General features: G+C 37.3%; 1 protein-coding gene across 2 annotated transcripts; it reads right to left on the bottom strand.

Annotated features, from left to right (window-relative positions):
• Positions 1 to 23,968: 23,968 nt before the first annotated feature.
• LOC131029610 (uncharacterized) lies at positions 23,969 to 71,239 on the bottom strand. Of its 2 annotated transcripts, none has more exons than XM_057960162.2 (9): positions 70,587 to 71,239; positions 39,215 to 39,295; positions 38,993 to 39,052; positions 29,524 to 29,567; positions 29,088 to 29,130; positions 26,323 to 26,394; positions 25,177 to 25,278; positions 24,789 to 24,978; positions 23,969 to 24,454 (listed from the first exon to the last, which is right to left on the bottom strand). In XM_057960162.2, the coding sequence occupies exons 1-8, from the start codon at positions 71,121 to 71,123 to the stop codon at positions 24,859 to 24,861; spliced, it is 1,059 nt and encodes a 352-aa protein (XP_057816145.1). In that variant the 5' UTR covers positions 71,124 to 71,239; the 3' UTR covers positions 23,969 to 24,454; positions 24,789 to 24,858. The 2 variants fall into 2 exon arrangements, with proteins under 2 accessions (XP_057816145.1, XP_057816146.1); XM_057960163.1 differs by having other exon boundaries at positions 25,177 to 25,228.
• Between the last annotated feature and the right edge of the window lie 850 nt (positions 71,240 to 72,089).

Raw genomic sequence — 72,089 nt, 5'->3', positions numbered from 1 at the left:
AAAACAACACAAGTTTTCACCAAGCTTCAATGAGTTTTGCATTTATTTTGACACTATCTCAGCAACAATTTCACCTTAGTATCCTACTACAAATGAAATGGGAAAGCCTTATATAGGGCTCCCAATTACAAATGAAGGGCCTGAATTGATTCTTGTACCATCATAAATTGTAACGTTGTACAATCACACCTTATGTTTGTGCTCCTACTTTAGCGTGTCCTATTTTCGTTCCCCCTAGGCCTATTTTGGCCCCTTTTTACTATGAATATGATGTCACAAGTTGGCACTGTTGAGTGGACCCCATCCTAGGACTATACCCCCTTCATTTGTTAGTTGTTTGTCTTGTTTTTGGAGGACAAGAGTGTTGTGGTTCCCTTGTTTGGACTACGATGTCATACCGCCCTACTCGTTAAATAAGACCCATTTCAAATATGAGTGGGCATTTCCCCTCCCCAATGGATATTGGTCTCTATGGATCCATTTGAAGGTTAGAGGTCAACCTAATCGATAATTTACCTAGGAAGCCATGTATAAGGACATCCTATCAATCCATTTTAGACATAGAAGCAATAGAGGACTTCATCCTAACATTCGTGTATTCAACATCAAGCATATAAGGCAACATTTCATCCCATCATATCCTTCAAGCATCATGGATAAAAGTCACATCAATCTTCATGCAAGCATGTGTTTGATTAGGTGATTCATTTTCATGTGTTTGACATGTCATTGCATTCAACATTCATGATCACATCTAAAGAGAATTGCATCATCAATCTTCTATCAACCATTGCAGATCTGAGGTATATCTTCCAACATTTACTTCAATATTTACATGTTCTATTTCAATTCAATAAATGGTAAATTCCTAAACCAGGGTTTGACCAAGGCGAACCCCTATCCACAAAACTTTTCTTCTTTTTTTGTGTGCAAAAAATTGATTTAGGAGCTGTGATAGAAGATTTTGACAAAATAGATGACAACAAACACGTTCAGCTTTTACATGAGTGAAAAGAAAAGGACCAAGGTGACCTACAACCCTAGTCCTAAGAATTTTGCCCGATCTTTCGACAATGGATCTGGTGTGTCTCCCGAATCTGGAAAATATCCCACTTACCCATCCAAGAGTTGTAGGACCAAAGCAACCTACCACCCTGGTCTCCACCATTCAACTCGAATTTTTTGCAATAGGTTCTAATTCAATTTCCTTGCTCAATTCTCTGTCTATGGCTCTATGTGAAGTTTGCAACATCTTGTTTTTACTGTTCTACTCCAATCCTCTATACTACAAATCCAATTTCAACTCCAAAAGGGGAAGACAACAAAACAAGTAATCCAATCAACATTTTAGTTCTTTTCCTAATTAAATTGTGGCTAGATCTATTGGATTCAATCCCCCATTTTAATGTATGGTTGATCTTGTGAGATTAGAGGTCTTGTTATCCTAATTGGTGAAACCTTCATTTCCAAAATCACACCATTACCTTTTCATGAACCCAATGTGTCTTATACTTCCATCTTCTAATTTTCAGATCTAATTTGTAGTGTTTCATAATGGGATTTACTAATTTGATTGGTTTGTTATTTTACATGTGATTACATTGTTTTTTAGTTACATTTATCAAAGTCATGTGTTGGACAATGGTTTCTTTCATTTTACATTACTTCTTTTCATTCATAGTACTCTTGCATATGGCATTATTAGAATTTCAAAGATATTTTCTACTTGCAAATCGTCTCTTAAAGCTTTTATCAATGTCGTATGTTGTTTTATGATGATATTTTTAATAAAATGCACTGCATATGTGGGTCACATAAAATCTTTTGTAGACAATGATAATCCTAAAGATGGCATTGAAAAGGCTAACACTTGGATCTCTACTAGAGTATCTAATGAGAATAATTAAAGAATCAATACTCCTATCAATGATCTCTCTAATGGAGAGCAAGCATTGAAGATAAACATGGCACCATCTTCTTCTCATACCAAACTCTAGTGCAAGGGGGGCAAGGTCAAAATGGCATTGTATCAATCTCTCTAGATCATCCTTATTCTCCTAGAGCTTATCTTAATCATCAACATATTTGTAGGCAAGATGATGTTATGCATTTTATTCATGATCTTTCTCTACACATAACATTAAGAAAAGATGAAGTCTTAGATGACAAGGACCCTTCTTTCCCACTTACCAAAGAGGACATGAATAATGATAATATAAAGGAGAATCTCCCTATAAGGGATATTCCTTCTTCATCTAATTATCCCTTTGACCCTTCTATGTGCCCTTACACTATAAATTTTGAATAGATTCATAATGAAAGCCCTTCTCCTTCACGATTGAGAACTTCTTATGAAGTTGTACATGATATGATGTCCAAACAAGGCTATAGAGGGCAAGGACTTGAAAAACATTAACAAGGAATTAAGATCCCAGTAGACCCACCCACACAATTTTCTAAATAAGCCCTAGGGTGTCCCAATTCTCAAACATATATGGAGGATATTCGTAAGGTTCAAATGCTTAAAGACTATTTTGCAAGATGTAGAAACTATCACCCATCCAAACATGCTTCTACATCACATAATCATCCTCCTTTACCAATTTTTTTGCCTCAAGAAAAAATTCCTTCTCCTTCCACTAGTACACCTTGTCGTACATCTCAAGAGACAAGATCTAGCCACATTGACAATCAAGAAAATTTAGCTTCAAGAATCTTTTGGAGATTGAAGAATGATAAGCACATGATATTTCCTTTCATAACATATAATAATAAGAACAAAGAAGGTGATGAGTATTGTCTTTTTCATCGTTGTTATTCTCATTCTTTTGAAAATTGTAAAGATTTTAAAGAATTTGTTCAAGAACAATATGATCGAGCTCGCATAGATCTTACAACTAACCTCACAATTTTTCTTGGTGAAGAGGTAGTGCCTTAGCATTCCATTCACCTTACTACATTGCTTCTTACCCTATGACATTAGTAGATTAACTTTGTTGGGGGGTCTTTGTCATGTGTGGTGATGCATCTTCAATTCCAATCATACTTGGACAACATAATTCTTCCTTGTCTTCTAGCTTGGGGGACAAGGATAGTATATTCAATTCTCTCTTTTTTTCAAAGTTTGCCCTTTCTTTTGAGTTGTATTTTTCATAACTTGGTGTCTTTTCTCACATTGAATTTTCTTTTATGTGAGTGCATTTGTGTTCCTTTCTTAGGACCTATTCTTTGCTTGAAGTGGTACATCTTTTACGTATAATCTCTCTTTAGAAGGAGTGCAATCCTTCTCTTTGTCCCTATGCTTGGGGGCCATGGATTTTATTTTCCTATCTCCTATCCTTTCTAAGGATCCACTTTTCCTATGATGAGTGGTGTTTATCTATGATACAATGTCATTCCTTGTGTAAAGTTGTTTGTTTGCTCAAGGATTCTCCCTTATGCAAGAGTTGTGTATCCTTAAGTACAACCTCTTATTCACTTTGCGGTGTATGTCTATTATAAATGAACCCCTCACTTTGGGCCAAAAGTGTGTTATCCTTCATCTAGAATCCCTTTACCCAAAAATAGGGGAAGGTATGAATTCTTGTTCTCCTTCCTTTCTTTTGGTCAATGGTGTTATTTTTGTTCAAAATATCCTCTTTGAGGTAGAGATGTATTTGAGTATAGATCTCTTCCTCCTCCTCCAAACGATTCCCTTTACACTTATTGCGAGATATTTCTTTTACAACCATCTCTTCCTTGCTTATAAAAGTCATGCCTCTTTAGCTTGGATTTATGTACATTGTTGCCTAAAGGATATCTCCTTGGTGATGAACATGTGTATCCTTGTTTCTATCTTCCTTAAGAAATCAACATACCGCTATGTTGACATCTTAAGGGGAGGGGCATACATCATATGCCCTTCGTGTACCATATTTTCGATTCAAATTGTGGATTTCTTGGCATAATGCCTAGCTTGGTTGTCCTTTTGTATCTCTTATACTGTTAGACATCTAAGATAACCAATGGACAACTGAGAGGGGGGGGTGAATCAATTGTCCACGGATTATAGAACTTTAAGCATTAAAACCTTATTACTGGAATACTAAACCAAATACCGGAATAACAGATATAACAGTTAAGCACAAATATAAGCCACAAAACATTTACCAACCATCCACAAAAGATAACACAAAGATTTGTACATGGATCCCCCGCTAAAGGGAAAAACCACGGTGGGAAGCCTACCCGTAGTCAAATAATACTTCTGCAGTAAGTATGTGATTACAAAAAGAGGGGCCTACACATGCAAGAAGGCCAATAGCCTAGAGCACAATGCTCATCACAAAAGGAACCTCACTGACTACAAAATAAATCCAGACTACAATCCGGAAAGAAGAGTGAACTACAAGAATAGCATCTCCTATGCCTGAGTATAGTTTCGATTAAGCTCAGTACCGGAGGTCTTAAACCTCTTTCGCCAACCCAATTTGATCACCTATGATCGACCAAAACCTCTGCATATGATTACAACCTTATTCTGACATAGATAATCGTATAATGCTTAAACCCTATATGCCCATGATCTACAAAGAGATCTTACATTATATTTATACCAACCTGAGACCTAAACAATTAGGTCGGCCACCTAAAAGATAATAAAGAAAATTCATAACATAAACATGTAATCCAATGATCAACCAAGTCGGCCTAAGACCGAAACAATATAATCCAATCAATAAACCCAACCGATAATGCATCAGGATCATCCACCAACACGTTACATAAACCAGTCCATAACCTAGCAAAATAAGATAGCATTAGGTTTGGTCATAGATGCAACACCACCGATCAACAGGAACACGAACAAGATAACCAACAACATCCCGAAAGCCATCTAGAAGCCACACCAACACCACTTATCATGTGCAGCAAAAGATATTCAAAAAAGCTTTGTCGGTAAAACCCTTACCGGTGACCAAAAGACTTACTAGAATAGATGATAGCTCATGAGTCATCAAATCCCGAACCAACTGATCGTGATATGCATCTGAATAACATGAATAATAGATCCAAACTGATTCCACAAACCAAAGCATACCAGAGCATACCAAATCAATATCATAATCCAACCGCTCTATCGGAAACCAGTAAATAACCAAAACAGCCGGTGTTGCCATCAATGACAAAACATCGATGCAACACATAATCAATTCCTCCAATTCGCCAACATATATACAAGTTGTTGCATGCTCAAAACCAAGCCTAACTCTTAGATGAGATGCTTCATTTTTGAAACTAAATGTAGTCCTTTTGTATGTCTTATATGAGGTGTACATGCTCGAAACCAGACCTAACTCTTAGGTGAGATGTTTTCATTCCCAAAACCAACCATATTTGTTTTTCAATAACAAGTTTTATATAGGTTGTTGCATGCTAGAAACTAGACTCCTAAAACCATACAACAACATATTCAACAAGATGAGATGACTAGCATAATGCAATTCTCTATGCCTTTCAACTCTTCCTTTTTCAACTTTTTAAAGATAGGTTGACTAGCATAACACAACTTGCTAGACTTTTCAACCCTCCTTGTGCGGAATTTTCAAGATGTGGATAGTGGAACTAGCATAACACATTATTTTTCTAACTTCAAAGTCATCCTCTACATTTACCCAATGATCTTCTAGATGTACCTTGTGCCTAAATTATCTTCCAATAATCCTCTTAGCACTGTGGTGAGGATCAAAGTTCATTCTTGTTGTGTGGGTCACAAGAAAGTAAAATTGCAATTCCTCCTCTAACTTCTCAATTGCTTGAACTGAGGGACATGATTCAATTGAATTTTGGAAAGGATACACCTATCTTGTGCTTACTCTTTTGAGTCTTGTCATATATGAATAATTGCCTTGTAACCTCTCACAACACCATCTTATCAATTGGATAGCTTGAAAGCCTATAAGGATAGGATGAAGACCCTTGCACTCTAATGTAAGTGAACTTAGGAAATTGAATAACAATGAACCACACCTCTTCACCAACTCCTTAGCCTCTTGTGACAACCTTTCATGTGTTCCCCCTTAAAGGGTTCTAACAATATACATTGAGAAGGCATCATTCACCCTTCTAAACCAATGAACATTGTGAAGGTGTAACTAGAGATAACACTCATACACATTCAATTGTCTTTCTTCATTCCCATTCGGTCCTCTACATGTTAATCCTCTATATCTATAGGTCCTTGCTAGCATGTAGATTAGTATGAACACATACAAAAGGATTGAGAGTGCTCCAAGTTTCTCGATTGTTCATCTAGGTTATCACTGGTTATCTTGGCCCAGTTGATCATTTTCACCCCAGTTGTAATCTCATTGACAAAGTTAAACATCCATGGCTCAAAGCTAGAAGCTTGAGGGCATCCCATGACTCTATTCAACAATGTGACAAGATCATCATACTCTTCCTTGAAATCTGACCTATATAGCTTCTTTGGCATCTTGGAAAAATGATATCTTAGTTTTTACAACAAGATGCCATTGATGATCTCTGCACAAGTGTCTACTTCATTATTGTACATTTTCAATGCTTCATCCCTTGCTTTGTAGATTGTGGAATTGTATCTTGGAATATTGAAAGCCTATGCAATATCCTCATTTGTAAGATAAGCAAACACTCTACCCTCAAGAGCCATCACTTGTCTTTGCTCGGGATCATAATGCCTAGCACATTCCACCATCAACTCAGTGCACTATATTGAGGGAGGAAATCCAACAGCTTGCACAATTTCATTCTTCACCATTCGCTTTGCCATCTTGGATGGGTGATATCCTTCATACCCATACATTCCCTCTTTGAAGTCTTCCAAGTCCACATGTCCAAAATCTATGTCTCCAATATTCGTCCACATTAAGTCGATCCTTGACTCCAGAAGGACTCCCTTGTAATCATACTTCATTTGTGCTTGCCTTGAGACACCTCTGGCTCTAGCGCCTGACATTTACCTCCTAAAAACAAAATGCCTTAAAATCATACTTCATTTGTGCTTGCCTTGAGATACCTCCGGTTCTAGTGCCAAACATTTACCTCCTAAAAACAAAATGCCTTGAGTTATAAAAGTGAAAAGATGCTAAATCAATTTCAAAGTACTACAAGTAAAATGGAAAACAACGGTGATAAATCATGAAAGTTTTAACGAATTCTTGCACATGTTGAAGGATTTGTCATAGAGATTGTTTATCAAACTAATAAAGTTGTCCACCTCCTTATCCTAGATCAAGAAATATATGAAGATTAGATTTGAATTCTGATTTTTTGAATGTGTTACTCCAAATCTGCTCTTAAGTGGCCTTCAATTTCGCATTTACTCTTCCCAAATGCACTCACTTCCTCCTTCAATACTCAGTTTTCTGTTGGAGATGATAATGCAGATCTGAAAACTGATCAATCTGGGGATAAAACTCGCTCCAAATCAGGATGTTTGCACTTCTCCTTTGCTGGGAAATTCGCCCTCCTAGGTCTAATCTGAAAATCTGCTTTGCTAAGTCTAATTTCTGATGGAGAATGGCTTCAATCTGCTGCAACTCGCACTTGAATGGCTTCAAAGTCTATAAAACATGTGTAAAACTCCTTGAGGCAAAATAGATGGATTTGGATTGAACTTAAGTGGATTCGATTAGGGTTCATGGGTTCATTTGACTGTCATAGACTAAGTACAAAACTGAAAGTGGGTAACAGAGACCTGTTGTAACGATCTAAGGACTGAAATAAAAAAAAAATTAGGCTGGTTGTATGCCCAAGAGGCCTAAGATTGTATTTCAATTTGAAGATAGTGGATAGGTGAATGTTTTGTCTCACTTTTGCTGAAATTGTGTCTCAGAATTTGGGTTCACCAAGTTAAATCATTGTGTCTTCTATGTTATGGCGCTATTGCTCTCAAGTACTTTTCATTGTTATTTACTTGCTTACAAAGTGTAGTTCATTAATCCTTCATAGAGATTTTTATATAATGATAAAAGGTTAGGAATAGCTTTCTCTATATTTATGGATTATGTATGTGTCATTCTTTAGTTGGCTGCCTAAATAAAAATTCCTGGCTTTTGCTTTCAGCAAAAGATGACTTGCTGAAATTATAAATAAATATCATATTTTAATAATAATGAAATTGATTTTCAATTTCTATATTTTTCTTTAAATTATAAATGTAATAAGATAAAAACAATATATCAAAAATAAAAATAAAATTAAGAGAACAAAAGTTGGTGAATTAAATAGATATGCAAGTTTAATAATTTGTTTTTAATGTCCGCATTTGTATCAAATAAATAGTTGTTGATTGCTTTTTCAATATTGCTTATTTAGTCAAAAAATAATGAGATGTTATTAATGCCTAAATTATTATTTTATTTTTTAATATTAAAATTTATAAAATATTTTATATATTTACAAATCTATTTTATTTAGATCAAATTATTATTTTATTCTAAAAATAAAATTACATAATTTTATTTAAACATGCTATCTAATATAATAAATATAAATTAAGTATTATACTTTTACATCTAATAACAAAATTATCATTTTATATAAAAAATAAAATAAAAATAGAAATGAATCTTATTAGTTTAAAAAAAAAGAGAAACTAATAATTAAAGGAAAGGAGTAAAGGAGTATACGTGGGAGATTAAAAAGAAAGAATAGGTAAGTTTGTTTTAAAGGAAGACAAGATAAGATAAAGGCATATGTGGGGAAATACATTTCATGTGAAGGGGAATTGGCATAAAAGGATAAGAATTGGTAAGAATGAAATAAAATAAGATAATTATAATGGATTTTATATTTATTTAGTTTCTTAAATTATGCTTTAAGATAATTATTATTGGGAGGATAAGTTTAGATAAAGATAGATATGTTTTTTCATATTTTTTTGGATAAGATAAGATGTGGTGTAATAAAACAATTTTAAAAACAAATAAATCTAATCATTTCTCAAATTTTCTATATAAACAATAAATTGGTTTTCATTTGGGTGTTGTGTAATCTTAGTTTTCAAGTGCAACAATAAAACATAGTCTGAAGGATAAATAGTAATTAGAATCTAGTTTTGTGGGTAGAAGATATAAGCTATAATAAGAAAGATATATTTTTATTTTTCTTTGTGAAAACAAATCCAATCTCTTTGTGGGCATAAAAAAAGTTGTTTCCAGAAAGGAAACTGAAATTATTACATTCAAGGTATATTTAATGCTATTGCATTCAAGGTATATTTAGTGCTTTTACTTTCTTTTAATGATAGATATCTATATTGTTACTCTCTAGAATCTACATTTTTGTATTTTTTTTTGGTTGGTAAAGGCAGAGCCAAATTTTGTATTAATTTTGAGTAAATACATATGTTTATCACTGCATTTCAAAAAATTCAAAAACCTCTGCTCTTAGGATCACAGAGGGCCCTTCAAAAACAGAGCCTTGAAGCTTAGGGTTCATCCATTTTCTTGAACCATTTAAGGTTTAAGTCTAGAAACCAAAACATATGCATGAGTGCTAATTATATCCAGGTTCATCAACCTGAATTCAGAGTTTTTGAAACTGAAAATAAAGACTAATCAAAATTTACAAGGATAATTGTATATTCGATAAGCAAAAGGGTGTCCATAGAGAGCCTGGCTTGTGGACAGAATGTCCAGTTGAGGTTGTTGGTTTCTTGGGCGGCCTTGTCCTCTGCTTGCTGGAGGGCCCCGACCACGACCCTTGCCCCTGCGACCACTGCTGGAGCTACCTCTGCACCTCTGTTCAGGCTTAGGTTCTCTTTCTTCCGCAAGCATAGGCAGGGAGCCATTCATTCTTGCAAAGAGGAACAGAATATCCTCTTGCCCTTCAGCCTCCAGATTTTCCCCTAGAAAATGCCATTTGAGATAGCTCAGCCCTGCACTAGCAAACTTCCTATGCCTATTCAATTCTTTATCCTTCAGGTCCAGAAGGAATGGGTAATATTTGATGAGAGCACCATGAGCATTAAAAAGGATTTTGTCGCTAGGTCTGGGCGCACCAGAGTCGTGATTGGCTTTGTTCAGAACTTCTTGGAGCTCTAGAAGGATTTCAGCTGGGAAGAGTTCCCTAGTGAGATTCCAGATTAGTTGCTTAGAAAGCTTCTGGTCCAGTAATGACGCTACAAATCTGGATGAAATGGAGGTGTTGTCTCTTGGGTATTCGTCTCTACTTAGATGAGCGCTCCCCAGAATCAATTTAACTGCTAAGAGAACCAGAGGGTCCATGTGAATAAGGAGACGATTGAGTCTCAAGTCCGTGATCTTTCTGAAGGAAATTTGTAGGGTCAAAGCTCCAAGAGAGATGGGGGTGTCCGCACCAAAACAAGACACAGGTCTAGGATAGATGCTCATGATAAAGCCGAAAGGGGGTTCAGAAGACATGGCGATCGAAGGCAAGGACTAGCAAGAGGAGAGCCAAACTGCAACCAGATGAGCCAAAGAAAAGAGAAGCAAAAATGATCTTCTACAGGAAGGCAGGCGCACAACTCAACGAGCAAAGATGGGAAAGCGAGAGCAATTAAACCTCACGCGAAGGTGGTGAAGAATAAATGCTCATATCAAACCAAATCCCTAGGAAAGTGGAGGGAAAGATTAGCCTGCGGACAGCTCATACAAGGACAGAGAGGCGCTGCTCACCAGCTGGGCTTTTGTTGGTACGGTATTAATGTTGCTGGTTAGTCTAGTCAGCTTTCCCGGACCCACCTTGCAACCCAAATTAGAAGAGTGGTTAGTTTGGAAAGAAGAAATGGTCGTTGGTGCTCACCGCCAAAAGGAGGGTGAAAGAGATTTTGAATTTTTGAATTTGATTTATACATTCCTCCATTCTACTGGCGCGCTGAAACTCAAACCTTGTCTGATCAGTCATATTAGCTAGGGCGATCTAACATAGCAGGAGACTAAGATCCCTGAGACCACCAGTGGATAGAGGTTCCTAGAGCTGCAACTTTTGATAGAGCGTCTGCCTCTGTGTTTGCTTCTCTATAAATATGTTTTGCCTCAAAGAGATCCAGGCTATTTACGATTTCTAGAATGCTCTCCAAAAGAGCTTGAAGCCTCCAATTAGGGGTTGCCTTCTTCCTGATTGTGTTAATTGCTATCTCTGAGTCTCCTTCCACTGTAATATTTTTGATTCCATGATTAATGCAGTCTTTCAGGCCTAATAGTAGAGCGGTGAACTCTGCTATGTTATTAGTGTCCGGAGGGATTGGTTTAGCCATTTTCCCGATGATTGCTCCTGACTAGTCTCTGATGACATAGCCTATTCCGGAGGGGCCTGGGTTGCCTTTAGAGGCCCCATCAAAGTTCAGTTTCACCCAGTCTGGCTTCGGGGGAGACCAGGTTGCTTCTTTCCTTGAAATTGGGTTATGGCGAGAGAGAGAGAGAGAGAGAGAGAGAGAGAGAGAGAGAGAGAGAGAGAGAGAGAGAGAGAGAGAGAGAGAGAGAGAGAGAGAGAGGGAATAATGATTCCTTGCCAGTTTTGACTAATTTTCCTATCCCATGAGGAGAAAACTTTGGGCTAATTCATTGCAAAGGATGTTCTGCTATTGATTGAATCCATTGTTGCCGACTCTATTGAATTTAGTATTGATTTTTGGTTTCTAGCTTTACCTTCAAAAAGCCTGTGGTTCCTTTCTTTCCAGATTTCCCAAATTAAGCATGAGGGAGCCATTTCCATAATTTGGCTCAGCAAGCTCTCTTTTGAGTGTAGAGGCCAGCTCTGGAATAGAAGCTTAATATCGTTCGGCAAAACTAGGATCAGTTCCAATTTTGCACAGAGTCATCTCCAACATTTAGAGGCAAAGGGACAGGTCAAAAGGAGGTGGTCCACTGTCTCCGATTGGGCTTTGCAAAGTATACACCTTGATGGTCCTTCATATCCCATTCTTGTGAACCTATCTGTCGTTAGAATTTTTTTTTGAATTGCCAGCCATCGGAAGATGCCTGCTTTCAGGATGACATTGGGGCTCCAGAACATCTTGAGGGGGATGTTTTGATTGTTGAACTCCAATGGGCTAACCAGAATTGTGTATCCATCCTTTGAGTTATATTGTCCTATTTTGGAAGGCTCCCAGATAAGTGAATCTTCCCCTCTTCTAGGGGTGATGTTTCTCGCCTGTAGGTGACCTAAAAGTACTTCCAAGTCCTCCCTTGGGATTGGTAGGCCCTCCATTGATTTCCACTTCCAGCTTAGTGTGTTTGGTATTTCTTCTATTTCCATATAGTCTTTGACTCTGACTCCCCAATTGTGTTTGAACTAGTTTTCTGTTGCAAGAATATGAATTATATTTGCCAGGGGAGGGTAACCACCCCAAGAGTCTTCCCAGAATAGGCTTGTTGAACCATCATGGATATCCCAAGAGACTGAGTTTGAAATCAGGTTTCTACAAGAAATGATGAAGTTCCATATTCTTGGTCCTTTCGGAAATGTCCTTGATCTAAGGATGTTTAAATTATTCTGATTAAAGAGATACTTTGTTGCTAGCATTCTGACCCAGGATGCATTTGGGTTTTTAATAAATTTCCATACTAGTTTGGCCCCCAAAGCTATATTTTGAAATCTAAAATCCTTGATGCCTAAGCCTCCCGTTGACTTAGGTTTCATAATTTTGTCCCAAGCTATTAGTGCGATCTTATGCTTCTCTTCAGTGTTTTGCCAAAAGAAATCCCTCATCTTCTTAATAATGAAGGTGTTGGCACTAGATGTTAGGGATAAAATGGATAGAAGGTAAGTTGGTAGAGCCGAGATCACTACTTGGATCATGACTAATCTGCCCACCCAAGACAACCATTTACCCTTCCAGGCATTTGCATTGCTTTCAACTTTAATTTTTAAGGGATCCCAGAGTTTGGTGTTCCTCAAGCCTCTGTCTATTGGGATGCCCAAATAGGAACATGGAAGGTTTCCTGCATTGCAATTCAAGATTCTAAGAATTCTGGTCTGAAGTGGAATTGTTGTTGAGAAGAAGAAGACTTTAGTTTTGTCCTTATTTCTTAGTTGGCCTGATGCCCTTCCATACATTTCTAAGATCCGATTTAGGTGCTTGGCTTCCTTTATTTTTGTTGCTCCCAATAAGAGATTATCATCTGCAAACTGCTGATGGGTTGCTACAAAATCTTTTGTTATTTTGACTCCTTCTAGTTGTTGGCTGGCATAACTGGCTTTTATGGCTCTTCCTAGAGCCTCCCCCATTATTATGTACAAGAAGGGGGAAAGGGGGTCCCCTTGCCTGATGCCCCTTGATGAAGAGAAGAAACCAGCTGGCTTTCCATTGACTAATATTGAAAATTTGGGCGTAGATATGCACTCAAAAACCCAGTTTATCCAATGCTTGTCAAAGCCAAAAAGCTTGCAGAGTTTTACAAAGGAAACACCAATCTACACTATCATAAGCTTTTGTGATATCTAACTTTATTAACATACCTGGTCTATTTGTGCTTTGAAGGGTGTGGATTGCTTCTTGTGCTATGATCACTCCATCGAGAATTGATCGGCCCGGGACAAATCTTGTCTGCTCTTCTGAGATGATGCTATTCATGAGAGGTTTCAATCTATTAGTCATGATTTTTTAGAGGATTTTATAGACTGTATTGCATAATGAAATAGGCCTGTAGTCTCCCAGATTTTCTGCCTTCTCCTTCTTTGGGACAAGTGCTATAAAAGTATTGTTAATCTCTTTGAGGATTTTCCCTGATCTTCTTGAACACTCTAAGGCATCTAAGAGTTCCTGCCCTAGGATATGCAAACATTTCTTATAGAGATCTGAAGGGAAACCATCCAGCCCTGGTGCCTTTCCTTAAGGGAGTTGGTTTAGGGCTTGAAGAACTTCCTCCATTTTAATTTTCCCATTTAAACTCTGATTCTGCTCCTCAGATATGATTTTTGGGATCATAGACAGTAGCTTCTTTTGTTCCTGAAGATGTGATCCTTCTCTGTTATTCAGAAGATTGGAGTAGTAGGAGATGACCTCCTCTTTTATGATCTCTGGGTCCTTAGTAAATTGGTCATCTCTGAGTTGTAGTTTAGATATCCTGTAGATCAGGAAATTGAAAATCATTAAAGCAATAACAATTAGGACAACCACAAAACCTAAAGCATCTATGAAAACAATCCCAATCCAATCAATGAAGACATAAAGACAAGATCATGAAATTGAAGCAAACCGACACAGATATCTCCTTCATGTGGCTCCATTGTTCTTCTTTCACCTTCAAATTTGATGTGGATCTCACCTACAAGTGCAAAATGCAAGTAGAAAGCAAGTTGTTGAGAGATGAAATTCGTAGCATAAGGTTACTCGAAAATGTGATTGACTGATTCATTGATTGAAGAAAGTCATCCAATTTATAGACAAATTGGAGAGAGGACAAGATTAGCATGAAGAGATTTGAAAGGAAATTCAAATCAAGAATGGCAACATTATGACAAATGACAATTTGCTATGCAAGGAGTATGACAAATTATGACAAGTTGCTATGCAAAATGCATGACAAATTATGACAAGATTGAAATAGAAATAGAAATAGAAATTAGAAATTAGGAGAAATTAGCAAATTAGAAAATTGAGGAAAAAGATGAAATAGAAATTAGGTGAATTAATTAATAGGTTTTCATCCATTAATTAATTCATGAAAGAGACCTAGGACTAAATAAATAGACTATTTAACCCACAAAGAAGAAGAAAAAGGATTAAATGAACAAATCATAAAACCCTAGAAATAAGAGGACAAGGAATTAGGTCAAGACAACAAGAAATTAATGTAGGTTTGATCATGATTCTAATTGACAAAGGACCAATGTTGATAAATGATTGAGATTGGTTGACAAAAATCAATGACAAATTGACCAAGATTGACAAGGAGATCAAATTGATAGGCGCCAATTGATGAGGAACAATGACTAATCGATCCAAATTGACATGATTGAAAAGGATAAGGATCGATGACGAATCAATCGTAAAATGACAAGATTGACAAGTTGATAAGGATTGATGACGAATCGATCGCAAAAATGACGAGATTGACAAGGACAAGGATCGATGACGAATCGATCGCAAAATGACGAGATTGACAAGAGGACAAAACCCTAATTCTATCATCGATTAGGATTGACGATGTCCAAAATGATGATAAATGAGCACACACCATGATGCGACAGGATAAGATCGACCAAAATCATGACTGAAGATTGCTATTGACGAGACCTAATTCGAAAGCGAGAAAAATGAGGTTATGGTAGAAGGACTCGATGCTCGCAAATGATAAAGACCAAGTACGCAACATAGAAGAAATGTTAATGCGACGCAAGAACCCTAAAATAAGGCAATGTGCAAATGTTAAAGTATGACTCCACAAGCGTTGACCATTTTTAGAAGTCTACATTTTGCCCCTCTTTGAGACAATGCGATTTTAAGCGTTGTTTCAAAGAACAATAATGAAAATGCCCCAGACAATAACAATGACATATGCATGCTCCCTCGAGGAATTGGTTGGAAAAATCCAGAAAAGAGGCCAAGTGATCAATAAGAATGACAGAAGACGATAGGTTCAAACGGACTACCAAGACTGACGAAAGAAATGTTAGTAAGAAGAAATTAGACAGAGGATAGTTAGAGATGAAGGAAAACTTGCTTTCACAAATGCACATAAGTAGGTGAGAACCTTTATTTAATGTAGCAAAGCGGATGCAAAGCATCATGACATTGAAGGCTAGAGATGGAAAGCAACCCCTTTTGCAAAAGACAGACACATCGCACACAAGGAATGAGTGAAGCATCCTAGGGTGCATACATCAAGGGTCGAGGTATGTGTGGCGTTCACAAAGTGAACGTACTTATCACAGACACCCAATGATATAGTTGCCCCAGTTTGTGACAAACATTCCACAAACAGCAAACACAACAAAAAACAAAAGGGACCATGAACCATCCCGATTACTCTAAATCACTCAGTGACATCATCAAGCAACATAGGAACATGATCGAAGCCAAAGATAAATCAGTAAAAAGATAAGACACACAAATTCAACCAAGGCAAACAAATAGACTGATCGTCATTGTCAAAAGTGGAAAACAAGAATGATCATGTTGTCTGGTTTCAGGGAATGCGGTACCCCGTCGATGACAGGACACAGTCTAGTTTCGAGTATACCACACCCTGTATAAGACCCATGATAATGTTGACAAGGACCAAGGGTATTGATGTTATTTGGATTGATGTGACAACTGTGATCAGGTTGAATGCTTGCTTGGTTGAACAGTTCATCTGTTAATGCGTGATTTCATTTAAAGCACAATGTTTGATTGATTGTCGTTGGATGTATGCTCAACGATCTGTCTATGCACAAAGGGGACCATTTATTGACAAAATGCAAAATGCCAAAGAAATTGTTTTTAGATTTTTATGTTTTTCACTTTGTAGGAATTTCGAGTTTTTTACAATTTTTTTGTTCATTTTTCAGGACTTTATTTGACTTTTTAGGGATTTTTTCAGGACATTATTTGATTTTTAGGGATTTTTTCAGGACATTATTTGATTTTTTTGGATTTTTTCAAGACATTTTATGAATGTTTTTGAATTATTTTGGGGCATTTTTTGATATTTTATAGGACTCTTTATGATTTTGCCCCCAGTGTCTAGCAAGGCAAGGAATATGACAGGTGAATAAATAGGCTTGCTGAAATGTTGGTGGAGAGAGGGAAGCCAAAGGTCTTTTATTATGGAGACAATGGGACAAGAGACTGGATAGGACAATGTAAAGCAGTGACATGGCATGAGGGACATGTCAAGAGGTTTTTGAATCCATGTTTAAATTTTGTGTCCTTATTACAGACCAAGATCAAGGAATGAAAAAAAAGAGTGTATGGATAGTGATAAGATATGGATAGGATAAGAAAGACCAAGAATGGATAAGGGACATAGACTGAAGGTCGAGGTAGGCTAAGGGATAGTGGCAGAAAGTTGCAATAAGCTAGGGAATATGGATGAAAGGTTATAATAATCAAATGGATAAAGACCAAAAGCTATGATGGACTAAAAGTTGCAAACAAGATGCATGATGCTCATGAAGATCCTCAGCCTTGTCAAGATCAAAGGTGGAAAAGGGGATATGTACATGAGGGACAATAGGATATGAAGGGTAATGACAGGGGTTCGATAGGATGATGGAACAATGAAGGACAAAAGGATATGATAGGATAAAACATGTCCCCAAGTACGGTATGCAAGAAGTTCATAGATTGCGCATGACGCCTGTTTGCCAGGTTTTCATCATGGTACTTGCCCAAGGCGCCTGTTTGCCAGGTTTTCACCAGTGGACGAATTATTTTTGCTTTACTTTTTTTTTTTTCTTTTTTTTCTCACTTTTTTTTTTTCAATAATATTTTTATTTTGACTTTTTCAATAGAAGATGGACACATGATAGGGGATGGAATAAGGACTCAAGCGTCTTTTTTTTTTTTTTTTTGGATAGTAGCCTTGAAAAAAAATGGACCATGACCTTTAAAAGTATGCTCAAAGATGTTGGTAGGATAAGGACATGGAAAGGCGAAACTAAGGCAACGATTTATGCAAAGGATGGGATAAAAGGGATCGAATGATGGAAAATATGCATTGGATAATGGATAGGGTATTGGAAGAATTGGGCTTCAGTGGATGGAAATGAAGGCAAGATCAACATTGGCACACACCTTGAGGGGTGATGGACTGATGGAGGAAGAATGGATCTCAGATTGTGAGATTTGGATGGAGGAATAGCTTGGGATTTTGGGACATAAGGGCCCAAAATGGATGAAGATGGTGATGGAGGAACAAATCTAAGAGGGTTGGATGGAGGAATAGCAACTTTGGATGCCAAGTTGGATGTTTCTTTAGGCTTTTGTGCTTCAAGGAGCCGCTTAGGGATCCACATGGTTTTTGATTTTTCATGCTTTTGTTGTTCTTTGGTGTGCATTGCTTGCATAAGGGATTTAGGAACCCATATATATTTTGACTTTGCTTTATTTTGCTCAGTGGGCCTTTGTGGCCTTTTGGATATTTCTTTTCATTTATAGATCAATTTTTTCTTTGTTTTGACATGTTGATTATATTGGACATGTTGATCCTTGAATACATGTGGATTTTTAGACTTATGACTTTTATACTTGGCATCCAAATTGCTTGGAGGGGGAAAGGAATGCATGGATGGATATGAATGAAATGGAGTTCTTTTGGATTGATGAAATTTACTCAAGGATGTGTGCCTTTGTTGACCTTGCATAGAGGAGGAAGGGATATAAGGACCTAAGATGGATGGAAAGTATGATGGGGAAGGTGTATGTTTTGATTTTGATGGAGGGATACCAACGTCTTGAGAGTGAGTTGTGTAGACATGAGCCTTAAGATCTTCTTTGATATGGAGGGGTTCTTTCTCATGAAGGTCTACTCCTTTGCCTTTATGAATATCTTGACTTGTAGGATACTCTTTTCTTTGGGAAGAAGATGTGAGTCCATTATGAGGTGGATATGATATGAGAGAAATAATGAGATCTTGAAGTGGATCAGATTGCACCAAAGTGGAAGAACCCATTATGCATGTCGAGGGTTCATGAACATCTTGCACTGACACATTAGAATCATGAGGGGGACTAGGATTGTGTAGTGGACATGGTTCAATGACGGGCTCTTCAAGAGATGGAATGGGAGAAATAATGGGATCATCAAAAGAAATGCGATCTTGGAGTGTATATGGAGCATTAAGACGAGGAGATGGAGGAACAAAAAGATCTTGTGGAGGATTTAAAGGAATAATTTGATCTTGACAAGGAGGAAGATCATTGGAATCCTCTTTAAAGGTGCTTTGCTCTTGACTTTTAATGAGATCATCGGAAAGGATGGAAGGGATATCTTGATCTTTCTTACAAAGTGGAATGTCAATGGGATTTGAAAGGACATTGAGTTCTTGGATAGAATTGACAGGAATAAGTGAATCATTGCGAGTGTCTGGGGAAATGGGATCTTGGTCAACAATTGGATGGGATGATAAGGTTTCAAGATCTTGATCTTCATCTATTTCAAGACACGTTTCTTCATGCTCTAAATTATCCTCTTGACATGGGGTTGGACTTTGGATATGCATGGGGGATTCTGACAAGGGATCAATGTTTTGGCATGAAGGAAATGCACTTTGAACATTTGTGATGGATTATGACAAGGAATCAATGCTTGAACATGAGGAAGAGGGACTTCGAATGGGGTCTTCTAAAATAGGTAATGGAAATAAAGTGCATGGTGGCATTGGGTCTTGTATTTCTGAAACATGACAAGGATGTGCATCATGAATTGGATTATCTTGGCAATCAACTATGGATAGCCCTTGGATAATTTCATCCTTGGGTGTATTGTTTGATGAGGACAATATGGAAGGTTCTTGTGAAACTTCTAAAGGTGTAGGGATAGATGCCACTGGAGAGTCAATTTGTTTGTAGGGGGATGAGGCATTGCTAGACATAACTGTATTATTTTGATCTTCCTCAAAGAACTCACTTGGTAATTTCCTTAAGATCCTTGCAATAAGGCCACCTTTCTTTCGAGGTTTTGACATGGTTGTATCTGGAATTTGAACTTGTTTGGAAAGGAGTTGGTTATGGTCTAATGTCATGTTTTGATTTGAACTAGATGTTGATCAAATTGGTTTGACATGTTCAAAACTTGGCTTGGTGCATGTTGCAAGTTTTGTTTTTGAATGTTTGGTTGTGGTTGTTGACATTGATATGTTGATTGAACTTGTTGATATTCCACCATTGGTTGAACTATTTGTGGACATTGTATAGTTGGTTGGACATATTGTTGAAATTGGACCAGTGGTTGTGTTGGTTGTATATGTTGGACCATTGGTTGTGTCTGTTGGAAATGTTGAACAATTGGTTGTGATGGTTGAAAATCTGATTGATAGTAAACACCTTCTTGTTCTTGTTGTGAAGGCACATAATGTTGTTGTCTCTTTTCTTGAAATTGTTTCATCATCTCTATTTGTGAGAGGAGATCTGGTATGTTTGATTGTTCGATAAGAGATCTTACATCAATTGGCTCAATATTTGGATTTCGACCTGGAAATTTTTGAAACATTTTGGACATTTGTGATCTTTTCTTCTCAATGTTTTTCACTTTTTGTTCCAAAATCTCCTTGTCTTGAGCTAGTTTCTCCTCTAGTTTTTGTATTTGGACATTTACATCATCATGATAAGTTTGATCCAAGTTCTGAGGCATGTAGAGATTGGATTGACATGATTGATTTCTCAATTGTGATGACATGGCTTTGTAAGAAGGTTGAGACCTCATTTCAACAAACATGTCACTATGCAAGGCAACTAATGGGATTTTTTTGATTTTAAAAGGATGATGTATGATATGCAACTAAATGCAATCTATGGCAAGAATGCAACCTATATTTTTGTTGTTTTTCAAGATTTTGACAAACTTTTTGGAATGCAAACCTAAAGACTCAACCTTGGGAAGTTGAAATGAAGCAAAGACCTTAAAGGACAAAGGACCAAATGACAATAGGACATATTGACAATGTCTCACCTATATGCTTGTTTCTTCTGATTTTAGTAACATTGTGAAAAAACGTGGTGTTTTTATCCCCCATCCTGAGCCAATTCTCCCTTGATTTTTGTTTCCAAAAGATTTCTTCCTTGGAGAGGATATCCTCGTAATCCAGTAGGAGGGATCTTTCCTTCTGAAAAGATTCTTGGTCCATGCCCACTTTGATAATCCTGTTATTTAGGGCTTCCAATTGCTCTTCTATGTGCCTTTTTGTCGAAAATATGTTTTTAAAGTGCTTGGAGTTCCATTGAAGCAGTTTCTATTTAATTAATTTTAGTTTTGCTATGAAGCAGAAGAGTTTTGAGCCCTCAAAGGACTCTTCCTTCCACCATTTTTCAATCAATATCAGAAAGTTTGGCTCTTTCATCCACATATTTTCGAATCTAAAGGGGGTCCTGGTTGATCCTTGAGTGCCTTTTAAAGTGAGCAGAATGGGATAGCGGTCAGAGCCTGAACATGAGAGAACATTGCAAAGAGGGGTGAAGGGAAAGGTAGAAAAATCCCCTTGCCAGAAGAATCTGTCTATTTTCTCTACTATATTACCAAAGCCTTTCCTCCCGTTGGTCCAAGTATAAGAATCTCCTGATTCTATTTCCAAGAGGCCATTCCTCTCAATCCAACAATTAAAATCCTGTTGAGCACTCCCTAGACGAGTGATGCCCCCCCTCTTTTCTGATGCATTCCTGATAGCATTAAAATCACCCCCAATGACAACTTGTTCCTCAGATAAAGTGGCCAGTACTCCATCCAAAGAAGACCATGTCTGCCTCTTTTTGGAGGGAGCCATTGTGCCGTATACATTAATTATGAAGAAAGAAGTGCTCGATTGTAGGTGAGTAATTTTAACTAGCATCCAATCCTTATTAGATGCTATTCCTTCAGCTGTAATTTGAGAGGGCTTCCAAATTATCATTAGTCCTCTTGATGAACCCTCTGATGCTACTGTAGTCCCCAAAGAAGATTGGAATGCTGAGCTTATCCCATTCCCAAATGCAACTTCAAGCCTCTCTTCCAATTTAGTTTCTTGTAGTAGGATTATGTCTGCGCTGACCAAAAGAATCTGTCTTCTGATCACCCTCTGCTTGTTAGGGGTGTTGAGACCCCTAACATTCCAATATTATTCCCACTACTATTTTCAATATAATTGTGAGTGAGTAATCTTCACATACATGGTTGTATGTAGATGATGGACATCTATGCATGTTATGTTTATGAAGAATTCATGCACGTGTTTAGTATTTCATGCACATGTTGAATGAATTGTCATGCTTGCTATGAAGGGCACTATACAGAGTTGTCTCTTGTAGGGGTTAAGAGATTGTATATTATTTGCTTTCAAATTAAATAACTTAAGATCATCTTTCCTTTATATTAGTAGGTTGAAACAATAGTATGTGATATTCAATTTATAGCTAAGGGTTAAGAAGCTTGAATAAACAAGTAAATATTTTATTCAAATACTTCAATTTCTTTGAAATTGAGAGTAGTTGGATCCTTGTGTCGATAACAACTACAATTCCCATGGCTTGAGTCAAATATGAAATGATATGTTTAGGGTCAAATTAAGAAAAGACCCTATGTAATAGATAAAAACCTTAGATATTAAATATCTAAGGGTAGGAACTATAAATATATCTTAAACTCAATTCAATATAAAGTATTTTATTGGTCGTGTTGCTTATATTAGTGTTCAAAGTAACCAAAACATTATATAGCATATTAATAACATGTTGGTGAATTAAGGCTATTTCTTGCTTAATTTGGTTATTTGAATGTTAGCAATATGTAGTTTGAACATGATTATCAAAGCTTGAGCTCTCATAGGTCTTGGAAGCATGTTGACCTCTCTTTATCAATCCTTGTTAAGCATTATTATTATTCCGTGAATTCATTTACTTCAGATATCTTATTTAAAAGACTTTCTTGAAAGATGTATTCAAAATCTTTATAACTAGACTTGTAAATAACCATAGGCTGATGCATCATATACACTTATGTGCCTTGTTTACTACTTGTTCCTATATTTTTAGTTTGTATTAAGAATGAAAATGTCATATGCATATGCATAGTTTGGTGAGATTCTAATTGTTGATTAGATGATATGCTGAAGATGTCTTTTTGGAGTTACTATATTAATGAGCTCTCTTTTAAGAATCTCATAATTGTTGTCTATGGAATAAAGTGTGTGACTAGAAACTTCATTAGCTTTCAAGAATAGATGCATGGATTCATTCTTGTGTTTTTCTCCATGAGTTAGATGGAACTAGGATCTTGAAATATTAGCCATGTACTAATCCTTATGTACTCCAACTTTATGTGGAAATATAACTTCTCAATTCTAATCTTGCATATTGGGATGTGGCATTGACATATGCTTGTTTATGTGAATTATGTGTATTATGTTATTTTAAAATTATGGGGGTAGAGAGATAAGCAACTCAGCTATTTTTTCGCATTAGAGATCGTATCATTATTTATAACCTAGTTCAAGTAATGTTGTGATGCAGCTTAATCACTCAAGTAATAATCATTATCTCAGTGCATTTCTTCTCATAGTCACGACAAGATGTAGGCTACAAACAACACAAAGATATGGGCAATACTACCTTTGTTTTGATTGACTGTGAATTTAAATTATATCCTTGGGTAGTGTCTGGTCCGCCTACAATAAGCCTAAACTGAAGTCCATAATCAGAGAAGACTGAGTTGAAGCCCATTTAGAGCAAAATCAGTAAGCTGTAGCCTGTCTATCCTCAAGGAGACTTGAAATCAGGTCTTAAACGCAACAGCCAAATGACCCAACCAGCTGAGCTAGGTCCTATGGACACAACTATACTACATTTAATTAGTCATTAGGAGAAGCGAGTACAGGACCGCTCCCCTATCACCTAACCCAATGCTTCTTCTTGATTGTTCATTCAATTATGGAAGATAGATAAGTTATACATTCTGATTCATCTTTATCAAAAAGTCTTCATAAGGTTATAACCCAGTATGGTTGCCAGTAGCAGAGGCTGTGTATATCTAAATTCTACACCCTTTATAACTGGTCAACCTTTCCTTCTATAAAAGTTTCTACACTTTTTAATAGGTAATCGTTTATCATTTCATCTTTAACTCCTTATTTTCCAAGAGTAACAATGATTCCAATGATGTAACGTGAGGTCCTTAAGAATTTTTCTTTATTAGGCTTGACAATTGATTTTTATTAGGAATGTGGAAGGCAATTCCTTCAATCTTCATTTGGCTTTCCAAGTGGATCCTTTCTTAAGATTATGTAGTCCTGTTTCCTCAAGTTCCACTCATTTAATAAAATACCAACTGCACTACATGCATGTTAAACTCATTACAGGGAACCGATAGGCATTGCAAATTTTTAATAAATTGTCAGACTTTAGTTCAGGCTAGCAACCAGCAGCCCATCTCATACAAAGGTTGTTGGACCTTACAAGATCTGAGAATAATTTCATTTCTTGGTAATCAACTAGATTAGGGGTCTGAATCAAAAAATACCAATATATTACACCTCATTTTCATTTCATGAACAAACTTGATAAGATGGAGGCAACAGTATAATGCCTAGAAGAAAATAATACATAAGAATCAAGAAACTGTGAAGTTACACCTGTCTGGAACCAGTACCATGAATCATGATCAATCTTTATAGAATCCAAGATTAACTTTGGGGCCGTGAGGTTCAGACTCAGTTTGCTGTGAGTAATTTAATTTTAGTTGTGTGTCTGCTTGGAATATATAATTTATCCCACTGGGAGGATCTGGATTGTATGTATTTTCATGAATTGCTCTTATTTCAGCCAAATTGGTTCCGTGTGATTTCTGGACAGCATCTGCAACAAAGTAAATAGTCAGTTGGTACTTTCATCTCATGTCCTCTTTCAAGCCCATGGCAGATTTGGCATTTGCATGAAAAGCAAATGATGAAACATGGTGTATACATACCTAACACATTCATAATTTTATGGCACATGGTGATCAACAGTTCAACCAGGATTTAAGATTTTAACTAATTAGGTCAATAGCTTATAAGAGTTTGAGAACTGTTAAAATTGAACAATGTAAATGAAGCAATTGGGACACAGAAACAAAGAGAAATAAAAATTTATTTCTCCAAGTCTTAATTCAAGGAAAATAGAAGTCCAGAAATTCAACTGAAAAACATACCAGGATTTGTTTGCATATTTCCAACAATTCTTTTACCAAGCAGAAAATGTCGCATGCATAAGCAAGCTCTTTAGAGAGCCCTCTCCAGCCATCCAGGAAGTGACATGGAAGTCTTGATGCCAAGGCGCCTTATAAATATAGCATAAAGGACATGAAGCAGGAATACAAATGTTCCACAGTTTAATAGAAGCTGCGAATAGATATGCATACAGAACACATTAGCCTTAGAAAAAAACCTAAACAGGCCAGCTTCCTCTAAACATTTCCATCTGCATGCTGGCAATGCTTATCATATCATCAAGATTCAAAATATCTAGGTACATAAGAGATGGAAGGAATATGGAAGAAAGCTCCAGAAAAAAAATAACGAGGGTTCAGATATGATTACCAAACTTGTGAATATTGCGTATATCAACTTCATTGAAGGAACCACATTGATACTGACAGCAGCAAACAAGTAAGACACAGAAGCATGAGCATTTATCATAATCTGCACAGTTTTAAAACATCCACAGTTTCAGTTCTGCATAATCAATGGAAAACAATCAAAACAGTATCTAAATGGTCAACAGTAACACTACTATTTTCAGGACAATAAGGCACAATGCCTTCATAATAAACTGATCAAGAAATAACTAACAAATAGAAATATCACAGCTTATATCTCATACTTCACATAATGTAAACAACTATACACAAAAATAAAAACAGACATGTGTGCATGCAACATGCAACATGCATGCACATATTCAAGTATGGACATACACAAATTATACAAATTTATAGATACTTCTTTATTAAATTGTACACATAAGAGCGTGTGTCGCAATTCTTTATGTATGCACAACATTTATTCTTCTATTCTCTTAATTCTACTTTAAGCTTGCAACCCAGAATTCATCCAAATTAGACTGCAACAAAAATTTGCATTCTTCAAAAAGCCCTCTTGGCAGAAAAAGAGGAGAGCAATCACTTTCAAAGCATACATACTCACTCCAACAGTAGCTAAACCTCTTTCATATCTTGGGCAAAGAAATAGAGAATCCAAGGATGTAACTACTTAAGCTAAAAGATCAGATCAATTTCCCATTAGGGCATAATGCCAATTACTTTTGTTTCTAAAGGAACTTCAATTCTGCTGAAAATATTAATCAAAAAATGAAGTTCCATTGTCAAGAGCCTCATTTGTTGTAATTGCTAGTGATTTAAAAACAATGGAGCAGGAAAACAATTTGCAATGAGAATGCATGAATGTTAATATATTTGCATGATCTGCATTTGTGCTGTATTGAATGACCTCAAAGATTTTCCCATATGTTTAACAATACTAACCACCTGAAATATTTCAAGAAATTCAAGAAACTGGCCTGGCCTTTATGCTTTGGAAAACTGACAAATTTTAACAAACTTGATATGGTCTGAATTTCATCTGATTTATGCATACAAACAAAAAGAGACTCATCCCAATGAATACTGAGAAAGGATCTTGATTGCAAGGCCAAAATAAAATAACTGGTGAAAATAGAAAACTTACCAGAGCAAGTATATTCTCCCTTAATAGCCATGATGTCAGAAGAACAAATCCCAATGCCCCAATACTGCGTACCTGCACATCCAATTAAATAATTACAGTAAATTACAAGAATTTATAATCAAATACAAATGTCAGGATATGTATCTTATTTGTAAAGAAGTTTAGTATTAGCATCATAAAGTATTGACCTACTTTTCAACAATATTGAAAAAACACATTCAAAAATGGGAATTTAAATTTTGCTGCCCTGTTAGGTAGATGACAGATAGCTAAGATGTTATATTATAACTAGATTTGACAAAGGAAAATTACAGCTACAAACTGTTGACATGTAAATATCATGCAACTATTGATCTTGCTAGAAAACATCTCACAAGAATAACACATGATGTCATGACTCAAAATACATGCATTGCAACCAAAGAAGTAACCATTTCCATATTCAAATTTCATGAAGAAAAATCATCATCCAACAAGTAAAGATATTAAGATAAAATAGAGAAAAAGGAAGAATCAGGCCCACAATCAACGAAAAACCACAAGTCAACCATCAGAGAAGTCAATGATGTGAGAGACATGGAAGCCACCTTAAACCTCCAGGACTGTAGATTTAAGTAAATTTTAAACACTCTGGTCTCAGACCACATGATCAGCCACGAGCAGCATGACTAACTCACAAGTTTGAGTCCTGACTGAACCCAAACAAGTCCAAATGGGCCAACCCAAGATTCGGTCAATCTGAGAGAGGGATTGCCTGACTTTTAAAGCATAAATATATAATCTTATAGTAAAAACAAAATTCTATATTTCTCATGTCACTCCTATAGTATAATGCAGGAGCAGACACATGTTTAGGGGAAATAATCAGATTTTTAAATCTCATTATTGACAAATTTGGAGTGAATTACATCTGTGGCAAGAATTTGCTTAGAAATCTCATGGTCAATCTTTCTCAAATTTTTGCCAGTGACCAGTGGCAAAAGAAGAGAGACAGCCACAGGTAGAGAGAGGGTCTCATGCACATATTGCTATTCCCAGGACATATTTGAAGTTGAAGACGAGTGGACCCAATACAATCTTTTCCCCTTTATGTTATCATGCCATCAATATCATTATACATACAAGTGCATAGTTGAATTACACTTTGATATTTAGTATTTATGTTAGCATGAATTTGTTTTATATTTGGATGTATTTGAAGTTAATTTCTTCAGGAAGAAAACTATAGTACTTACTGTAAATTTTCATATATCATATGATTTTTTTAACTTCCTGAATCTTGGTTTGGCATCTGATCCAAGTTCAGATTGACTCTGGCATATCAATCTTACCAAGTCCAAATCTGGCTAAAATGGTTTACAAAATTATCTGCAGATCTGTGTGGCCAGGAATTGGTAAAGAGTCGGAAGACCACATTCCACATGCTTGCAGTCATGCCACCATTTCAAGCTTATAAGGTTTAGATGTTCATCTATTAATTAATTTGATATTTTGGAAGATGCCAATATGCCAACAATTAACTCAGACACAAAAAAAAAATACTCTGCAAAAGTTGAAAAATTAAACCCCAAAAAAGATTATTGCAAGATCAGAATGTGTAGATGTCAAGAGGTCTATTCCCAAAAGCTTCCAGAAAAAAATCATTGACTTGCCCACAAACTTGGCTGGACTAGCAAGCTCAACATGTTTGATTGCGGGACCTACTTTGGTACCAAAAGAGTTTCGAAAACTTCTTGTGTCAATACTAAGGTATTTATTGTCATCAGTTCCCTGTGACAAACCAAAGTAATTCTGAAAGTGTTTTCTGAGAAATTGAGTTTTTTTTTGCAGATTTCAAAATTACTTTTACTGATTTTCTGTGATTTTCTCATGATATTGAGATCTGAAATTATCAAGCATATCAAGAGATTCAAAAAAGTGTTCCTAAATTATTGTCCAGTGACAACTAGGATTTGATTGCTGTGATGGAAGACTTATGTTTTGAATAGAATGGGATAATTTGGCTTGGGTATTATATAGCTCAAGATTTATCTCCACATCAAATAGAGTTTTTTCTGAAATTAAAAAGGTGCTCCTAGATAGTCTTTGCTCATAAACATACTAATAACACAAGAAAAATTGACAGATCATCAATTGGCCATCAGGCACCCAGACAGATGAAATCTGCAATAATTTAAAATACAACACACTAGCTAATGTATTGGACCTCTGTAATTGATCATGCTTGGAGAAATCTACGGAATAATGTCGACCCATCATCAATGCGTGTTCCACTTAATTACATATACTAGTTGGTACAATTTTTGCCTACTTGTCAGCACTTTTCCAAATTGATACTCTGGCTACAGCCCAATTAATGTGAGCAGCTCCTAGCCTATTTGTGCATTCAAAACTTAAATAAGTTAATAACTAATATGAATACAAGATCATTAATTTAGAAGATGGTTAACTGTGAAACACAACATGTGCTGGGTATATTGAACCTTCATTTACCTAAACACAACTCATGATTTTTAAGTTCTGAAACAACCTCAGATTCTCTGCCTCTTTTTTCATTTCTTAAATATGTGGACTGTATGCTAGTTCAATCATTACTTTATTCGTATTAATTCTTGTTGCTTTGACTATGAATCGTTTCTCTTGAAGCTGTTTTAGAACAGAGGCCACACATATATAATAAAAAATCATATATCGATCACACACACAAAAGAAAGAGACAGAGAAAGGATGGTGATAGAAAATAAAACAGGTTTTCAAGACATCACCATTGTGCAGATAAGAATTGATAGGCTCCAGTTTAGCTCCAACCTGAAAAAGAAATTCCAATGCATTGTTTATAGATAGGAATCTTGCTAGAAAGCATATTTTTACAAGGAACATGGTAACCAGAATAATAGCTTTTTAACTTTCTCCACTCTTTGGAAAATCAAAGCACAGACAAATTGGAAAGCATGTGTATATTTCTATTGGAACTACATTTTACAAATAGTAGTCATGGTGCATAAGGCTACCTACATTTTACAAATAGGAGTAATGGTGCATAAAGGTACCAATAGCCAAAATAATACATGGCTAACCACTCCAAAATATAAATGGAGTATCCAGTTTCTTCAAATGCTTTCTCATTGCAATGTGGCATAAGGTTTAAATATCCATATAAAGATGATGCAAATAACAAACAAGTAAGAAGCTACACCTTACCTCCACAGAGCACCCATAGCAAAGCCAACAGATCCATGCATTAGCTGCATAAAAGCAAAGCAATTTGATCTGTAAATATGAATTTTTTTCTTAAATGAGATATCAATTACAAACATCAGCCATGTTAGCATTTTAATTTGTTTTTTCCAGGACAATACAAAAATGGAACATTGTGTAAGGAATAAGGATTTACCTTCGAATTAGAAATAACCTATCTTTTTGGTTCTTCAGCAAGGGCAAAAGGGTTATCAGCACTTCTACTCAAAACAAGAAAGTTTTATGTCTTTTCTCATAAAGCATTCAACCTAAAAAGCTGGTAAACACTCACTCTTTCTTTTTAAAAGAAAAGACTAGAAGAATAAGTACACATAAAGATTGAATAGAATTAAACACACAATTCAAAAGACCAAATAAAGAAATGGTATACAAAGCAACAAATAACCACTGCACTTACTCCAATAGAAAGCCTATGATTCAATAAAAGCCATTTGATTTTCTAAATCAACACACACACACACACACAAAAGATATCACAAAACAGCTTGAACAATAACTAGCTGTTGGCGGCAATATTGTACGAGAATAAAACTAGTTAATTAAGTTGTATTTGTCTTTGTTAGTTCGGTAACCAAGGGATGGTAGTTACGGGTGCGACGATTGGCCCTCGCACCCCCTCGGTACCTTTATATACCTTGGAAGGTAACTTGTACGAACACACATGATTATGAATGGAATAGCATCTCTTATGTTTTATCTGATATCTATGGCATTATTATTCTACATTAAGTGTTCTATCTGTATGTTTTAACTGTTCACACAGAGGGTAAACATCTGGCGCCGTTGCCGGTGATGCTGGAGGCTTGGCGCCTCAGCGAGGGGGTTGGCGAGACCCGGATGCAGTCCTTAGTGAGAGAGGTGGAGCAGGCCTTCCGCAAAGGCTATCTTGAGCTCCGGAGGACACAACATATGGCATCCACAGCTGAGGCCTTGCACGTAGCAGTAGTGACGGCTCGGGAGGAGCTGACTACCAGGTTTCGGGAGGTTGAGGCTACCATGGCACAGACTCGGACAGCAATGGACATTCTGGTAGCAGATAAGTCTGCCTTGGTTATGCAGCTGGAAGAGGAAAGGGCATCCAGAGCTCGGTTAGAGACTCAATTGGTTAGTGCACTGGAGAGCGTGGACAAGAAGGATAAGGAAGTGTTGGAGGCAGCCTATATGGTTAAGACTACAATGGAGAGGCAGATGGTGGCAGAACGGAATCTAAAGAGGAGGACTAAGCAGGTGTACAAGCTGTGTGGGCGCTTGGCTTCCACCACTACACCACCACCGGCGCCTTCTTCATCAGGGACACCCTCTGCACCCCCTTAGTTTTTGATTTTGGGTTCTGTAGTAGCAATGTATTCCCCATTTTGTTGTAAGTCATTTGGAGACGACCTTTCTTTTTTGGGGGGGATGATGTTGGCAGCAATATTGTACGAGAATAAAACTAATTAATTAAGTTGTATTTGTCTTTGTTAGTTCAGTAACCGAGGGATGGTAGTTACGGGTGCGACGGTTGGCCCTCGCACCCCCTCGGTACCTTTATATACCTTGGAAGGTAACTTGTACGAACACACATGATTATGAATGGAATAGCATCTCTTCTGTTTTATCTGATATCTATGGCATTATTATTCTGCATTAAGTGTTCTATCTGTATGTTCTAAACTGTTCACCCAGAAGGTAAACACTAGCAGCAAGTAGGGATAAGATTACTATTAGTAAATCTAAGGACATAACGCACTTATAGTGTTTACAATGCTTTGCATATGATTTATTCAAGATAAATTAAAAGCATGCTGAAGTTCCTACACTAAAGTAGTTTGCTTGCGTACAACCTGAGTTGGCCTAGTGGTGGAGAACTTGTGCTCTTGAAAGAGAGGTCACTAGTTCAAATCCCACAAGGGGGTAGGGTATGTACATCTTATTGGCTTTGGCCCATTACCGATCAAAAAATAAACAAAGGTAGTTTGCTTGCAATCCATGCAATGCTCAAAATGAAAAATAATTTCAAAATTCATCATCTAAAACAAGAAACCCTGAAAATATACAATGGCCTACAATAAACCTTCTATAAGGTTATCTAAGAATGGCTCTCCAATAATAATAGCAACAGCCAAAAATACTACAGTCAGTCTGATATCAATGACTCTGATGCAACAAGAATGGCTGACTTGTCCTGCCCATGACAGATTCTCAAAAGAAACTTGAAACCCTAAACCCTGGAAATCCATCCTTACCACAACCACTTGACAAAAACTTGATTAAAATCCTTACATGGTGTTGCCAAGGGATATCGATTGATTCAAACCTTAACAGTTAGAGACACAACTTCAACTTGATGTTTCAGAGATTCTAGAATATGGCCATCTCCACACAATCTTCTTTATTAAAGATTGGATCATCAAAACCTACGTACTTGGACAATAAAGACAAGTTTGAAGAAGACTTAGAAATCATTGATAACAGTAGCTCATAAATGCTTGTAAAAGTGCAGAAAACCTGCTGCAACACTTGGGGAAAATCATAGGCATTCTACTGACAATTGAACCTCATATATTATGCTCCAATGTCATATCTTAACACTCAATAACGTAAGCTGAAAATAGACCCTTGCTTCTCCTTTATCAAATGATATAGTGACCAGCTGAAAGTGTTCACAAATGGCAGCCAAATGACGATGCATTTCTGTCGAACTGCAATAAAACCATTTGGAAAGCCTCATCTTATAGTGCCTCAGAAAACTGAATATTTTTGCAATCTTCTGACTTCCTTTGATCTAGAGACTATTGAGAATGGAGTTATTCATTTTACATGTTTTCCACCCTTTGGATTCAACAGGTTGGTGGCAACCTTCAATGCACTACTTGACCACCTTTCTGTTTCCTTTTTGTTTACAAACTGTTCACTTGCAGCCGAGTGCACCCCTTAGGCCTTATTGAGCAACTTTTTTAATGTTTTCATCAAGTTTGGTATCTATTTGTAGTGGCACACTCCTATTCACTATATGCCATTTTTTTGTCTTTGAATCTGCCCAGAGCAGTCATTGGCACATGCTTTATGGATAAGAAATCTTTTGTTTTATTGAATTTTTGGACAGATATACCAATGGCTTGAACTCTGGTCTTTTTGGCCTTTATTTTTTTGCTTTTGAAACTTCTGTCCTAATCCCTGCTAGGTGCACTCGAAGTTCACTTGGAAATCTTTATCTTAATAACCAAAAAAGTTAGTGGCATGCACACCAAGGTTCATTTTAGCCATGCTTGCCTTTATATCAACATTTTGGGCAGAAGACATTATGGCACGTACCTAGCCTTCTTTTGGCCACTTTTTGTATTTTGCCATTTTGGCATTTGCAGATGCAGTTCATATCATGGTTAGCACTTCTCTTGCCTCCATGCCTCCATTCAGACTTCACACTTGCCCTCCTCTTCATATTGGCGCACTCTTGAGACTTGGGTATCATTTCTGTATCATTGATCAACCTGCAGAGTTGCATGCTTCAGGTCCTGGGGACAAATTGTCTGTTTAATACTTAGACATCTATCCCTTCATTATGGCACTAAAACTATTGCATGTTGCTACTTCTATAAAGTTTGGAAGAGGACAAAACTACTGAGTTCTACTACAAATGCCATTTTTTGGACCTTCTCTGCATCAGCATGCTCCAATGGTCTAAACGTTCACCTTTGATATTTTTTAATACAGTAACTCTTAGGAATTCTCTCTCTTCTGAGCTTCAATCTTCACCTCACCTGATGGGTTTGAAAGGTTCATCATTGATTATCATTGTGCAATGACACTGAAAATGACTTTGTAACACAAAACTCATAGCATGAGAGACAAGGAATCAACAATAGCTCACCAGACAATATAACTATATGACTAGAAAAATGACTTATAGCAAATAATATATAGATGTGTACAAGAAGCCACAGACACAATATTACATCTCCAATTAGCTGATAACTTCTTTAGTTTTACCGAATGCAACCTTGTTCACATAAGATGCTTCAAGTGCAACACTATTTTGCAGGGCAAAATATCAACATATTTTCTTTTATTACAGAAGCATAAATGAGTAAAGCTTAAGAACATCTTCAGAACACCATGCAACATGTAAGTTTCCTTAGATGGGTATCTTACTAAAACCAATTTATCCAATCTATATGTTACTATTTATTATCAGTGAACCCAAAAAGTTTAGAATGTTATACAGTTGGCTTATAGGTTATTTTCTGAAACATAAAGGTAAAGTTTACATCTAGACATCTTAAGATGTACGCAATGTGAATGTTCAAAAATAAGTATAACAAACCAAATAGAGTGCCTCTATACTAGAAAGATTTTCATAGTGGAACAGTTGTAAAAATTTACTTGGGGTTTGGCTGCCCAACTATTGGCTTGCTGCCCATCCTCCTTGAGAGTTGCTGATTCCAATTCAAATGACCTGTCCTCTGTCTTCCTTATCCTCATAAGCAGACTGCAATTATTTTATAGGCTCTTGCCCTTATTTAATTTTCTCATTGTTATCCCCCCTTCCCAATTTCTTCTTTATGCATAGATTGCGATAGATGTTTTGATTCAGCTTGTGCCGTGGAATCATGGGAGTTCTAATTAGGTTAATGACCCCTCCATGAATGAAGCTGATCTTACTCACATCCCAGCTTTGACTAGTAGAAGATCTAACAGCCAATCTCCTGTTTGAACATCTATGGAGTATACAGGTAGCAGATCCAAGAACAACAAAGAGAATACCAGAGATCAAAGAATCAATCTCAACCCCCCCTCTTCTTTCAGCATGCCCTGCTTCTGCAGATTTTCTAAGTTCTATCCAAAGCCTTTGTCCTCAATGAATTGGGTTGAAATAGCAGCCAGACGACATGCCTTCTGCACACCTCATTCTGTCATTTCTTCCCTTTGTATATGTAGCAATAATGTTCAGCTCTCTCTTGATGAAGACAATGTTTGCCCACATCGTCCTCTCAATTGGGATGGTTTGACTTCTAGTAATTTTCATTCTTTGACCAAAATCAACTCTCTCAATCAAAATCAGCAACAGATTAGTGGAAATTATGGCAAACACAATGTCCCCTAAGATGTAACAAGGAATAGGCACTACACCTCTCAGGTTAACTTCGAAAGGCTGCATGAAAACACTCCACTAGTGAATTCATGGTATGGCTAAGGAGAAGGAAATGGATCTTTCTCTATCTCCCCCCAGTTTCTGTTTCTGAACTTTAAAGAATGATAAAGGAGCAAATGGTCAAGATAAACAACATTACAAGAGCAAATGAAGTTTTCCACATGGTAATTATGAATTTAATTAAAGTCACATTCTAGTCCCTAGGAGTGAACCCATCCCTCATTTATGATATTTTTGATATTGCTCTTATAAACTCTATGAATGTGTTGGGTAGTGATTAAGGTCTCAGAACATCAGCATGGACTCCCACCTTGCTGGTGTTTCTTGGTGTATTTGTTCTTGTGAGATTTCACCATTTTTTTATATAATATATAAAAAAGTAAAATTGATCATAAAATTTATAGATTTACATTTTTATTAATTTCAATATTAAATTATTATTTACTATACATAAATATTCATTCTAAATATTTACCAACTAGTTAAAAATTTAAAAAGTTAGTAAAAATCTATTAAAAAAACTCGAAACCAAAAGGAATACCCATAAGCTATATTTTTAGTTCATTAGGGGGCATGCCCAACTCTGAGTCCAATTGGTACCCAATTAGGATCAAGTCCAGCAAATTAGGAGATTTCGCAAAGGCGTAGTCAGATGCCTATATGTTCATCCAAAACAAACTTCTGGCGAATCCAGCAAATTCCAGCCCAGAAAAACTCTTTTTTAATAAATCACAAGTTGTTATCAAAGAGAGAACAGTTCATGCAAGCTGTATCACTTGGAAAGGCAAAAACAAGAGATATGGAGGAGATAGTAAGTGCAGAAAAACAATATAATGTATTAGAATCTGCAAAACACATGATAACCCAAGATCTAGAGCAGAAAATTGAAACAATGAAACTGCAAATACAAATGATCAAAGATCACAATAGCATTAAAAAGTTAGAATCCAACAAGAGAAATGCAAATGGTATTAAGAGACCTCCATAGCATGAAGTTACGTGAATTCATGAATGTGTAAATACAAGTTACGAGGTGGCAAATACAACCAATAGGGAGAGTTCACCAAAAGTATCCAAAAATAGGAAAGCATAACTCCTATTGAAGATGTTGACATTCACTTCACTAACATTAATACCCACTTTATTAACCTATGCAAGCTTAAATTAAACTATCAAAAAACCTAGACTACCATCCACCCTTGAGCATAGTTTAGGGAGGTGAAAAGATGGGTGCCAGCAAATGAAGCCTAATGAGGCACCCATGTACATGGAGATCCCCTCAAAAGAGAAGAAGGCCCCCCTCAAGAAAAGGAAAAATGGTGCCCCCACCTCTCTCCCCTGCCAAATAGAGAGAGAAAGACCCCTCCTAGAGTAGAGAAGGAAAGGATTAAGAAGGCTCCCAGAAGAGTAGCCTCCTAATGTCCCTGCAATATCAATGAGTCGATATAGTAGAGAAAAGAATGTGAATGAAAAATGCCTCAAAAAAAATGCTAAAGTAGATCCCTTCACAATAAATAATGCACCTTCCTTTTGGAAGAAAGAAACCCCAAGCAGCAAGTCTATTAAATTCCCACTCCAAAGGTGGAATGAAGGGCAGGAATAGGAAAATCTCTGGAAAATGCTAATATATCCAAGCCACTGCTTAAATGTGTCAAATTCTGATTAGGAGTTCCAAGCCTAACTGTAGAATATGGCGATAAGGAAGTATGCAATGTAGGAGACAGAGTAGGATGGTTTACAAGTACGCTCAGTACATCCAAAGAGAAAAACCCCCCAAAGAAGAACAAGAACCAAAAATGGATCCTAGCAAGAAGGCCATGTAAGGTACCCAAGTACAAAGATGGTCCCATAAAGAGAGGCAAAGAGAACCCCCCAAAAAGGGGGAGTACAAAGATGTCTCCAGACGTTGCTCAACAAAGCCAATGCTAAATTGTGACAAGTACTAATGAATCGAAACAGGTACCAAATATAACTCAAGATAGCTTCCAACATTAGAATGTGAAGTGAACCAAAGTCCAAGGAATCCTACAGATGGTGTCAAAATAAATGACTGAGCTGAACCATAGGATTTTGGAACTGCAAGCTGTGTCAACATGTAAGCATGTAGAGGCAGAGAAAATGCATCCAGTGAAGTAGATGCAACTCCTTCATAGCTGCCACCAAAGAGAAAACAAACATCCTCAATAGTGTTATTAAGATCTAAAAGGTGAGAGTTCACAAATAGATATTAAATGTCTGGTAAGAAGACCTCTGAAAAAATAGGATCGTGTAGACATGAACCCTGCTGCAAACAATCATTGGAAGCCCATGAAGAAGCAACTCTTAACTCTGAAGTTAGCAACAGGTATAGGAAGATCTCAAGAAGTGTCATGCACTGCTTAACTCAATTTTTGTTCAATGTTCTTCACTTGCAAAGTCGATATTTAAATTAACAGTATCAGATGAAATAAAAAAGTTTTTCCAAGTTAAGGGCCAATACAGGTTAAAATCCATTGCAAAATGAGGTTGTTGCTGAAACATCTCTAGGTTTTACTTTTTTCCCAAGAATTTATGATAAGAAGATGACATCCATTCATAAGCAGCCAAACAAGACAGCTACTACTAGAACTGAGATTTTGAGAAAACAACTTAAAATGCAACCCTTTCACGTGACATTCCAAGACCAGGTAGAACAAGATTCACTCAATGGCCAACATTTCAAAATGCAAAGCAACAAAGTTATTGCAAATTTAATCTCATCTCCCAAAAGAGTGTGATGAGTAAGAGGCCTTCCAAAAAAATCTTAAAACTTTTCTGTTAAGAATGGAGTAGAGTATATCAGAGTTCTAAAAACTGCTCAAGGCAGGCACACCAGGCACTATGATATCACAGAGTTTGTCAAGCCTTTCAAATTGGTTTTTCAATGACCAAAGACAGCAAGGTGTCCTTAACGAAATACATGAGGGTAGTCCCTTGAAAAGCAATAAGTCTCAGCAAGCAATATGTCATAAACCTTTTAATATGCATAGTTGCACAAACCCATTGTAAATATCAATTCATATTTTGAGATTGAATGGATATAATTGCCATGCTTACCCAAAAAATCTCAACCAACAAATGTTAAGTGCCCTAATAATTAATAAAGCAATGGAAAATAAATTTTATTCCCAAGCAAGTAAACATAAGTTATAATCACCTAATCACCAGACAAAAGTTGCTTATACTTCTAACTTATCTCATAAAATCTTTGCAAAAATGCTGGCTCACTGGATAAGCAGAGTCTTCCTGTACTGATGAGACCGGAGAGAGTCATGTTATCTAACAGCTAGAATCTTCTGGATACAATCCTAAGTCTAACCATATAGAAAGTCATGGAATAGGTCATGTACACTAGTAGGAACACACTTTTCATCAACATTGATTTTGAAAAGGCTTGCAATCATATTGAGGAAGCCTAATGTAGAAATCCAGAGGAATTTTATTCCCTTATTTCTAATCATGCTAGGATTTTGTTTGTTAATGCTTCAACTGCCTGTCCATCAATCGCATCAAATATGATGAGGTTGGGTCAAATCACTCCATCTGTGAAGGTATCTAGCTGCTTTATATTCTCTATGATTTTCTCTGCTGGGACATTTATCTATCTGACTCTACATTAGACAGTTTTTGAAACAGTAACATTGATTGCTTGAGGCTCAATTAAGGTTGTTCATGGGAAATTATAAGTCCCGGCAAAGGATACCCATGAGACAAGCAAAATCCTGAGTTGAATAGATTCATGGAAATAGTAATATGAAATAGTGAATTTGAACATATGTAGATTAATACATAATTATATTATTACTGGCACCAAGGTACACAAAGAAGCCAAAATTATTGAGTCCCAAATTAGTAACTTAAGTATCTAAACAAATCAATAATGAATGTCAAAAGAGGGCCATTAGTTCAAACATGGTTTGGAGATGCTTTTTGTCTATTATTAAACAACTTCTTGTTAAATACTTGTTTCCTAGGGTTTCGTGGAGGTAATAGCATACCCAAGATTATTGTTTTATACTTTTTCATTGTGTGCAGGTATTCAAATAGGATGGTCCAAAACAAGTGCTCTATTTTAATAACGTGTTGCAGATTTCTACTATTTGGAACTAAATGCTAGAGAATTTCTGATTCAATAAAGTTGCACAGAAAAGGGTCTGTACCTCTCTGAATAAAAAATGACTATGCATTCAATACTCAGAATAGCCCCAGAATGACAAAGGAAAAATAATACTCAATAAAAATGAGAGCGCTATTATACTGTACCAAATAAGTAGCTGCCTTCAGTGGACCAGATATAATCAATAGCAGGATTGCTGTAGACACCTGTAAGATCATTAACAAAGCTAAAATTAATTTTTTACTTGATTATAAAGTTAGCATGGCTAAAAGAAACAAGGTAAAAAAACAATAACAAATCAAATCTTCAGCCTACTTATATTTCAAGCCATGCCATGAGCAGTGATAGAACAGGTTGATGAAACAAACCATAGTTTTTCTTCCAGCAGCTACACCCCATCTCATCGATGAGATAACTAAGGGAAGAGAGAAAAAGTAACCAAAGTAATTCTGCAAAAATCCATGCATCACAATTAAAACCATTAACCTATATTCTTCTTTTACTAAATATTTGAAAAAAAATAGAAGATTTTCTTAAAATTGACCTAGACTACTACACATTTGACCTCATTTTTATTCTACAAACAATAAACTAAGGCATAATTAACATGGTAACTTATACTGGTGGCAAATCATCCTTAAAGAAACAACTTGCAAGGAATAAGAGTGGTATTAAAAATTGTAAGCAACACTTGGGCAACTATTAAAGCTTTCAGAGTCCAAACACTGTCCATAAGACAAATCAGACAAATGCAAGACAGCATAATACATGTTATAATTGTCTTCTTCCAGTTCATTGTATTTTGGATTTTTGATGGCTACTTCCTCCATATTGCTTTAATCAACAATTTGCCTACAAGCACCCTCAATCATGTTGAGCTTTTCGTTAAATTTTCAGACCATAGTAAGCAGATTCTGCACTCAAATTCAAACCCTAACTGCAACTAGCATGAACAAAAACTCCAATCAAAACAGCAGATATGAGCATGCCATTCTACAAACAAATACTGCAGAAAATATGAATAACAAATACTCACAAATCTTAACTCTCAAAACTGCATCTAAATTTTATTGAAACTGAAAAGCATTTTACACTGCACTAGTTCAACGCTCAAATATACACTCTATGTCTGCTCTCTCTATCTATCTTATTTCAGTGATGTGCCCTAGGTCTCTCTTATAGAACAAGAGAACTCTAGGGTTTACAATGAATATTCCCATCTTATCGGAGTGCCTAGGTGAGAAAAAATAAAGAAAACAAAAATACACCTTGCTCTGAAATAAGAACAACGGCTTCTCTCAAAATTTAGAATCCAATCTAAATATGAGAAATGCTAAAAAAATTAAGTGCACCCTACTGAAGGAGAACAGCTATAGAAAAACAATCACTTCCTCTTTGCAAGAAAGTGTTCTCCATCAAACCCAATCACTACATTAGTATCTCAAACTTCAATTTTGCCAAGGGCTTTGTCAAAATATCTACAACCTTCGAATCTGAGGTAACATACTTAAGAATGACACAGGATTCGCCAAATTTGATTGAAAAAATTTGAAGTATAGCAAATTTTTTAAAAATCATTAAAAATGCCATGAAATACAGATGTATAAATTTTCAGAGGAAAAATTGTTCAAAATTTGTTACAAAAACAGTGTTAAATCAGGATTTTGCATTTTTTTCTATAACAAAAAAATGCCTCATTCTGCAAAATATATTATTTTCTTCCAGTTCACTTTTTCCCAGAGGGTTGTCTCCATAGGTGGTTACCCTTTCATCATCGCATTATTGCAAGGAATGTTAGTGCCCTCTCTTAGTACTGTTGTATTCATCATGGTTGGTCTGCATCTTGCCCTTCCACACCCTCTTTAACTAATTTAAAGGTGTTTGTTCACAGGATTTGATGGTGCTGGTCTGCATTTTGCCCTTTGCACAACCTCAATCACTGAGATGAAGATGTTTGTTTGAACTCAACAGGATCTGAAGCTGTGTGTTAAATGATTTGAGGAGATTCAACTAAGTTTTATAAGTAATTTGAAGCATTTGTGTAGCATTTGAGCTGCAGCATTGATAGCTTCTATTTACAAAAAAATTAGAGATTAATGTTTCTGATTTTTCATTACATTTTGTTTGTTTGGGGTTTTCTCTTAAGTTACTTTTTAACCTAAATTTTTATGAATATATAATATTTATTAATATTAGCTTTACATATAATTTAATTATTATATATTAACTTTATTAATATTTATAAATAATAACCTGTTAATGGGTCTTCGGGGGTTGATCCAGTTTTTTCTTTAGAGAAGATTAAATGGGAACCACAGAGCAAACAATGGATAAAGATCAATTTCGATGGTGCATCAAAAGGAAACCCGGGAACCTCAGGTGCGGGAGTGGTGGCGAGAGACGACAACGGATTTATCCTATTCAAAGGAGCTCAACGATTGCAGGATGGCACCAACAATGAAATAGAGGTCCAGGCGGCCTTTCTAGCAACAAAACTAGCCTTAAACATGAAAGTCCAAAGGCTTCACTTAGAAGGGAACTCTCAGATAGTTATTAATGCAATAGCTAAAGGCAACACGCCATGTTGGAAGCTAAACCGATGGGTGGCGATGATCCGAGAGAAACTCAACACATTCGTGGAGTTCCGTGTCACCCATATTAGGAGGGGAGCAAATGCAATGGCAGATGTGCTGTCAAACATTGGAAGTGAATTGGATAGTTGCGCGGCCAAATGGTGGAAAGGCCATGGTCGCGTGTGGGAGTGGTACTAATTGCAGTCTTTTAAAAATGTGCAGTCCTCAACTTGTTAAGGCGAGTAAAATTTGGCAAGTACAAATGCCAAGGTGGCGACTACTCTTTGAAGGAGTTGTCTGTGGCAGGTCGCACAAGCGGAGTGAGGGGAGGATGGCAGGAAATCCTGTTCTTGATCTCATGGCATTAATGCCTTATCCTTCGCACTCATTACCCATCCTATACGATGGAGACAGAATTTATTACCCTTTGAGCTGCATGCCAGGGTTTGTTTTGAAGTAGAACTAATTTGTATCTTGTAGCTTCTGTATGACATTGTATTGCAGGAAGTGTTGTTTTGAAATTGCAGGTGACCATGGAGGCCAATTTCACGTTGCGAACAGACAAAAAGTTGGTGCCCTTTTTGGGCAAAGTATCGGATAAACGAATGCAAGGATTGTTCTGGTTTAAGGAGGAGAAGTTGTGGGCGGCAGCTCAACTCATGCTTGCGGAGGACATGGCTTATATCCGTCACCGATATCAAACTAACATGGAGGTATACTCTCTGCTTCTAGTGTGGGTTTGTGAGTTCGAACCGGAGGTGGAAAAGGTAAAACTCACATTGATCAAATTGATCGATGGGGAGTTTTTGATTAACCTGGATTCAATCTTGGAATGGGTGGTACCGGGAGTTGGCATTCGAATCAAGGAAGGGGACGACCAGGAGGAATTGCTTCCTTTTATTCGTGGTCCAGAGGATGAAATCAAATACCAGTGCCGTGAGCGTGCTCGTGTGGGGTGGTGTTGACGTGTATTTTGTACACTATCAAACACAGAATAAAATACCCAAGGGTACCTTATCCTCTCTTGAGTAAAGCCTCTGAATGCTGAAGATATCGCGAAAAGGATCAATTAGGATGACTTCAAGGTTCTTAGTTGTAGGATCTCTACATGTGGATAAGCTCTCTGTGGTATGATGTGATTTGCTGGAATCACAAGGGGACTTACATTTGATGATTGAACGTCTGATCTGCTTTGAATATTGCTGGAACACAGGATTTTACTGCCTTAGATTTGAAAAAAAAAGGAAAAAAGACGAGGGCGAGGAAAGAATCTAATCCTAATACTAAGAATGTAGGAGCAATGAATGATCTTTGATGAAATTCTAACTAAATCTTGTTTTGACATCCCAGGACCATCTCCACAAGGTTAGTGCGATCTTCGAAGGAAAGCTTTATGATGTTCAAATCATCACTGCAGGCATAGACACCATCAGGCTGATACATATCAATGAAGAAGCAACAATTGAAGTTAAGCTTAAGCTGAATGATTCCAGTTGACTACACAAGGCAAGTCTGCAATCAACAAACTGCTAGTAGTATGGATATACGAATTTCACCATCAATCAAGCACATTTCTTCCACTCACGAAATCAAATATGAGAAGTATAAAGACCATGCAAATTGTCGAATCGACCCATAAATTTCACCATTTCTTCAATGAAATTACAAGTCTTTTACAACAACATCTTGGCAACAATCTTTGCCTTCTCTCTCTATTCTACTCTAATTGCTATTCTATCAACTGACTAATTCACTATCTAACTACTCTCTATCTATCTTCTATTAACTGCTTCTAACTACTTTTACAAAATGAAGAGTCGGGGCTTATATAGTGCCCTTAATACAATTCGATGGCTAAGATCAATTCGAGATCAATGACCAAGATTTTACAATGAAAACCCTAATTAGGGTTTATTACAAAAATTTAATGTTGACCAATGAAATAATTGTATTGCTTGGACACATGTCCTCTCTGGAAAAATCGACCAATGGATAGCCGGGGTAGGTACATCGGAGTTTGTGCCATCTCCCATGAGTTAGGTACATTGAATCTGGACATGCTGAGGTGGACCTATCCGACTGCAGAAGTGATGACTAGGATGCCACCTTGTCCGACACTTGTAACTTGGTAGATATTCGATTTGATGTTGTTGAGAAGCTAGCTTTAATTAATTCATCTGGAACTATCTGCTTCTTCAACGAACCCTTTGCTCTGACTTCTTTTGTCTCTGATGTGCAGGATGTTGATGTACCTCGCCTTGTAATGTTGGATTGGAAGAGGTCGCCCTTATCCTGATGATGCTGGATTGAAGAAGGTCGTCCTGGTCGATGCTAAACTGGAGGGAGTCGCCCTTATCCTTGCTTGATCTTCTTGGAGGAGACCGTCCTTGATCTGGCTTGATTTTCCTTGAGGAGAGCCTTCCGACTTGTAGATCTTTCGAGCTTGGGAGTCGCCATCTTGATACCTACACAACATTTCACAATTAATAATATATCTTGAAGTGTAGAAATTAAACTTAAAAGGAAGATTTAAGATTTTAATTAGGAAACATCATGATAAATCTTGAGTTATCATTTCCTAATTAACCATGCAATACTTAGACTTTTCTAAAAAAAGTCTAAAAATCAAACCTTGAACAAGGGTGTTAAGATGATTTCGCCATACCTCCTCTTGAGTATTAAACTCTAAGAAATGATGTAAAAATAGATGAATTTTGCTAGGCAAAGTGTAGATCAAAGCTCTCCCTTGGATAAAATGCACCTCCTTTAGCTTGGAAAAGAACTCCACCTTCCACTAGCTTCTTCAAGATCTGGAAATTCGCCTTCAAATGTCTTCAAAAAATCTGGAAATTATCCTCCAAACTAGCAAGAAATACGCCTCTCCAATAGCCTTCTCCACACTTAGTAGAAATTCTCTCCACTCCTCTGGATTTCGCTCCTCAAATTGCTCTCCAATTTCGCACTTAGGAAAGGATGAATGATTTGGATAATGAAAACACACCTCCAATATATATAGAGCGCTCGCCACCTTGTTCCCCCTAGGCCGACTTGGCAAAAAGAGGTTAAAAATAAATAAAATTGCAAAAAGGAGAGGCCGACTTGATAAAATAAATAAAAATAAGACCTCAAGCACTCCATTTTCAATTTTAATTTAATAAAAAATTAATTTTAAATGCCTTCACAATAAAAGTTCGATTTTTCAAGGCTCAAAATTAATTTTCTAAATGCCAATGTGTCCTTTATTAAATGCCAATTTAATTAATTTTTTCAAATATTTTGAATTTAGCAATTTTGGCATCTAATGCGATTTGGTGGATATTAACGCCCAAATATGGTAAAAAAAATAATGAATGCCATTAACTTCGCTCTGGTCCCTTGGAGAGGGACAGGAGCGATTTTCACTTTTGCTCTTATTTCTTCGTCCTTTAATTGCCAATTTTCATTGTGGGGCAAGCAATGATCCCCTTCGTCCATTCTATGCATGCTCATTTTGCTTTCGCAAGGCAAAATTGGTGTTCTAAAGATTTTCGCCCTGGTCCTCCAGTGAAGGACAGGAGCGCTTTTTGTATTTCAGGCTAGGATTCTCAAGTTTTGAAGTCAAATCTTTGTTCACCATGCTTTAGAAGATCCTTCCCATCTCGCACAACCTTGCCTTAGCATACTCTCGGAGGGAAATTGTTGATTTCATAAAAATCGCCCTGGTCCTTCAGTGAGGGACAGGAGCGCTTTGGAGTCCATTGCACAAATTCTTGATCACATCAACTTCAAATTACCCTCAAGGCGTAGAACATCATTCCCCACTCCTTCTTGAGTCCTGGAAACAAAAATAGCATTTCAAAATGTAAGGTAAATGGGCACACTTGGAAATTTTGCCCTGGTCCTTCAGTGAGGGACAGGAGCGCTTTTCTTTATTGTCATCAAAATTTGCTAATCTTGTATCTCAATTCCACTTCAAGGCATTTTAAACACTCTTTCAAACTTGCGCCTTGATTTAGATTTGTCCAAACTTGGAGAGAAAGGCTAGATATTAGGTTTTTCACCCTGGTCCCTTGGTGAGGGACAGGAGCGCTTTTTGTAAATTCAAGCTTGTCTGTCCTTTGCTAGCCTTCCAAATTATCTTCAATGGGCTAATCGTGCCTTATTCCATTCATTTCAATCACAAACTTGCCTTGTCTTTTGCAAGAAATTTGCACTTTTTAGAAAATCGCTCTGGACCCTTGGAGAGGGACAGGAGCGCCTTTTTACATCTTGGTGTATTTCTTTGTTCTTTAAACGCTCAATCGCATCTAAGGCATAAAACATCATTGCTCCCTCCTATCCAAGTCAGGTTTTGCCTCAAAATCTTAAACAAAGAGGAGAATTTTGGAAAAGACGCCATGGTCCTTCAGTGAGGGACAGGAGCGCTTTTTGTCATTTGGGTTGATTTCCTCCTTTGTGGACCACTTAAATTATATTCAATGGATAAATCATGTTTTCTTTGGTCTCTTCAAATCATAAAATTGTCTTGATCCTGCAAGAACAGTGCAAATTTGAAAATCAAGCTCCGGTCCTTCAGTGAGGGACAGGAGCGCTTTTTGCCCTCTAGGCTAAAATGCTTCATCTTTCATCATGAAATGCCTTGGCTAAGGAAGATATCATCTTGTTACATGCCATGAATAAGAGTTCAAGTCTAAGAAAGGTCTAAAAATGTGCATCTAAAGAAAATCGCTCTGGTCCTTCAGTGAGGGATAGGAGCGAAATTACCCTTCTAGGCAAAACTCCATCATTTCATTGTCTTCAATCAAGTCCGGATGCTCTATCACGTTCATTTCATCCTCCACCATGCCTTTGATGTCTCAATTTAACCAAACAAGGTCAGGAATGACTCCAATAAGCCTTTTCGCCCTGGACCCTTGGTGAGGGATAGGAGCGATTCGCCTTGGTCCTCCTGAGAGGGTCAGGAGAGAAATTCGCTCTGGATCCTCAGTGAAGGACAAGAGCGAAATTTGACTTTTTGAACTCTCTATCAGGATAATTTTTATGGAATATAACATTTAAGTATAAGAAAGATTTCTTATACTTTAAGTTATATTCCATATATACTTTCAGGATGTTTGAGAGTGGTTTCAGACATAGTTTTAAAACTCGCGGACTCGCCACGGACTCGCGAGTCCTTTGGCGCCGCGAGTCGACTCGCCTAGGACTCGCGAGGCGAGTCCAGGCGAGTCCCTGTGAAAGACTCGCAAGTCTTTCGCAAAGACTCACGCGAGTCTTTCGCTCGGACGCGCGAGTCTTTCACAGGGACTCGCGGGCCCAGAAAAACGCGCCCGTTAGGGTTAAAAACATGTTTTTTTTTAATTTTTTGACTTCATTTTGGTTTTTTTTTGGCTGGAGCAGGTTAGAAGGGTTTGGAGGAGTAGAGGGAAGAAGGAAAAAACAGCAAGAGAGATCTAGGTAAGGATTTTTCTCTTTCTTTTTTTTTTTCATTTGAATCATTTCATTGTTTTGAAACTGAAAAAAATCTTGAAAAACAAGGGGATATGCTGCCAAATTTTTTTCTATTTTCTTTCCTAAGTTATTTCCTTTTTTTTTTTTCTTGTTTTTGAATGCTATTTTTCCCAAATGATTCATTGTCATTTTTTTTGTTGATTTTCCATAAAACCTTGCTGATTTTTTTTTTTTCATGTTAAATCAGCAATGGCAAGTTCAACTCCAAGGGCAACCCCAAGGTCAAGAAGACAAAGAGATAAAGCTTGGAAATATGGGATTGCAGGAGCAAAAAGGGGGAGGTCACTTGCACCGAATGCACAAAATGGATGACTGGTGGAATCAATAGATTAAAATACCACCTTGCACAAATACCTAGATATGGTGTGGAGGCATGCCCCAAATCAACTCCTGAAATTATTAGAGAGATGAAGGCCATTCTTGCTGAGAATGATATGCATAAGGAAGAAAGGCAAAAAACAAGAGAAGCCATGGCAGCTGCAATGAATCCCACATTGTCCACTTCGGGTCCCATTGGTCACAGTCGGGGTCGTCAGTCACTTTCATCTTTTGGTGACAATGAGGGTGAGGCTAGTGGCACTCCTGTTAGATCAGACCCTAATTTTTTTGTACCACGCAATGTTCCAGGTGCACAACCTTCACTTGAAGGTACAGGATGGAATAGAGAGAAGCATGAACAAGCACGGATAGCAGCTTCAAACTTTTGGTTTTACAATAATCTATCTTTCAATGCAGCAAACAATGTGTATTGGGAAAGTTTTGTTAATGCATGTACAGTGGCGGGTAAGGGGTTTAAGGCCCCAACAGATCATGACTTCAGTGGGCCATTGCTAGAGAAAGCTGTGAAAAATACAGAAGGTGTGGTTGATGATCAGAAAAGGTATTGGAAGAGAAAAGGATGCAGAATTTTATCTGATGGATGGACAGATGGACGGAATAGGACTCTTCTCAACTTCTTGGTGGCTTCAAATGGTGCAATGGTATTCATAAAGTCTGTTGATGCCTCAAATGAAAAAAAAAATGCAGAGACTTTGTGTAATCTGTTGGATGGTGTGGTTCGGGAAGTTGGAGTTGAGAATGTTGTCCAAATCATCACGGACAACGTAGCTGCATATGTATCTGCAGGTAGAATGCTTATGCAGAGGCATCCTTCGATTACATGGAGTCCTTGTGCTACACATTGCTTGGACTTGGTGCTAGAGGACATTGGGAAGATTGGATGGGTGAAGAAGGTGGTTGAAGATGCAAAAAGTGTCACCAAATTCATCTACAACCATACTTGGGTGCTTGCTTTGATGAGAAAACACACAAATGGCAAGGACCTTGTGCGACCTGGAGTGACACGATTTGCTAGCCACTTCATCACTTTGCAGAGCATTCTTAGTGCCATTCCTCATCTTAAGCAGATGTTTGTGTCAGATGCTTGGTTGGGGTCTGCATACTCCAAAAGACCTGAAGCAGAGAAGATTGTGAGCATTGTTTTTGATTAAGGGTTCAATAAAAGTGGAGAGGAGTTGACTGCGGTAAGTAACAAACACAAAAGTAAAGTTTATACAATCTTGTCTATTTGCTGATTTTATTTTTTAGGGGTTGATTTTGTACTAATTTAAAATTTGTTTTAATTTTTTTAGGTGACAGAACCTTTGGTGAGGGTTCTTCGTATGGTGGATGGAGAGGGCATGCCAATGGATTTCATTTATGAGGCCATGGACAGGGCCAAAGAGGCCATTTCACATTACTATCGTGGAAATGCAAGAAAATGTGAAATCTTTTGGCGCATCATTGATCGTAGGTGGACAAACCAACTCCACCAACCGATACATGCCTTCGCCTACTTTTTGAACCCGAAATTCTACTTCTCTGATTCATTTAGCGCTGATGAGGAGGTCATGGCAGGTGTTATTACATGCATTGATAAGATGACACCTGATCCTGAGTTGAGAGACAAGGTTCTTGATGAGTTGGAGGTGAGATTTGACATTTGCAATTGCTCTATCTTTATTTATGAATTCGGAAATGTTCATTATTGAATTTGAGTTTGACACTTTGACTATCTAGTATCTATTTCTGAATTTGGAAATGTTCATTGTTCAAGATCTACAAAAGTGCAGAGGGGAGACTCTTCTCATCACAACTAGCAATTGATAGGAGAGGAAAACAACAACCAGGTAAAAAATTTAGTAACTTAGTTCAATAGTGCAAGAAAAAACCTACAAACTTGATTGTTACATTTTTTTCTCAATTCTAATATTTCTAAATGTTTTTTGTAGATTTATGGTGGGAGAATTATGGTGTCGGCATGCCTAATATTCAAAAGATAGCTATCCGTGTTTTGTCTCAGCCATGCAGTGCTTCTGGGTGTGAACGAAATTGGAGTGTCTTTGAAAGCATTCACACAAAGAAGAGAAATAGATTGTCACAAAAGCGGCTCAATGATCTAGTATTTGTTCGGTACAACCTTCACCTTCGAGTTAGACAGGTGGAGGGTCTTTCACATGAGGCCATTGACTTGGATGAAATTGATCCATATGGTGATTGGACCATGAATGAACAAAATGATGGTGATGATGTCCTCCTTACCGAAGAAGAAATTGCAGAAATAGAGAGAGGAGCAGCAAAAGATGCAGAAGGAGCAAGATTGGATGAAGATGAGGACGAAGATGAGGATGATGATGAGGACTTTGACTTTGAAGAAGAATCATCTCACCATTTAGATACCACAACACCCACTGCTACTACTTCTAGCTCAAGGCCTGAAAAATTGAGCTATATTAGGAAAAATACAAAGAGGAAGATGTAGTCTTCTCTTTGGTTTGTTCATTTACATTGCTGTTTTTCACATTTGTAGTTGGACTTGGACATATCATTATATGTGTAATTTTGTGAACATTTATATACTTATGCTGCCATTATAGTATTATACATTTTAGAGTTGAAACTTGAAACTTGAATATGCTGCCATGAATGATGAAATTTCAAATATTGCGTGTTTGTACTTTGTAGATCATATGACATGTGTAATGTTTCAATTATGGCACTTATGTTCTCTAAATGCATTAATTTCTTTATGTTTTTTTTGTAAAACTACGGTTTTTTTTTTTTGCCGAGTCTTTCGCGAGTCTTTCACGAGTCCAAGTCCGAGTCCAAAATTTTGGTTTGCCGAGTCCGAGGCGAGTCCGAGATTTTCAACTATGGTTTCAGACCTCCAGGAGTTATATTGCAAAATCTAGTTTTTGGAGGTTTTTCAGTTTCCAGACTTAGTCAAATTTCAGGATCAGGACATTCCAGACTTAGCCAAAATTTCAGGATCAGGACTTTCAAACTTCATCACTTATCAACTTGACCTAACTCAAGCAGAACTTGCTATCCAGGTGATCCCCTTGGCGACACTCAAAATGCAAAGGCTAACTAACAAAACCCTAAAAGACCTAGAAAACAAACCCTAAAAAACAAAAAGCAGAGGTCCCCATTTGCAATGGGGCGATGTGTGAAAATGTCACAACAGGTGGGAAGCGATGAAACTCTTTGTGAAATTACCCAGAGTGGATGAAGTCCTGAAGGCTCTGCATGTGGTGGCAAGGATGGATGTTGGTAGGGAATTGAGGGATAGATTTGAAGAAGGAAGAGCCATACAGCTACTGGCAAGCTTGGAGGGTGACCCTGACTTCGGGTGCCTAGACTGCATTCCAAAAATGAAAGCTGAAGCGGCAAAAGGAAAAGCATCGACCTCCAAAGAGGGAAGGGAGGAGGCGACCCAAGGGGATAGTGAGTGAGTGGCCTATCGGCCAGTGTTTTTTAATTTGCTTCCAAATGATTTCATCTGTTAGTTTTAATTCCAAAACTTTTATTACTGCTGGAACATTTGGTTTGGATAACCAGCAAAGAACTGATTTTTTGTTTGCTGCTATAAGTTGTAGGGTAGGGTAATTTACAAGTTTGGATTGTGGGTAGTATGGGTTTCTCCTTTTCTGCATTTATGCATGGTGAATGACTACAAATTTTGTATTTTGAAATCTCCGAATCAATAGAATGAAAAAATATTTACCGATCAAAAAAATATATATATTTATAAATAATAACTTTATTAATACATTAGAATTTTATTTTTTATGTATTTAAGTTTATTTATATTTATTTAGTTTAATATTTTAGATTTAATTTATTATATTAAATTTTAATATTTTTAGATTCAATATAATATATTTAAACCTAAATATTTAAAAATTTTGATATAATTATATTTAAATGTTAATATTTTAATACTAGACTCGTATGACTCAAATTTAATCATGGTTTTTTTCTTGAATTTTATCATTTGACAGTTTTGTTCCAAATCTTATCTTCGCCAAATTCAAACACAAACATGAACCTTGTGACATAGTTTGAGGACCACTACTACTTTCTTTGTCTCTAAAGAAATGGTACCAAATGTCTATGCTTTGAGTAATCCTAAAACACTGGATTCTTAAAGAGCTTGATGACATCATGCTACACAATTGTCAACTCCAACATCTGTTCAGCAACTTCTACTATCAACAAGCTGTTAAAGATTGTTGCAGCAGTTGTGGTGTTGTCATTGATGTCAACTCTCAGTATTGTGTTGTCATTGATGTCTCATGTGCAGTCCATGTGTAGAAATGTTGCTAAGCTATGATGAAGTCCATGGTTGGATGTCAACACTCTCTTTGGTGTTGATGTCTATACTCAATGTGTTGTGGTGTGATGATGCTTATGATAATGATGAAGTGTTATGTTGAAAAACAATGATTGTGTTAAAGTTCGTAATTGGATGTCATGCCTTGTTTGTTGTCAGCAGAGATGATATCGTATTAAGATGAGGATTAGAAGCATTGAGGATATAATGCTGATGGTCTTGTGTATGTTACCGGTTGTTGTTCTATCTCTCTTGTTGCTCCTGAGTGAACAAATGGTGCTTCAAGGATGTTCTGATCTCTGCAGATTGGTGTGGTGTGAAAATGCAAGGTGTTTTGAAGACTATCTGAGAGAATGTTCTGCATTCCTCCGCCCTTAAAGATATGGTCTTGCGTTTTGGGATTTAGCTTGTATGTGTTGTGGACGTTGCATTCCTATCTTTTCAGGTCTCTAGTGTTACTGCAGATGTTTTTTGGGTATATGCAGTATGTTGGCAGTTTTGTTGCTTGTCATGGCTGGTCTGAAAAATGCTCCATATTTCTCCACTTTGTTGTTTATGCTCCTGCGGCTAGGTGGACGTGCGTATATTGTTTGTGCAATGTCTTGGTTCAAATTTCAAGCAATGATGTGTAATGCAAGTATGTTTGATAATGTTCCTCCTTTGTACCTCCCTGGGCGTGCATATCCCCATATCCGAAACAGATATGTATCCGATACAGCCCGGATACACGTCGGATACTGTACACATGTGTGCCCAAAAAAACTTGATTTTCTAACCATGCCGGATTCTATGTGATTTGATTTTTTTAAAATTTGGTGTAAATCTTCCTAAATTTAGTCTAAAAAAACTGCATTCATGCATTTTTTAAAAAAAAGGTATAAACAAAACCTACACCAAATGAGTAAGACAAATGAAATTTTTTTCCATTTCAACGATCCATTTTTTGGGTTACCTTTCAATGCAACTCTACTATTTTTGCATATTGTAAATTGTTACATCAACTTATAATTATTTGTGTAGCAATTATGTGTCTATATTGCTTTTGAAGTAACGAAAATCTCCTCTCATAACTTAAAAAATTGTGTACAGCCTAAGTTGGCCTAGTGGTGGAGAACTTGTGCTCTTGTAAGAGACGTTGCAAGTTCAAATCTCACAAGGGGGTAGGGTATGTACGCCTCGTTTGTAGCACAATTAGGTGCCTCCCGCAAAGAGTACGAGGTAGGCCCACATTGCTCTAACCCATCTGTAGACCCATATACAGATTGTTGGCATCGTGGACTATAAAAGCTCCTTTACTTTCCTTTCCTTTCCATATTGGGGGTCCTAAAAAATGGATGTATCTGTATCCGATACTATATCTATATCAGTATCCATCCAACTTTGGTTCTATCTCATGACTGTATTTTCTAGCCTTCTGGGTATAAAGAACTAGGCATCCATTTGGTTGCGCCAACTTGTTTTAGAAGTGTATGGGAATGTTGTTGAAGATTCATGGAACGTCTCTATGTGGTCCACATGATAGTGGTTGATCTTTTTGGTGCCGCATATTGTCTGGAGTTGGTTCTCAGGGTGATTTGTGGTTGTCCGTCCAACAAGACCTATTCTCTTGCTTGTGCTATGCATTTGGGGGTCTACGCTAGCATTGGAGGTTGTGATGAGTTGTCTTTGGGCCCTACTATGTCTCAATGTGAGTCGCATTGTGTAAATTCATTTGGATGTATTTTTGGGCAGATTGGTAAAATGCTACACATTGCCTTGTTTTTGACTTGGGAAGATGTGCGCAAATATGTTTGATGTTTGGAACTGCATGGAAAGATGTAATAAGTTGTTTTCGGTCCACTATCTCCTGGTTTGGACTGCTTTCACCGCAAATATGTTTTGAGGCCGACTTGTTGGGATCAATGCTTGTCTCCTATTCTAGCCGACCTAATTTTATGTTTTCTTTTCTTGCAGAGGATATATAGATATAGAGAGAGAGAGAGAAGATCAAATCTATTGCAAGTGTGCGGATTGTGAGATGTGCAGTGTGGTGCAATAAGCGTGTGGTGGAAGTTTTGGAGCTGAATTGCCTAATGGTTGCTTGAGGCAAAGAGTCAAGTGCAGACATTCTAAGGAGATTGCTAGAGGCTATGAGTTGAAGGCTTATTCATTGTAATTCAAACTTTTATGTATCCTACTCTGAGATAGTGGATATCTTTAGCAAGTCCTTGTATCTTGCTCTGAGGTAGTGAGCCTTTTCCTTCAGGGAGTAGTGTGCTTCCTTAGGCAGTGAGCCTTAAAACAAATTGTAATCTTGTCCTTATTAGTGAGGTTTTCCTCACCATGGTTTTTCCCTTGTTGGGTTTTCCACGTAAATTTAGTGTTCTCTTGTGCATTGGTGTTCATTGCTTTATTTTTGCTACTGATCTATTTAAAAAAATTTGAATTGTGCAAAAGGGTTTAAGTTTTGAAGATATTGATTCACCCCCCTCCTCCCCTCTCAATATTCGGGTGTGTTCAACACAAACAAAGCAAGTGTCCCTCGCAACTAGCAAAAGAAGTGACCATGTACTATGCCTTTGCTGAACTCAATGCCATTGCTGCCTACTTCCTGCCGAACCAAGATATCCTACCTAAACCCAAGCTGAAAAAAATCCTCAAGTGCTCTTCCAAGCACATCACCTAACCAATCTCAATCCACAAAGCCATGTAGCAATAACTCTTGGTCTCCAACATACCTTAAACCATAATGAATTCTGCCCTTCAAAAATCGAACATTTCTTTGCAACAATCCAGTGAATCTGCCTTAAACATGAATTGGCTCAGTGTATTCACTGCAAAACAAATATCAGGTTGGGTATTCACCCAATGCAAGAGGGAACCTATCAACTATCTGTACACCAAAGGATCCACCAAATCTAGTTCTAAATCTGTAGTCAACTTTCAATTCAAACAATGGAAGTAGCCAAGGGCTTATAATGCATCATTTGAAATCTCTTTAGAATCTCTACTATGTACATCCCTTAAAAGAGGGAGATCTCACCTATACCTTACCACACCTCAAGACCCAAAAAATTGTGCATAAGGTCAATGTATTTCGTATCAAACTTGAAGGCCAACTCCCTCTTGCACCATGCTATGGGCTTCTCACTACTACCTATATGGATTCAATCATCCACATTCAAGACTAAAATTAACAAATCAAATTTATCAAATGAATAGTAAAGGTTAGGATTTGTAACAATTTTGGTGAAGCCCAACTTCAATAAGCACTCATCAATTTGTGAGGACCAAGCATGTGGCACTTCCTTGAAGTTTTCAACCTCTATAGGGCCTTTTTCAACTTGCATACATGCATCTCTTGCCCATGCATCTCAAACCCCTTGGACTAACTGATATAAACTTCTTCGTCTATCTTGCCATTCAAAAAAGTTGTCTTTACATACATGTAATATAAAGACTAGACAAAATAAGATGCAAGCGAGATAATTACCCCAATAGAAGTGTATGTCACAACTAGAGAAAACATAAAATGATAGCCAACTCTCTCTCCCTAGGATAATCCTCATGCAACAAAACTAGCTGGGTACTTCTCTATATTGTCATCTACTCAATCACTAGCATCCCTTCTACTCACGACAATCTCCCAAACATCATTCTACATAATGGAGTCATACTCCTCTATCACAGCATCTCACCACACCTACTCTAAATTTGCCTCCTCAAAACAATAAGTCTCTACATCAAAGATAGAAGACATCAATGCAACATAACTCAAAAAACTTCTTTAGGTGGTGACTCGCCCAAAAAAAGGTATTTGTCGTTCCTACTTGTTCCTATGTCTCCTACAATGTCTCGATAAGCCATTTTGACTTCCTAGCTATACTAGAAGGTAATGAGGTATTCACTCATGTAATGGAAACTGGCTGAGCTACAATTATTACTATTGTATTCTAGGGACTAGCACCTAGGGCAGCAATTTGTTCACCCTCCTCAACCTCAATCGAAGGCTCACGAGAATTAGAGAATCAAGCATCCTCATCAAACTTCGCTTCTTGGGTCACTATTATCTTTCGTTTTGATGAAACATAACCTTGTAAGCCTTGGAGGACTCACTTTATCCCACAAACACACCTTCAAGATAGAGGATTCAAGCTTCATCCTTTTCTGGTGTGGTACATAATTGTAAACAGAAATCTTAACCACCAAAAAATGAAAAATGTGATGTTTCCCTTCTCTAAAAGCTTCCTCTACAGTCCTGTCTTTCAATCCCCTACGAGGGTAACCATGCAAGATGAAAACAACACAACTACATGCCTTTGCCCAAAGAAACATTGGAAAATCAAGGCAATGGATCATGGCATTTGATGACTCTCTAATGGATATGTTATTTCTCTTTGCAACCCCATTTTGCTGAGGGTTATACAGCACAATCAACTGCCTCTTAATCCCTACATCTCCACAAAAGGAAACAAAGTCCTTGGAGGTATACTTGTCTCCATTGTTAGACCTCAAGACCTTTATCTTTCTACCTTTCTAATCTTTTTATTTTCCACAAGAGTTTTGAACTCTTGAAACTTCCCAAAGACCTCATCTTTGGTCTTCCTGAAGTAAATCCAGATTTTCCTCAAAGAAATATCAATAAATGAAACATCCTAAATGTTACCTACCAATGAAGCTATTGACATAGGTCTGCACACATCTGAATGATTCAGATAAAGAATTCATCTCAATCTGTGCTTACTGCTAAGGAAAGCAGTCTTGGCATTCTTGACAATTTAAGTACTTGGGTGTCTTTACTGTATTATGATGTGCAGAATTTTAACATTTTGACATCGTTGCCTAACAATATCTATGATTTATTCATATTCTGGACTGAATAAAGGTTCATTTTACTGTCTGTTTGTGTCACAGATGCAAACTTGCAAAATGTATATCGCCTCCTATCCCAGAAGTGAAGGATCTGACATCACCGCTCTTCCTCTTAATCGATTGACCCAGAGCACCTGAGTATTATATTGAATCTCCTCCTCAAAGTCTAACCTGAAGTTTGAACTATCAACCAATCCCTTAGCTGGCTCGATTACTTCTCTCCCAAATTATTAAATCACCTTTTGAAATGCTTGGCCAGCGATTATTATTCTCAGATGATTTCCTCTTGCCCGACTTTAGAGATAGCCGATAAAATATCAAGGAAGCCCAACAGGAAATACAGCCACCCTCAATAGTGGGAAGTCAAACAAATATGCAAACTTAATATATAGGCCTTATATATGAAGCCCCTTTTTGAGTTGGCTCATCTAAATGGGCCAATATTAATCAAGCCTAGAATTCACAATAATCACAAGTGTTAAATACGGCAGATTAAATCTTGTTTCTCCTAATTAAAACAAGCTTCCCTTTATGCAATTATTATAGCCCTTGCTGCCAAAGAAATATACATATGATTATTACTATAATGCCCAGAATTAAATATACATATAAACCAGCAGCACGCGGCAATTATAATGCTCAGAATTAAATATTCTTATTTTATCTCAAATCTGCAAATACCTTTCTATCAATGCAAATTTGTCTTCAAATGAAGACTTCACAAATTTGACTCAGCTGCGAACTCCATCGCAAGTCACTCCCAGGAAGAGTTAGGTTTTCATCCAACCCCTCTATCAACTCCTGAAGGTTTTCATCTCCAGATATAAGTCATTTATCCAATCCAAAAGCATGTCCAATACATCACCAAGAACCCCTTATAAAGATCTCTAGGAAGGTTCTAGAAGATAAGCCAACTTGCTAGAGAAATATATTTAATAAAGTGACATTATAATTATATTTTATAACTTTATTATTATTTAATTAAATTAATTAATATTAAGTCATCATTTGAATATTTTATTTATTTTTTTGACAACTTAATAAAAATCAATTTAATTAATTGTCACTTAAAAATTGGGGACATTACAATCCTCCCAGCCCAAACATTGCTTGTCCTCAAGCAATTCTCTACTGCACCACCAAGGTCCCAAACTAGCCATATGAAAAACACTATATCGTTCTGCTAATCCACTCTGATGCAACCTGCAGTACTGAACCATGCAACTCCGTTATTCTGAAACCTTCCCACTATCAAGCTGATTAATGGATTCCAAATCATCACGCTGTTCCATTCATCAAAAATGAGGAGATAGAAGTATCTCAAGAAGCTATCAACAACAAATAACTCTCCAACTCCACGTGATCTCCCATGGATGTGCAAAATACCCATCATAGGTGCACAAAAAAACATATCAGCCCATCCTAGGCTGCTGATGCAAACTCAAACAACACCCATAAATCTGAAAATCAGACACATGATGATGTAAGAAGTGCATCTAATGACCAATGATGATAGTGCCTCATCGTTATGCCAAATTCCAATGATAAAGAGATGATCCATGTCTCTCCAAAACATCCAAATAGATGCTGCCTCGAAGTGCTTCCAATAAAATCCCTTGGTTCATAGACCAGCTGTGTCTCCACTTCTCCAAGTGCATACCAACCAAGAGCAAGTATCCCCATGACACATGTCACAAGTCTTGGAATTAGAGCAGTCTTAGACTTCATCAAAGAATCACCAATGCCCCCATCCATGTACACTTCTTCATAGGCTGGTCCCAAAATGGTGAGTTCTACCATGTGAGTTTCTAAAAGAGAACTCTTCATCAAACTCTCCATGAATAACCACGAGCCCAACCAAATTACTTATGCCTTCCTCTACATGTGTAGATATAACACTAGTGGCTGATCCATCAAGTGTGTACTCAACTATCCCATCTTCCTCTATGATTTGAGCCTTCAATGGAAAAAGAGGAAACTCACGAACCTCGGGATGCAAAGTAGTTATCCCAATAAAAAATTCTGAATCATATCTCTTCTCTAGTTCACACCAATCTGAAAGTTCTTCTTGTAAGAGCTGTCTTGCTTGGGCAGTCAACCACTTGGCCTTCCTATCTCTTTGTAGCCATCCATCACATGTACCTTGTGACTTCTTTACATCTCCCCAGGTCTGATGTACAAAATCAGAAGCTTTGTGGCTTGAACCTTCATTACATTCCTCACACAAAATTTGAGTGCCTATATTGGGAGACTCTATGGGCAGACTCCTCAATACCATCATCCTTATGTGAAGTGGCTGCTATCTCATGATTATGCAAAGGTGAGGGACTGTTGTTGCCAAGCAAAAAATCAGAAAGGCAGTCATACCTTTCCATAGTGTCCTCAAGAGCCTCAAACAGTCCTTCCTTCTTTGTTGAAGGTTCTTCATCAAGTGCTGCTCCAAGAAATGTCTCTAACTAAAGATCACATGCTTCAAGCTTGATTCGAGCCTCCATCCTCTTGGCTATCATGTCCATAGGTGTGCTAACTGTCCCAACTGAAGTGCTGGTGTCAACAATTGGAAAATCAGAATTTTCTGAATTTAGGGCAGCATCATGTTCAATCAAAAAATCACCCTCTTCATGATGAGATGTCAAAACACAAGGAGATCTCTTCCATTCTGAATCAAGGATAATTTCTTCTCCAATTGTACCACTACCATCCCTTGATGGCCCACAAGGAGTATAAACAATCTTTTCTCCTTTGATCATAGTTTGAGCCCTCAATGCAACTTCTTCACTGGGAGGCTGCTCCTCAACAAAGGCTGGTCCAAAAGAAGCATGCAACTGAAAACTACATGTATCTCCTTCATGGTTGCAAACTAAATCCTCTTATTTATGAAGATCCTCCATTACTTTCTTAATTTCTACCACTCTTGGATAATTTCTCTCTTCCTTACGTGAGGCTGCAAAAGATGATTGAATGTCTAATTTGGATGATGAAGAATGTGTCAAGCTCAACTCCCAACGAAACTCATCAATTTGATTTTCAGATTCTTGAAGAGCCATTTGAGTACTCGTCAAGGAATCCATAGTAACCATAAGTTCATCGGTAAGCTTACCAACTTCATCTTCTTTTCTTCTTACTGCATCAAAATATATCTCATTAAGCTGGAAGAGATGATCTCTATCTGAAAGTAGGTGTAGGTAGTTTGATTTCATCACAACCAAAGCATCTCTAAGTACCTGTAAGTCTGCAAGAGATAGTTCTCCTTCAAGGCCTTTATGTCTGCTGTTGTGACCATTTCACAACACCACCCCATCAAAATGGGGACCCCCTCTTTGATTCGAACTCTAGGGTCATATAGCATTTCATCTCTTGCAAATTTGAGTGACTAGGGTTAATGTGGTCATCAATCCGATTGATCAAAGCTTGTGGTCGCGAAAGATCAAATGGAAGAGGTTAAGTAAGGTCAACAAACAAGATAAGCAAGGAAGTTTGAAAGGTGAATCCTTCGGATGAAATTTTACTATGTATGAAGAGATTTCCTTTGCCATCCAAGAAGGTCGATTGCACTTTATTGAGAGGCAGGTCACATGAGCAAAATTTGGCCAAGTATACGAAAAATTTTCCTTTGCTCCTTCATAGGAACGAACCTACTTCAATTGCCCCTTGGAAGGAGCGATGTGACTTCCTTTGCTCCCTTGAAGGAGCGAACTTCCTTCCCTTGCCATCTAGGAGGTCCAAGATACCCTTGATCATCATGAATTGCAATATGGAGCCTTTGTTAAGCAATGAATTTGGTTTTTCAACCAATAACTTGGCCTAATAAACATTTTTCTTATCATTCTAATAGAAATTTGATGTGTATGCAAGAGTCCGTTTGAAGGTGATTTGGGAACTTGAGCAAATGGAGGAACAAATCTTCAGCATTTCTTATGCTTAACCTTGAATGCAACCTCCCCTTTGCTCATTGAAATGGCAATTTGAAATTATTTCCATTGCTCCTTCATAGGAGCGAAGTCATTTCCATTGCTCCCTCATGAGAGTGACATCTCTTCCTTTGCCTTCTAAGAGATGCAAGGCGTTCTTTGAAGATGAATTAACCAACTTAGACACATGAAGAACATAAAACCTCAAGCATTTATTGTGCTTTGCCTTGTACAAAACCTTACCGCTGCTCATTGACAAAGACATGAATTAAAGAGAAGGGATCTAATTGATGAAAAAGTTGAAGGAATGCTGCTGGAGATGGCGATTTCAACTCACTTCCTTTGCTCCCTAGAAGGAGCGATGTCATTTCCTTTGCTCCTTCCATGGAGCGAACTTGCTTCCTTTGTCCTCCAAGAGGAGCGGCTGCACTTCCATTGCTCCCTAATAGGAGTGGACACAATTCCTTTGCCAATGGAGAGGAGCGAACTTCATACCAATGACCACGCCCAGCAGTAATTGAAGGAATATGTTGGCACCAAAACTTAAATTTAAAAAGAAAATGTTTAGAGGACAATCGAGTCGGCCACCTAAGGAAATAACATCAATTTTATTTAAAACTTTGATAAGTCAGCCTATGACTAAAAGACACACCTATTCCTTCATAGGCCTATAAATATCAAGTTGAAATTAGTCATTTGATCACAAATACAAAGCGAATTTCATCATAAAGAGCAGTGAATTTGAAAAGAAGAACAGCGAATTTGATCAGGTGTAAGGCGAATTTATTCATCCACCTTCAGCATCAGCAAGCTTCCTAAGCATTATCAGTCAAATCTTTTATTTAGGAGCATCAATTCAGGGTTAAAATTGTCCAAATCAGAGGTAAGTATGACATGCAGATTGGTAAAAAGTTGTATGCAGGTCTGATTTATGTTAAGTTTTGATCATTTTTATCAAAATTAGACCCTCTTTATGTCATAAATTTAGAAAGAAATTGCAGATAGCATACTGAAAATAAAGAATTAACGATATTTAAACATTCATTTTCAGATTTGAGTCATGTTATAGCCATTTAATGTCATTTCTAAGGTCTCATAAGCATTGAATCAATAGCTTAAGTGCTCTTCACACATAACCCTGACTTAGACAACTCTCTTAGGTGAAGAATGGCAGCGCCAAAGACTAGTGGAGCCGGCACATGGCAGGCCCTCATCAAGGAAGATCAAAAGGGTGAAGTGCTGGAGAAGAAGATCACTTCCTATTGGAGCAACCTGGGAGATACCAACCTTGGAAAGTTTGACGTCAAGAAATTTTGAAGCTCATTATACATAAGCAAGCCTACAGCGACAGCCAAGAAGATGGTTGAAAGTGGAATCATCAAAGCGGCTGGATTTCCTCCCACCGTTCAATGTCATGAATTGATGGTTGAATGCGCCAAGCACTATGATTCTCATACAAGGACTATAGTGGTGCCCGATGGAAGAGTGCTTGCCTACCTTTTAGAAGCAGCTATCAGTGAAGCCTTCCACCTACCTGAGCCAAAAGACATGATCTACAGAAGCACGGAAGGAGCTTAGGCATTCAATGAAGATGATCTGGAAACATGTTTGGGAATCATCAACAAGTATTGGCTATTGAAGAGTAGACTTGACAAGAGCAAGATGCCCGGAAGGTTACATAGAGTTGATTTCAAGGATGAATTTAGAGACTTGATCACCTTGCTCAATCGAATCATAGGTGCTCCTCAAGCGTTCTATTTTGAGAATTGGATGTTCTTCTTCATAGAAATGACCACACATGGGAAAGTAAAAATCAATTGGGCAAGAATTATCAGCAATAGCCTAGATGTACAATTGAGGAGGCTCATCTGCACTAAGACATTCTATATGAGCTCCTATATCATATATTCTCTTTCCAGAAACTATGAGTATGTTGGATTGGTGTATAGAGGTGTAGTCAGAAGAGGACCTGGAGAAATAAGAGCTTGCGAATCATACACGCAGTTACACCAACCGACTAAGCATCATTATAGAAGAGTTAATGATGCCTTCACCATGCATATCACAAGAACCCTCCAAGGCGGAATTCATCAAAGGTTATCTTTGGAAGCACAAAAATTGGTCAAGTAATATGGCGCCTGGTTCATTCAGTTACCAAAGTTTACATACATAAGGATTCAAGGATGCCCTTCCCCTCCTTACATGTTGCCACACTATCCGATAGATAGGGTAGTATTACTGGCGGCATATGTCAAGGCACAAACACGGGTTCGGCATTGCTTTCCCCATTTCACTTGGAGATTCTATAGAAGTCTGCCCTCTCTACAAGCAGCCGACAATGTCGAAGAAGAATTATCTCTGTACTCACTCACGCCATTTGTTCCTAGAGATAACTCCGATTCTTATGATGACATAAGGAGAGCAGCTGGGAAGAAACATAAACACATATGGCAACTAGAGGACTTTTGGATGAATGCACAAGATGATTTTGAAGTAAGAAAAAAGATGCACTCCAGGCTACCCATTGATTTCATTCGGAGATGTAAAGTCTTCAGTGTTGCTGATCAAGCGCAAGATAGTGGCAAATGTCTACAACCAACCTACAAAAAGGAGAAAGATAAGGAAGTAAAGATCAATTGGGTCGAGTGGGAAGTCACAGATCTGAAAGCAAGTCTTGGCCTATACACGCAAGTGGGTAGATGTCCAGAATCAAAAGTTGAAAGAACAAAATGTGCAATTAACATTCGACTTAGAAAGAAGAGTAGAACTGTTAGGAGATAATGAAGATTCAAGTGCAAGTGGAAGCGCCACCTGATCAGCTCATTCTAAAGGTTCCGGGAGAAAAGAAGATCATGAAGAAAGAGAAATCAAGAAAAAGACATAAGTCAAATTCCGGTCATCCTTCTACTAGTACCTCTTCCAGACATGAAGAAGACAGGAATCCAAATGAAGGCCACGAGAATCAAAGACTTGATAAGGATTTGAGTCATGAGGTGAATGAATCCATGAAATCAACAGTCCAAAATGACATAAGTGAAAGGCGAGACAAAGGAAAGATATCACAAGATCAAGATGATCCCGTTCTGCACATTCAAGTAAGTGATGAAGATGAAGAAGAAGATAATGATGAGGCAACTTCCCCTCCTAGAGATGAGCAATTGCCCAAAGAAACACAAATAGGAGAAGGAAGATCATCTATCCCTGCATGGCTTAAAGAAAGGCTTGCCAAAGAAATAATAGCAGTGGATGAGGAACCATTGGGTGACTTGGATAGCCTCCTAAACCGAACTCAAGAAATCACTGAAAGGAAGAAGGCAACAAAGATGTCTAAACTGATAAGGGATGATACAAGTTCTTGAATGATACAAATCACCACTCCAATGGTTGATAAATTTGAAGATGATATCATAGCAAAAGAGTACGATGTGGAAACCATTGATTTGGGTCCGCCTACCACTGAGCAAGCATTGCGTGATATGAACGACTCGGTGAAAACAATTCACGACATGCTTAGGATGGAAGTAGAAAAGAATTAGAAACTGGAGAGAGAAATAAGTGCATGGAGAAATTACTTCTAACAGTTCAATGAACCATTAAGGCAACATGATCCATCGGTTACACCACCACCAGTGCTTCCTTCAGAATCAATGGATCCTATGGAGAAAATAAGGAATTCAGCACAACTAATGGATGCTTGGTTAGATAAATCCTTCAAGATAGCTAATAGATTAATAAGAGACATGATGAAGACACTTGATACAGCTATAAAGGTTCTTGGGAAAACTCAAGCTCTCGTGGCTGCATTCAACACTTTTGTCTACACTAGAGACATCACTATTCCTGTCTTGCAAGTATTGAGGGAGACGCCTAAGCAGATCTTGGTGAAGGAAGGGATATTGAAAGATGGACAATCACCTAGCTTTTTGCAATGGGGGAGCTTGCTTCGCATAAGAAAGATTATCTTTGAAGACATCAATAATGGGTGCAATCAAGTTGATGAAGCAATCCACCCGATTCAAGATAAGATTGTAGAAGTGATGCAAATCATTCTTGAAAAGGAGATAGAGGCCAGAATGAATATAGATATCAGCAAATTGGAAGAAAGATTAAAGGTCATTTTCCATATAACCGATGGGTTGATCACAAAAAAGCAACTAGATGATATGCATGCACTCATGGTATTAATCAGTAAGACAAGGGATTTCGAACCTGGATGGGATACAACTTTCGCTTCCGCCTTTGGAGAAGTTATCTATCTGGAGGAGCAATTGAAGAATATAACAGCAGCCCCAATAACTAAAATCAAATGCATGACAACCAGGTTCATTGAATTTCCCAGACGAGAGAAGGAAAAAGAGAACAAAATTCTAGATGACAACCTACTGTGATCTTATGTGGCGATTCATTCTCTTATAGAAGGATTCTTCCTCATTATTTGTGCCATGTTCTCATTGGCTGATTTTTTTTATAATGTTTATCTAGATAGGTTTTGATTGTATCAAACCCTAATTAGGGTTTAGGTGGCGAGTGTTGTTTGTAACTAGGTGAAGATGGGTTCGGATTGCCTTAAGGCAACATCCGAACCCACTTAGGACTGGGCCCTGTCCTAAAGGGTAACGTGCCCCAAGGTTAAGCCCAGCCCTATCCTAAAACCCCATGCCACAATAACAAACATTGGCGCCAAAATGAAAGAGGCCGACTTGCAAAATAAAAGTTAAAGATGCATATAAATAAAAGACACTTTGCAAATCAACTTCACTCATCTTCATTTCAGCGAATTAGCTCTGCCTGAAAAGTGTGAATTTACTCTTGGAGAGTGCGAAGTTAACCAAACTTATGCGAATTAGTTCTAGAGGACAAAGACAATTTTGATGCAGAGATTAGAAGTGCAGATGTCATTCAAGAAGTATTCAGATTTGTAAAGCAAGCTAAGTATTGTATTTGTGCAATAAGAGTGAATACATAATCTGACCTGTGGGTCTTTAATGCTGGGTTTTTCCTCCTTGGAGGTTTTCCCAAGGTATTTGTGTTTGTCTCTTGGTTCCTTGTTCCATTCTTGAATTCACTTGATTATAGTTTACAAATCTGTTTAATAAACTAGGGCATAATCAAATGTTACAAATCTGATTAATAAACTAGGGCATGATTAAATGTTACAAATCTGATTACTGATCTAGGGCACGAATTTAACAGCGAGATTTTGGCCCTTGATCTTCATTCAATCTTGGCCATTCGTCACATTTGAGAGTGCTATATAAGCCCCACTCATTTTCATTTGTAAAGAGATAAGAGGAAGACTTGAAGAATTGTTACTATTTTTGCTATTGGATTAATAAAGACATTGAATTGTGGTGTTTTCTATTCAATCCTTGAAGCATTTGCATGATTGCTCATTTTCTCCAATCAAGTTTCAAAATTAGTTTTTGTATTTAAGTTGAATGATAGAATGTTGTGTATGATTTATGGTGAACTCCTAATCCATACCACCAGCAATCTGTAGATTGCAAATCTGCCTTGCATGGTCAACTGGAAACCTTGAAAGTGCTTTAGTTCAATTGTTATTCAATCATTGATATGCATTTAATTAATGGTATCTATGTTGGGTAATGATTTGAAAATCATCTAATTCCGTTAGAAGATTGCATTAGCCTTTGCATAGATGTTCCTGCATGTTGAAGCAAAGACTAGTCAAGTTTCACTAGAAGTCATCCTTCATCCTTGTATTCCTAGGCGTAGTGTAGCATTTTTCAACACTCATCTTTTGCACTTTTTTATCAAGCCAGTAGAAGTAGTAGTAAGTAGAAGAGCTTTACTGCACATCATTTGAAAGCAATCCTTGAAGTCTAGACATTTGTCTATCCCTTAAGAAGTATGTAAGGCCCCTTGGAGTAACAGCAATCACAATAACCGACTGTGCTTATCCACAAGTCGTGACCCGACATTAGGAACCTTGGAGTCTTCCAATTGATCACATAGTTATGCATTTGGGAAGATTTTGCTCAAGAGAGGATAAGATACTTTTGGGTATTTTATTTTGTGTTTGATTGTGCCTAAAAAACACATCAACATCCCCCTTGAGCTTTCCATAAAATAATCTGCCATTATCTTATGAGTATCAGCAAAGTGAGTTAGAGATGAAATAATAATGTCTTCATTTAACATCTTCAAACAAATGTTCTTATTTGCCTTCATAATCATACCATTCCAACACAGCTCCCTTCACAACATCTCTTCCAAAAAACTATTGTTTTGAAGTTAGGCTATCATCATGCTCAATCAAATGATCATCAACATAAATGTGAGTAGAATCATTTACCACGTGCTCTTCTTCAACTGCTGATATGGAATCAAACTGTGAGCAATCTGATTTTCTATCTTTTACCTCATATTTATCAATCCACTCTTGAGTGTCCTCCATGCAAGGACTGCTGGTCAAATTCAGAAAATCAGAATCATGTTCCTGCCTCTTCAAAGTTTCTTCGTTGTTCTTTATTGCATCTTCTTCCACGGTAAGTTGCTTCGTCATAAGTGCTGGTCTATGAGGTGTGTCCAACTGAAAGTCGCATGTTCTTCTAGCTGCCTTAGTTGTCAATAAACTAATCCATACCTGCACCTCCTTATCTATGATGTCTTTTGCCTCCAACCAACTCCATGGTGAAGTATCCATGACAAACCAAACATTATCCAACTGAAGGACCTTCTTGTTAGGCAATCTCCTAGTCTCCACAATCAGCTCTCTAAGACAACATACCTTATATGATCTTGACACGAATTTCTCCAATGTAATCAAGGGTATGAAGCAAGGAAAATCAATCTCACTACATGACCAGATTTCTGTAGTGCTTTCATATGTATGAACATCATCACTATTCAAATCACAATTTGATTCTTTACCAATAAGATGTCGAGTCAGTTCACACAAGGGAACATTAGTAGGATTCATACCTCTACATAGTTGATCAGTCAATGTTGGTTTGGCCAATTCCAAGAAAGCATTTTCTTCAACCTTGTAGTCGCCATGAAGACTTATGTATTCTCCACTTGTAGGTGCAATAATGGATTCTTGCTTGATCAAACCCTCATATGGCTAATTGTTGTCTTTCCCACAATCATTTGTAACCTGCAAATCATAAGCAATTGACTCCTCTTTCTTTTCTGTCCTTTCTTCAATGGTAACTTCTGAGTTTTCTTTTGGCTTCAGCTCTTTACTTTTCTCATCCATTTCAGTTTCTCCACAAGCATCAACTCCTCTTGACTAGGCACAATTTAATCTTCTTTTAACTCTGATTGAGTTCCTGATTCAAAATCCAATTCCTCTTTCCTTTTTCTAACGTAATACCGATCAAACGATTCGGTAGCCTTGACCTCCTCAGGTTCACTTAAGCATTCATTGAAATTTCTGATAACCTCCTCTTTCAAACTTATAGTAAGCCTTGCCAAACTTCGATATTCCTGAAATGTTAGTAGATCCTTCATCCTTTGATATCTATTATACCATTTGGCAATTCAATTTCATTATCCCTTTCTTCCATCTCTGTAATCGTCCTTAGCATCCCACAGGCTGGCAAAATTTTGGCTCTGATACCACTAAAGGCAAACACTATGCCAAAAGCCCAGACTAGTGGTGAATGGTGCCCACTAGCATTAAAAGTGGGATTTTCGTCCCACTCAGCAGGCCAGCCTCCTCATGGACACGTGGTTGCTCGATTGTGGGTGGGTCCCAGCCCTGGGTAGAAGCCCAACGAGAATCCATACCACCGCAGCATTTAGACTGCGACATCACATCTTCTCAAGTTTGACACCCCTGGCACTTGGAAAACTATCTAGTCTTAGGGATTGGGGTTCACGGCTTAGATAACCAGCACTTCCTTTGTAAAGAACATTCAATTTAAGATCAATTAAGGTTAAAAGGAAAGTGGACCATTCCATGCTTCTGAAACAAAAAAAACATGTGGTTCTAATTTCACTTTTGGGTTCTTCCTACGATGGGCATGCTTAATATCATTATATACCCAGACGGTATAACAGGAAATCTATTTCATTCTCTACTTCAGAAAATCAATCAAAGCAATTTTTTGACCAAAAAAACACAGTTTATATTGCAAAAACAAAAATGTTTTTAAACAGATTTTCAGTCCAAAATCTATTTTTGGTTTAGGATTATGGTTTTTTCTTATTTTTGCAGGCATTTTTCCTGTTTTTTTCCCTAATCCTAACCCAGCTTTTTTCCAGTTGGTTAGAAAAATATTTATCTTTTGGTTTGACAATTTATTCCGGAGAAAGATTGTCGGACTATACACTCAAAATAAACATGTGAGCAGTCCTAGTTAGGTGTCAACCATCTTGAGTTAAATGTCAATCAATAATAGTTAGCTGACAATAGTTCCAGTTTGTTGTCAATTAAATTTGCTATTTTGTAGGAAGACCGTTAAATCTTCTACACTTATATATTTGTATTCTATTAATGAATAATATACTGAGTACTTCTGCTGTTTTGTTCTCTGTCTTTCCTGCTGTTTATTTTTTCTAATTCGGTATCAGAGCTAATGAGAGTCGTATCTGTTTGCAGGAGAGCTTTAGCTTTAATCTGATTAATTTCAATTTTTTTTTTTTTATCCCCATTTTTATGGGTGTTCTCCAGTTTGCCTTTTTACCTATCCCTACAACTTTTTTGTTGTCTTCCAACGTGTAGCAATTCATTTGTCTATATCCAGATTGAATGTTTTATTTAGTGCCAGATCCAGACCCAATTTGGCAGCAGTGTTGAAAAAAAAAATGAGGCTTCGACTGGAAAGTATGAGTAGGTTGACTGAGCTGGAATCGGTGATCAATCCCATGCGGAACCATAAGAAGGTATTATTGGAATTAGCAGCCATGTCAATAAAGCAATCAGGCTTGCGGTGATCATGCTAAAGCTTTTTTTAGACATCATTAATGATGAATAATTTATTTTATTTAGAAGATACAAATAGTTTGAAGACAAGAAAGGAAAGATGCGGTAAAGAATAGTTAGATGTTTAATAGTCTGAGGTGCTAATGGATCGGAGAAACTATATTTCATTGGGGTTATGAGACATTCATGTTAGAATTGGTGTCCAATAGTTCAAGTGATATATAGTTAGATATTTAATAGTCTGAGGTGCTAATGGATCGGAGAAACTATATTTCATTGGGGTTATGAGACATTCATGTTAGGATTGGTGTCCAATAGTTCAAGTGATATCCGAAATCTGGAAGTTCAGCATCATACCTTTACGAGGGTGATGAGACACTTCATATGCAAATGGTGTCCAATGATGTTGGGAACTTGGATGATAGCTACATGACCATACCTGCAGTTGGGGAGCAGTCTAAAGAATTCTCGCTGATCTGAGAATTGTTTTCAAAGAAAAGTTTATGCATAATGTATTTCCTATTATTTTGTTTTGTAAGTCAATTTATTATTGTAGCGTTAAGAGGGGGTGTTGGAATATATGCTCAAAATAAACATGTGAGCAGTCCTAGTTAGGTGTGAACCATCTTGAGTGAAGTGTCAATCAATAATAGTTAGCTGGCAATAGTTCCAGTTTGCTGTCAGTTAGATTTGCTATTTTGTAGGAAGACTATTAAGTCTTCTACACTTATATATTTATATTCTATTAATGAATAATATACTGAGTTCTTTTGCTGTTTTGTTCTGTGCATTTCCTGCTTTTTAATTTTTCTAATTAAGATTTCTGCTATGGTTCACAAGTTATCTTTGTAAAGAGCTCCAAAATATAATCCATATCCTTTACCAATCGAGATGGATGATACGTTACAAAGAGTTGCCCAACACTACATTTTGAAGCAACCTCATTTCGAAGTGTATTACAAAGAAATCATTTATGTTGTGCCAAGAAAGTTCTAAATGCTTGGTCTATTTTATTTTAAAGAAAATAACTTCCATAGATTAATGCAGAATTATCTATATGCATTCACCGATAGGTTACAGATAATGTGGCCACACATTACAATTGTACACAACTTCGACATCCAGTGTAGTGCTCACGAATTCTTTTAAATTGCAAGTATTTGTTATTGATAAGAACCAGTCACCAAAGTCCAATTTAACACATCTACTATTTTCACCAATTCCTTGAGTCTTTGAGATTATAGTTCAAATACTAAAGCTAAGGTTTCCCAACTTATTGTTCAGTGCATTTCCTATGCAATTTAAGCATTTATATTGAAAGCTTTAAAAAGAAACAAGTATGTTTTCGAAGCAAATGTCGCAAGCTCAAACCTCAATACGCAGCGTACTGCTCAAAAAATACGCCAAACCAACAATTGCAGAAAACATTGCACATTCCACCAGCCTCAGCGTGTTTTGTAATGCCTGTTCTTTGTTAACAAAATCCTCCTCCTCTTCCTCCTTCTCCTCCTCCTCATCCTCCTCCTCTTTGTCTAAAGCCTTGTCTACGTAAGCTCCTGACTCTGCCACGCGACAACACGGCATCCTTCTGAAGCGAATAATTGGCTTACAAAATCCATTTAAATTGCAGATAATACGATTTGAGGTTGTTTCCCCAAACAATTGACTGGAAATTAATGGAATTTCTTTTTCCAAAGGCATTTGTAATTCATTTTTTGTGTTTAAATGCACACTTCTCGGACTTAAAAATTCTTTTCCAGGGTGTGAATGCTTATTTCTAGGGCTTGAACGCTGATTTGTAGGGTTCGAATGCTCATTTCTAGGGTTTAATTGGCATAACTTGAAGAATGATTTGTTTGAGGATATAGCAGCCATTGAAGCATTGGAGATTTTTATGCTCTGCAGCATCCCGTATTCGCTGTAGTTATAAAGTTTGCGAGAATTTTTAAGCTTTTCTTTTGTTTCGAGGTCCAGGAAATTTTGTTTTTGTACGAGGATATCGTAGAAAATGGATTTTTTTAGTCCTTTAATTTGAAATCTATACGATCCAAGTCTTGTTTTATTTTCTAGATATTTAGAATAAAAAAGGAAAAAAAAATTCTAGATTTTCTTTTGCTTTAAGATTAGGAGTATTTTTATTATCTTATTGAATTGTTCATTCCATCTTATATTTATGGCTTTGAATTTTCACACATTATAATTGATTGTTAGATTTATCTATTGTAAGTTGTTTGGTAAAATTGTTATGATAAGAGGGGTGAAATAACATAAATGTGTTAACACGTATGTTGACACGTATGTTGAGTGTAAGACTCAGGTGTCTGTAGAACCCAAGTTGAAAGAAAAGGCTATTGTAGATGAACCCATCAGCCCAAGTGCTCCCTCTTCCTCAGCTCCCTTGGGACTGCATAATGTGTGTGAAATCCTCGATGATTACCCCCACACTAACAAGATCCTTGAGATTTTAAAAACCCCGGTTGATCCAGTGAAGAAAGCCAGCCCAATGCCCCTGGAAGAGGGTGAAATCCCCCTAGTGACAAGTCTTCGGCTATCCCCCAATCCCTCTCTCTTGCCCTCCTTGGATACGAGTGATGATTACCTCTCCCCCAAGCCTCTGGCTATTTCTATCCTCACAACCCCTCAACCCTCCAACCATGGTAGAGCTATGACCCCCTCGGGTGTGAAAAAGTTGTTAATCACAACCCCTCCTTGTTCCCCTAGCATGGCGGAGACATCTGTTGAAGTAGATAAATCCCCCATACCGACTCCTCTTTTGAAGTTGTCACCACCCAGATCTCGTCCGGCGGATAATGAGGAATGGTTGATCCAGAAGAAGAAACCCAAGGCTAAGAAGGCAGATGTGGGGGGTACTGA

This window comes from Cryptomeria japonica, chromosome 3, assembly GCF_030272615.1.
Source record: "Cryptomeria japonica chromosome 3, Sugi_1.0, whole genome shotgun sequence".
Lineage (NCBI taxonomy): Eukaryota > Viridiplantae > Streptophyta > Pinopsida > Cupressales > Cupressaceae > Cryptomeria > Cryptomeria japonica.
Note: the sequence above shows the minus strand (reverse complement) of the source record. Positions and strands in the feature narration are given on the sequence as shown.

What these genes read in the sequence shown, in the direction of transcription:
- LOC131029610 (XM_057960162.2), bottom strand. Translation starts at nt 71,123, where the DNA reads ATGCTGCAGAGCATAAAAATCTCCAATGCTTCAATGGCTGCTATATCC. An exon ending in CAATTCTTATCTGCACAATG is followed by an intron (nt 26,395 to 29,087) that starts GTGATGTCTTGA and finishes TTGGATGTGCAG; the next exon opens with GTACGCAGTATTGGGGCATT. An exon ending in ACGCAATATTCACAAGTTTG is followed by an intron (nt 24,979 to 25,176) that starts GTAATCATATCT and finishes ATCTATTCGCAG; the next exon opens with CTTCTATTAAACTGTGGAAC.